The 69916-nt window shown below is 36.0% G+C and overlaps 9 protein-coding genes across 19 annotated transcripts; 6 read left to right on the top strand and 3 right to left on the bottom strand.

Annotated features, from left to right (window-relative positions):
* The first annotated feature begins 7271 nt into the window (after nt 1-7271).
* LOC105160295 (ubiquitin-ribosomal protein eL40 fusion protein) lies at nt 7272-8631 on the top strand. Its single transcript, XM_011077611.3, has 5 exons — nt 7272-7431; nt 7594-7680; nt 7763-7865; nt 8269-8335; nt 8430-8631. Exons 1-5 carry the CDS (start codon nt 7329-7331, stop codon nt 8454-8456), a joined length of 387 nt encoding a protein of 128 aa, XP_011075913.1. The 5' UTR covers nt 7272-7328; the 3' UTR covers nt 8457-8631.
* A 600-nt stretch (nt 8632-9231) lies between these two features.
* PLR1 (NAD(P)-linked oxidoreductase superfamily protein) lies at nt 9232-12774 on the bottom strand. Its single transcript, XM_011077610.3, has 9 exons — nt 12413-12774; nt 12042-12270; nt 11466-11559; nt 11077-11200; nt 10834-10935; nt 10483-10634; nt 10301-10394; nt 9754-9935; nt 9232-9593 (listed from the first exon to the last, which is right to left on the bottom strand). The coding sequence occupies exons 1-9, from the start codon at nt 12542-12544 to the stop codon at nt 9590-9592; spliced, it is 1113 nt and encodes a 370-aa protein (XP_011075912.1). The 5' UTR covers nt 12545-12774; the 3' UTR covers nt 9232-9589.
* A 350-nt stretch (nt 12775-13124) lies between these two features.
* Nucleotides 13125-14360, bottom strand: LOC105160292 (homeobox-leucine zipper protein HOX24). Of its 2 annotated transcripts, none has more exons than XM_020693383.2 (2): nt 13898-14360; nt 13125-13652 (listed from the first exon to the last, which is right to left on the bottom strand). In XM_020693383.2, the coding sequence occupies exons 1-2, from the start codon at nt 14216-14218 to the stop codon at nt 13311-13313; spliced, it is 663 nt and encodes a 220-aa protein (XP_020549042.1). In that variant the 5' UTR covers nt 14219-14360; the 3' UTR covers nt 13125-13310. The 2 variants fall into 2 exon arrangements, with proteins under 2 accessions (XP_020549042.1, XP_011075911.1); XM_011077609.3 differs by having other exon boundaries at nt 13125-13625; nt 13898-14349.
* Nucleotides 14361-21732: 7372 nt separating this feature from the next.
* Nucleotides 21733-24570, top strand: LOC148788468 (uncharacterized). Its single transcript, XM_088880098.1, has one exon. The coding sequence runs from the start codon at nt 21733-21735 to the stop codon at nt 24568-24570; it is 2838 nt and encodes a 945-aa protein (XP_088736224.1).
* Nucleotides 24571-32971: 8401 nt separating this feature from the next.
* Nucleotides 32972-33868, top strand: LOC105160291 (auxin-responsive protein SAUR32). Its single transcript, XM_011077608.3, has one exon. It carries the CDS (start codon nt 33325-33327, stop codon nt 33658-33660), a length of 336 nt encoding a protein of 111 aa, XP_011075910.1. The 5' UTR covers nt 32972-33324; the 3' UTR covers nt 33661-33868.
* A 4301-nt stretch (nt 33869-38169) lies between these two features.
* LOC105160290 (RNA polymerase II degradation factor) lies at nt 38170-45160 on the top strand. Of its 7 annotated transcripts, none has more exons than XM_088879802.1 (17): nt 38170-38628; nt 38876-38926; nt 39115-39270; nt 39530-39628; nt 39729-39787; nt 40089-40200; nt 40579-40758; nt 40856-41104; nt 41691-41876; nt 41963-42163; nt 42258-42380; nt 42531-42830; nt 42930-43028; nt 43119-43292; nt 43391-43632; nt 43714-43746; nt 44735-45160. In XM_088879802.1, coding segments are annotated over exons 1-17 (2400 nt in total). In that variant the 5' UTR covers nt 38170-38493; the 3' UTR covers nt 44736-45160. The 7 variants fall into 7 exon arrangements, with proteins under 7 accessions (XP_088735928.1, XP_020548985.2, XP_011075909.2 ...); XM_020693326.2 differs by having other exon boundaries at nt 39040-39270; XM_011077607.3 differs by having other exon boundaries at nt 39034-39270; nt 39732-39787.
* Nucleotides 45161-46880: 1720 nt separating this feature from the next.
* Nucleotides 46881-59541, top strand: LOC105160289 (DNA mismatch repair protein MutS, type 2). Of its 4 annotated transcripts, none has more exons than XR_016065181.1 (22): nt 46881-47261; nt 47772-47897; nt 48202-48369; nt 48448-48531; nt 48622-48672; nt 48852-48908; nt 49052-49134; nt 49701-49824; nt 49914-49973; nt 50419-50661; nt 51118-51195; nt 51277-51424; nt 52033-52160; nt 52517-52564; nt 52799-52929; nt 53013-53095; nt 53436-53539; nt 53966-54036; nt 54311-54615; nt 54860-55057; nt 55520-57805; nt 58079-59541. XR_016065181.1 is itself a non-coding variant. In XM_011077606.3 (20 exons), exons 1-20 carry the CDS (start codon nt 46965-46967, stop codon nt 55015-55017), a joined length of 2547 nt encoding a protein of 848 aa, XP_011075908.1. In that variant the 5' UTR covers nt 46881-46964; the 3' UTR covers nt 55018-55058. The 4 variants fall into 4 exon arrangements, 1 of the variants encoding a protein (XP_011075908.1); XR_016065180.1 differs by having other exon boundaries at nt 55517-57805; XR_016065182.1 differs by lacking the exon at nt 46881-47261 and having other exon boundaries at nt 47780-47897; nt 48290-48369; nt 55517-57805.
* On the bottom strand, nt 55475-59032 carry LOC105160288 (uncharacterized). Its single transcript, XM_011077605.3, has 2 exons — nt 56062-59032; nt 55475-55976 (listed from the first exon to the last, which is right to left on the bottom strand). The coding sequence occupies exons 1-2, from the start codon at nt 59030-59032 to the stop codon at nt 55606-55608; spliced, it is 3342 nt and encodes a 1113-aa protein (XP_011075907.1). The 3' UTR covers nt 55475-55605.
* A 4181-nt stretch (nt 59542-63722) lies between the features above and the next one.
* Nucleotides 63723-66473, top strand: GRF7 (growth-regulating factor 7). Its single transcript, XM_011077604.2, has 4 exons — nt 63723-64655; nt 64859-65035; nt 65149-65485; nt 65572-66473. The coding sequence occupies exons 1-4, from the start codon at nt 64247-64249 to the stop codon at nt 66251-66253; spliced, it is 1605 nt and encodes a 534-aa protein (XP_011075906.2). The 5' UTR covers nt 63723-64246; the 3' UTR covers nt 66254-66473.
* The last annotated feature ends 3443 nt before the right edge of the window (nt 66474-69916 follow it).

Genomic DNA, 69916 nt, shown 5'->3' with positions numbered 1-69916 from the left:
TGAATGCCGAATTCATCCTATCGGTTATACGAGCCCAAACAGAGGGTGAAAAAGTTGATGACTGCAGGCGGTGGCTTACAAACTCTTCGTGCATAAATTCGATGAAAATTCATTCCATATATTGGGTCCAATGAATTTTCTCTGCACGAGACGTATGCGAAGAACCTATGTCGTCCGACCGATGCATCTTTCCAACGAGGCGAAAAAAATTAATATTTCTTTTAATTTTAATCATATCAAATCAAATTGTTATTCCTAACAATTTTTAGGTTGTAGAATCATATTAATTCAAATTTATTATCTAATTCATGATATCAGAATTTATTTTATATGCTTATTTTTTTAAAATTCAATCATGATAATTCTATGTAAACAGTTTTAATATTTAATAAGAAAATAAAAAATAACACATAACAATTTTACGAGTTATTTAATTTTTTATTATCAAAAAAAAGAAAATTTATATGAATATAATTTTTTAAAATATATTAACACTAATATAACGAGTCGCGATTCGATTAATTTTTTTTTTTTTAAAAAAAAGTCCCAAATCGGGACTTCGAATACCGACTTGAAGTTGGTATTCAAAATCCCGACTTGGAGTCGGTATTCCAAATACCGACTCCAAGTGCAAATTTGTTTTTTTGTTTTTTTAATTAAATTTTGTTAATTAATTATATAATTTTATTAATTAATTATAATTAATATATTAAAGTTTAAAAAATTATAATATTAAAATTGTATTAATATAAAAAATTATAATTAAGTGTATAAATATAATATGTATATTTTTTTGTACAGTTGTAAAAAATACATAGAAGTATACAATTATTTTTAACAATCCAATACTAGTACATTTGATTGTGTAGAAGAATTTTTTTGTTAGGATTGTTGCCTTGCACGCATTTGCGCGCAATCCATCTCGTTGTGAATAATTTATAAAATTATATTATTAGCTATTTTATGATTTTGGCTAGTTATATTAATATTCAAGTAAACATCACATTTGATATAAAAATGGTATAATTGATTAATTAAATTATTAGATTTGTTATATTTAACCACATGCGTAATTCTATGTATTGTTGTTTAATTAAATTATATAGTAATAATAAATTGATAGAAAATTCATAGAAATATTCCAAAAATTCTTCTTCACAACCAGATGTGCCGGTATCGGTTTGTCAAAGATAATTGTATATTTCATTGTATTATTTACAACTGTATAAAAAAATATACATTATTATATTTGTACACTTAATTATAATTTTTTAAATAAATATAATTTTAATTAATTATATATAATTAAATAAAATTATAACTTTAATATGTTAATTAATACAACTGTAACTTTAATATGTTAATTAATATAATTGTAATTTTAATATGTTAATTATGTATAATTAAATGAAATTATATAATTAATTATTTACAATTTAATTAAATAAAAACAAAAAAGAAAAATTGCCCAAGTCGTATACACAATCAGATGTACTGGTATTGGATTGTCAAAAATAATTGTATACTTCATTTTATTTTTTATAACTGTACAAAAAAATATACATATTATATTTGTACACTTAATTATAATTTTTTATATTAATACAATTTTAATATTATAATTTTTTAAATTTTAATATATTAATTATACATAAATAAACAAATTTATATCATTAATTAACAAAATTTAATTAGAAAAACAAAAAAAAAATTTGCACTTGGAGTCGGTATTCGAAATTCCGATTTAGGACTTTTTTTAAAAAAAAAAATTTTAATTCGAATCGCGACTCGTTATATTATTATTAATATATTTAAAAAAATTATATTAATATAATTTTTCTTTTTTTTTATAATGAAAAATTAAATAACTCACAATTTTACTAGCCAAAATATATTAATATGAATCTTGAATTGATCTCACATAAATATGCTTTACTTAAATAATTGATCATATTTTGATAAAAAAATCAGCCTTCAGTTCATGTATTTAATAGCAATGGGATCTCCAATACTGGTGCATATATGCTTCAATAGGACAAAAAAATCAATACAAAACGACAATTGAAGTTAATAGAGCTTGTAGTGAAATAATAATCAGAATGACAGGACCACAGAATTTTATGGGAGAAAAAAGAACAAGAAACTGTTTTAAGTGCACAAGTCGATAAGCAAGTTGCGCATGCAAAATGATCAGTATTTTCTAAAACAACAAATTCATTTACTCTCTGAGTCTTATCGTCACTGAGATTCCACAAGCTAAATGCCAAGTAGAATTATTACTTCACTCTAAGTTCACTCACATGTTAAATGATCCACATAAAATTTTTGCTATATATATTGCAACCAAAAGCTTAACAATTTAGGAAGCATGTTTAATTGAGTGTGTGCATGAAAATTCTGTGTTTTCCCTGCAAACATTTAACTTCACTCCAAATCCAGAGCCGAAAGAAACTTGAGTTGTCATACATGTAATCTAGAATCAATATGATCCAAATTCTAAAATATAGATTTAAAGACCCATAACGCTGCCCTGGCTCCTTAACAGAGCAATTCTTTACCATCACAATGCTCTTTATCTGTGTCACAACTGGAAGTTAATAGGAAAATATCACAACAATTAGATGTACTTGCACTGTTTAGTTATAAATATATACAGTAGGCAAAGTGATTGAAATAAATAGTTCTTTTCGAAATCAAAGGGCCAACAGAGAAAAGAGCTTTGACCACCAAAAAACAATATGGTGCTGTAAATTTGTACTGCTATTGTATTGACTATAGTAATTCTTTGGCACCATTTGACGTTTTCAACTTCATTTTGGAGTGAAGGAAAGGTTAATGCGAAACAAGAAAAGCAAGGCGGATCCGGGTCCCTCAGAGTGTTCTAATTACTGTAATCCAAGCATCACAAGTGCCAAAACAAGATAGATGTACATGTAATGCGAACTTCCAAATCAGTTCTAGCAACCTCATTGTGTAAATACTCAAGGAAATCAAGTTAAAGATCTTCAATTACCAAGTTAAACAACTGGAAAATAGAAAAGATGAATTAACCGAACATAAACAAAATCCACAAACCATTTGAAGGCAAAATAACATCATATTTACAACAAAAGCATGCTATATCAATCTAAAACATTAACTCCTCTCCAACTTAGACAAAGTCTAACCAAATTGCAGACAAAGCCATATCGTAGAAGCAAATTACATCTCAATATTATGATATCCGATTGAATCCATACACAGACAACAAATATCCACAAAGCTAAAGTTCATATACATACCTTAATCACAAAAAGTAGTAAAAGACAATGTTAGATCGATGACAAAACTCCACCACCAACGAAAATCTCCAACGAAATGAGCGTGTAAACAACTACGACGCAATGCTTTACTCTAAGCAAAGTAACCAAATTGACTACTCATACAATGTTTGCGAATGAGAGGAAAGAATGAAAGTGCAAAATGCATCTAAAGTTACATAAATATATAGAGGAAGGAGTACACTCTCTACCATTATTGTTTCACGGGCAAAACAGTGAAATATTTTGAAAGTAACGATGTATTCAGACAGTCTCCACCATTATTGTTTGACGGGCGAAACAGTGAAATATTTTGAAAGTATCGATACTACAGTATACAAGCACTGATGTATCTGACAGTATAGTAAAAATTAATAAAAGAAAAGCTGATAATATGTTGGTAAAAGTTAGAAACGAACCAAAAGAACACATGCTCGGTTGCTGCAATAATAATGGCGATACAGTGATTCACTAATTCAATTGAAGCCATTTCAATAAATTACAAAAAAAAATAAATTTGAAACCCTATTCACTCGAAAATATATAGAAAATTACCCAACCTTTGTGACATCACCATCAACTGCGAAGAAATCTGTCGGTGAAATGATCGGCATTTCGGTGAAGAAGCTCAATCTCACCGTACAGTTGTCGAAACTCGATGGGTGAGGGTCCGTTGGCCTCGACGGACGATGGGCAAACGAATGGTGGTGGTTCACGGGCATAAGGCGCTCAAACGGCTGCAAATCGAAGCTTGAATGTACAAAATGGTTCAATATACTACACATTGAAAACATGGATGAAAATTGAATTGAAACATACCGGAATGTTCGCCTTGAGGAGGGGAGTTGATGGGTATACATCTCGGCCGGTGGGTTTTCGGAATGGCGACGATGGAGTCGAAATCAAAGGTGGAGAGAAGATGTTCTTTTTCTGCACGAGAAGTCGTTCTTTTGCAGTGTTCTATAATTAGTTGCAGAGTTAGAGTGGGCCTGCAAAATAAAGTAAAATAGTCTAAAATATGGCAGAAAACAGAAAGATAAAGAGAACCAAACATATAAAATTTTTGGCCCATCTTTGAGATGGGCCAAAAACAAAAACAAACATAACTAGAGATAATTTAAAAACAAAGATAGATAAGTGTGTGTTAGAGATAGTATGTATGTTTGGATTTGTTTTTGGAGATAATTTAAAATAAGTATTATATATTTAATGTTGTGTTTTGGGAGACAAAAATTACTATTCATTGTCAAATCATGTCTTTTGAGATAATTTAAAATAAGTATTATATGTTTAATGTTGTATTTTGGGAGATAAAAATTACTATTCATTGTCAAATTATGCCTTTTTTGTATATATTTATGTATATATGTGTGTATATATATGTATATTTTTATGCTAAAACAGTTAAAAATACTTAAATAAGGTGTTTTTGAATGATAGCAAACATTGGGTATGTTTTGACTTATCTCGAAAATAAGTTGGAAATGAAAACAAATATAGTAAATATGTTTTGGAAAAATTTAGAAAAATAAGTGGCACCGCGGTTACTCACTGCAGTGCCACAATTTTTTATTTAAAAAAAAATTTCTCTATGTAACCACGGTAGCCAGCGGCGGTAATATTGTTTTTTTTAAAAAAAAAAATTAATGTGTCACCGCGGTGACAATTTTTTTTAAAAAAAAAATTTATTTTATTTTACGATGAATTGCTGCCAACTTCTCGTTAAAATTTCGATACCATCATGGCGAGTTGTCAACTATCAAATACACCGTTCTACTCCCTTTGATGAGACGAACATTTTCCCACAAACAATTTCAAGTTTTATCAACCGTAAATAATGAATTTTTAGCACGAACCACCACCACCGGACTCGCCTCGACCTAACGGTTCTAACGAGACCAACCTAGTTCAATTTTATTAAATATTTGTTAAGATATGAAAATTTGAAGATTTTTCCGCTGAAAATTCGCGCTGAATCTGTTTGCTGTCATTTCTCCACCGTCAGGATGAATCACAGATTAAGACCATAGCCGTTCGAATCATGTCGTCCAGACGATTCCAACAAGACCAATCTTGCTCAATTTCATCAAGTATTTGTTTGTTCAATTAAAACTCATATGTTTTAAAATAGTTATAATTTTATTAAATTCTATTTAATTAATTAATAATACTATTTATAATTAATTAATAATTAATAATATTATTTATAATTAATTAAATAGAATTTAATAAAATTTTAAATATTTTAAAATATATGTATTTTAATTGAACAAACAAAAAAAAGAAAATGAATTTGACAAACAGTTTCAGCGAATTTTTGGTGGAAAAATCTTTAAATTTTCAAATCTCAACAAATACTTGATGAAATTGAGCAAGACTGGTCTAAATAGTATTATTAATTATTAATTATTAATTAATTATAAATAGTATTATTAATTAATTATTTTTATAAATAGTATTATTAATTAATTATAAACTTAATTATTAATTATTAATTAACTATAAATAGTATTATTAATTAATTAATTATTACAAATAGTATTATTAATTAATAAATAGAATTTAATAAAATTATAACTATTTTAAAACATATATATTTTAATTGAACAAATAAATACTTGATGAAATTGAGCAAGATTGGTTTTGTTGGAATCGTCTGGACGACAGGATTCGAACGACTATGGTCTTAATCTGTGATTCGTCCTGACGGTGGATAAATGGCAGCAAATAGCTTCAGCGCGAATTTTTGGCGGAAATTTTTTTAAATTTTCATATCTTAACAAATATTTAATAAAATTGAACTAGGTTGATCTCGTTAGAACCGTTAGGTCGAGGCGAGTCCACTGGTGATGGTTCGTGATCGTGGGTCGCTCCGGTGGCGGCGAATCGACGGTCGAAAGGTGCGGTGTTTGTGCTAAAAATTCATTATTTACGATTGATAAAACTTGAAATTGTTTGTGGGGAAATGTTCGTTCTCATCAAGGGGAGTCAAACGGTTTATTTGATGGTTGACAACTCGCCATGATGGTGCCAAAATTTTAACAAGAAATTGACAGCAATTCATCGTAAAATAAAATAATTTTTTTTAAAAAAAAATAAATTTGTCACCGCAGTTTTGAACCGCGGTGCCACTTACTTTTCTAAATTTTTTAAAAACACATTCACTATATTTGTTTTCATTTTCAACTTATTTTCGAGACAAGTCAAAACATACCCAATGTTTGTCATCATTCAAAAACACCTTATTTAGGTGTTTTTAACTGTTTTAGCATAAAAATATACATATATATACACACACATATATACATAAATATATATAAAAAAGGCATAATTTGACAATGAATAGTAATTTTTGTCTCCCAAAATACAACATTAAACATATAATACTTATTTTAAATTATTTTCAAAGACATGATTTGATAATAAATAGTAATTTTTGTCTCCCAAAACACACATTAAATATATAATACTTATTTTAAATTATTTCCAAAAATAAATCCAAACATACATACTATCTCTAACACACACTTGTTTATCTTTGTTTTTCTCTCTCTATTTCCACAAAACACAACAAAACAATCAGAAAATGAATCCAAACATTATAATTATTTTTTTAATTTTTCTTGCATTTTTTAAATAAATTCCCCCAACTAAGGAGGACTGGTAAGCAGCCCAATCATGCAAACAAAACAGGCCTTGAAAATTAAAAAATGACAAGAAAATCAACTTGCATCCCGGAAATTCTTTTTTTTTTAAAAAATAAATTTTTTAATTTAATAGATGGTATTTCGTGTAATGATTAATGTGAGAATATTTTTTCATTTAATATTGAATTTCCCAAGGGTTTCATTTGCATCATTTTTTATTTTCTTTTCGATTTATTATCACAAATCACAACTTTAGAATGCGACGTCGTAGAAGCGTTAAGCGGACCCATAACCCTAGAAGGTTCTTCATATATAAAGCCTGCCGTCTGCCTAAATTCCAAGACTTGGAGGAGAAGAGTTGTAGCCTACCAAAGCCGGAAGAATGCAGATCTTCGTCAAAACCCTAACCGGCAAAACCATCACGCTCGAGGTTGAATCCAGCGACACCATTGACAATGTCAAGGCCAAGATTCAGGACAAAGAAGGTAAGAGATAGATAGTATGTTAGAAAGAAGGATTCATTATTTGTATTTGTTTGTTTAATTTGGGCCGCAGCTTTGGTTTCTGACCATGTTAACCGAAAAGGAAGAAGAAAGCAATAGAAACGATGTTTTCTCAAGTTATATAATTTTGTTATTTGTGTTCAGGAATCCCTCCGGATCAGCAGCGTCTGATTTTCGCCGGAAAGCAGCTTGAAGATGGCCGGACCCTTGCTGATTATAACATTCAGAAAGGTGTCTTACATAAATCAGTGCTGTTGGTTCTGTTTTTCTTTTATTGCTTTTGTTGTTAGCTTATGTTCGATTGATCTTGTAGAGTCGACTCTCCATTTGGTTCTGAGGCTTAGGGGTGGTATCATTGAGCCCTCACTCATGGCATTGGCTAGGAAATACAATCAGGACAAGATGATTTGCCGCAAGTATGTCTATTCCCGAGTGTATTTGATGGATTTTGTTTGTTCTCCACTTCAGTTTTCCCTTGCCTTGATGTTTGCTGTTTCTTTTGTTTTACTTGTATTATGCGTGTATAAATAACTTTCTTGTGGTTGATGTTACTTATGGTTATTATCAATTATGTAGAGTGCATATTAAGTTTTATTTGGTAGTTGGAAATTATGCAGGAAAGAGTATGGAGAAATATCATTTAGTCTGTCACAGCAATTCTCGTGTTTGAGCTGTGGGAAATTTATCACATAGTTTCACTATCTAGTCTGAACTACCGAGTAGCTGAAGCTTGGCTGTCATTAATGATCTCAAAATTTTTATATTATGATCTACATTCTTGGAGGGATTATAATGTTATACTTGCAATTGGTCTTGTAGGTGTTATGCCCGCCTGCACCCTCGTGCTGTCAACTGCAGGAAGAAGAAGTGTGGACACAGCAACCAGGTTTATATCTGTGATTCATTCCTGGCAGATGTTTGCTTATTAGTTGTTCAAGTTGGTGGATAATATTAATATTTTTCTTACTTGTTTTGTGCAGTTGAGGCCAAAGAAGAAGATCAAGTAGACTGCTGGCTGGATAATTGCTTGGCTTTGCCCTTTTTGTCTTTGTTTTAGATTCTTGCCAATGAGACACATAATGTGGGTGTTTTGCTGATTGACATTAATATTGATGAAGCTTTACCCTTTCAGTTTTGCAACCAGATATTGCTGAAATGAATTTGGATTTAATTTACCCAAAAGGCTTGGCTGCCCTCTAGCAATTGTTATGCTTCCTCTGTTGTCCAGTATTAGTAACTTATGCCTATGGTGTTACTTGTGGTGTTGTATAATGTTTGTGGCCTCTTTACTCTTACCTCGGCGGTCCCAGGTAGTTAGATTGAATTGTGTTTCATCGAAGCTATTCAGGGCTGGTATTATTAGGAAATGACTTGATGGTGCATTTAACCCTAGGCTATTGGTGGTCCATAGAATACTTATTTCTTGATCCTTGGGATGTTTCATGCTCTTTGAACTCTTACCCTTTCTTGAGACATATATACACGCTGTTCCCACAAGATTGGCACGGCTGCATTTTATATGCAATCTCTGTAGTTGGGTCATGTTTTCACAGTATGCCTAGTGATATATTGCAGCCGTATAATTAGAGCTAATGATCTCTATATGTAAAGAACTATCTCATCTATATTTGATAGAAACGAGTATGTCAAATATCCTCATTTGTTTCTCAAACCTTCAATTATCCAGTACATTGACTTAATGGGCGTCTGGAATTTTTAGGGTGTAAGAAACATTACCTTGTTTCCACAATATCAAAATTTGGTTTGCGTGAGATTGTTGGGTGGTTTAATCCGGTATGTTCATTTGCACCCATAAGGTCTCTGATAACAGCAAGCGCTCAACTACACTGAATTTTACTTCGCTCATTAGTGAGGTTCGTTTTGGTTCTGGAGGACAATCACCTCTAATGAGACTACAGAAGTTTGGGAGCTACTGCTATAGCTTCAATTAACATATCTGCCCATTAGAATCTGTAATTCTGCCAGCCGCTGGTTCTTATGTTGTTGCCCATCAAGTCGGGGTTGAAATCGAGATTGCCACATTTGGACGAAAATAATCAAGTTGATTGGTGATCCTTTCGATTTTATGGCAATTCAATCAGGATGTGCCTTGCTCCAGTAGGGGTCTCTTCTCTTGGATTTATCTGTTGCATATGCAAACAGAGGATAAAATCATCGTCAATTTCTACAGGAGAATAAGTAAACTCGTTGCTCCGGTATTTTTATGTGATAACTTGCTCCCCTCAAAGAAACTATTGAGACGAAAATAAGCAAAAACGAACGAGAGATTTATGGTGTACTTGCCTTGTCTGGAAGATGTTTTGAACCATCTTGCGCGGAGATTCAAGAGCTGCATATTCTAACTGCAGCAGCTCATCTGAAGTAAGTTGCCAACCAAGGGCGCCTAAGTTTTCCTCAGCTTGTTTTATCGACTTCACTCCGGGGATTGGAATGGTACCTTTGCTGATGCACCAGTTTATAGCAACCTGCCAACACATATTTTCATTAGATGAATAAACAGTCCTTTCTTAAGAATCAAGATTGAAATGTGAAACTGGTGATACTGCTCTAGTTTCTGATATTTTCAAATATATGCAAATCTTAATCATCATATCTTCTCCCTTCCATCCGATGACCTTCAAAACCTCTTGGAATAAAACTGAAGGCTATGCTATAGGGAAAACCCCTCATATTAGTAATCAAATTTGGATTTCAAAGTCCAAAGAGCGTAATTTCCACAGGCTAGGAAGTCGGAGATTACTCCATATACATGATAGCCACCCAGTTTGTAGGAAATACGACGATTATCAAGTACGTCGAGATGTGCTACTAAAGTTCAGTTTTGCAGTACCTGTGAAATGGTTTTGCGTCTCCTCTGTGCAATCTCTTTAAGAGAATTCAGCAGCGGTTCAAGTCCTGGTAAAATTTGCCGAAACAGAAGCCCCCTATAAAGTGACAGCACCTAATGCACTGAGATAATACTGTTATATGGTTGGCAATTGGAAAATACATGAAAATCAAGTTCATATATACCGTGGTCCGCTTGGAAGATTGGAGGGGGTATATTTTCCAGTAAGCATGCCAAGTCCCAAAGGACTGTAAGCAATTACACGAATACCCAAAGAGTCGCATATATCCTTGATTTCTAGCTGATCTTTTCCAATGCTCAGCAATGAAAATTGCACCTATTCAGATATTCTCAACACCATGATGTTTACATTCCAAACTCCAAATTCTCACTTAGAATCAAGCAATAAGGTTCAGAAACTCATCCCACTACTGGCCATAACTTCTTTTTAACAAACCTTATAACTCACTCACGTTTACTTCCCCTAAATACGAGAAGGTTTCTAAATTCATGGGAAACTGAAACGTAAATAACACCTGAGCAGAGCAGAGGGGCACCCCTCGAGCCTTAAGGTAATCATGTATTTTTAGTAGCTGCTTTGGTCCGTAATTGCTCACACCAACCGCTCGTACTAATCCCTGTAATGAAGTATTTTCTATGATAAAGAAGCCAAATAAGTTCGGAAATCTAAAAAGTCAGAGGAAAGTTATAACAAATATTTACAAGAAGAAAGACACATGATCATCTTTTGGCCAAAATTAGAATAAGTTCACGGTGACCTTGTCATACATTGCCACTAAACCATCCCAAAGAGCTCGCTCCTGCAGAGGAGCATAATTTGCTGTTGACCAGTGCAGTTGTCCTATTCCAATTTGATCAAGCCGAATCCTGTCTAATGAAGACCTGAAACACAAATCCTTATTAAAATCTTATATAATGAAGAAATCAAGAGGAAAGTTACTAATTTATTCATCTTAGGAGGTCCAGCTATTACTCTATTTGATCGACTTATTGCGGAGCTGATAGAATTATGAGCTCTTACACGCGCTTTGGGGCAATTTAGACAACTTGGTTGAGAAAGATACTCTATTTGGTTTTCATTTACAAGAGTAAATAGTTTTGCTCCTAAGCGGCAACTCATGGAAAGTGAAATAAAGACGAAGCATACTTGCAGGCATCTACGAATTGATTAGGTGTTAGACGCCATGGATAAGCAGCAAATTTTGTAGCAATCACGATGTTGTCCCGCAGCTGCTTATTTCCTTGGCATAGAGGCAACAAAATACTGAATCAGCAAAACAAATAGAGGGTTAACTTCATTTTCAAAATGCTCAAGTAAAATTACATAACTTGATCCCAGAACACATTATTTTGACAGCAAGTGCAAGATTGATCCCTTTATATTACAAACTTACCTTCTAGAACACAGCTTTTGCAAGTTTTTCACACACTGGAACTAGTAAAACTAAAACAAACTTCTGAAGTAGTGATTTCTCCATAACTCAAATCATATCCAAAAATCTATAATGCATCATCAAGCATTTGCAAGACCTGATCAACATCTACTGATCCAATATATGCATTACAAAGGCAAGTTTAATAGCATCTACGGCTAATTTACCTGAATCCCACCACCAAAGAGTTCATATGCAAGTAAATAAGACATAAAGCAAAAACTCAGAATAAATAGATTAGACATTAGCTCAAATCTATCTCATCAAGCAAAAATAGAAAGAAAATCAACCTTCAAACTCGCTGATAAACTTCCCGAGAAGCTTCTCGCTTTGTCCATTCAACTTCCCAGTGCCATAAGAATCAGCCGTATCAAATAAATTAATCCCATTTTCAACAGCAAGATTGAAAGTCTGCTGAAGCTCATTATCCATTGATTCTTGATAACCCCATAACAGCTGATTACCCCAAGCCCACGTCCCAAACCCCATCGGAGATACACCCAATGGGCCTATCTTTACCTGCCAATCACATGTAGAAACTATTTTACTATACATTTGACTCAAGACCAATGGTATAAGACCCAGAAATTAAAAAGGAAAAATTAAAGTGAAAGAGTAGAAAATTACACAAACAAAGACGAGTTACAGGGGCGTTGATTACCTTTTGCCAAGGCCAGAAACGAGGGATTTTGAGATTTTTCAGAAGGGAAGGAGACGAAATTGCCGGGTTCTGGGAAGATGTGGAGCAGCTAATGCACACTGTGGATGCTGGATATGAAATTAAGAGAGCCATTGTTCACGCTGCTGCTTCTCTCTTGTTTGAAGCAGGAAGAAGTTTGCGCCTTTTGAGATGGATAAGAGATGGAAGGATCAAAAGCCGATCAAGTGAAAAAACATACTGAGAAGGGGTTAAAAAAAAAAAAAGCGGCTTGATCTAAGGTCACTTGTTCACCATGAAATATGAGTTCCAACTCTAAAAATCTCAAGTAGCTTATCTGCATTTGCAATTCACTTTGGAGAATGTGAATATTTTTAAAATTCAGGAAAATAGTTTATCTTTTGTTTGGTCTAATTATAACTGTAAATTCTTGGATTCTTGATAATTTTACTGAATAAAACTAACTTCTGCTAATAGATGACATTATGAGAATGATATTGTAATGGTCATGGTGATTAATTCTAAGCCTTCTTTTTTCCTGCCGGGGGGAGGGGTAACTTTTCTTAAGAAATTTACATTTATATATACTGAATATTATTATTGGAGTGGCTCAAACTTTTAAAACATAGTCCACGAACTCCCACAAGAGCTTGTCTTTTGGAAGCTTGATGTATGTTAGAAGTGATTAGTAAAAGCTGAAAAGAGAGAACCAATAGAGAATACAGAGAACTGTTACATACTTTGAAACTGCTCTTCCATTTACATGCATCATATATACTATTCTTGCTGCTCAAATGAACTATTTTACTATATCTAATCAGATCAATCTCAACAACAATGCATAACATCATGTATTTCTACTTCAATTATATGAAATTTAACTTTTAACATTCTCTAATTCCTAAATTTTGAGACTCTCCCACCAGTTCGACTTGCAGGACGACTGATCGAATAGGCTGCCTGAGGAAAGATCATTGCACCATGTCTCCGGTGATTCTAAGTGACTGATCTCTACTTGTTCAGTACCCCAGCTCAGAGGTTCTTGCTCTTCCGTTTCCTTAAAGTACTTGGTAACTGTTTCCTCATCGTCTGTATACATAGCATCGTTGTGATCCATTCCTTCATTTGAGCTGTTGGGATCTTCTTTCAGCTCAGCATCTCCATCACTTATCCCAACGTTGTCAAGATTCTTCACTAGATCAGTCAGCTCCTGTAGCTGTGGAAAAGCCCTACTCTTAGATATCTAAGCATAGTAAAACAAGAAGGATAATTACATTGACACGCCTAAAACTCATACATACTACAAGAAATCCCTCAATTTTAATGTTAAACCATACAATTGTATTTTACACTATGAAAATCTCCAGCTACCGGGCTCCGTTTCAAGTGTTCAAACTCGAAGAACTATATTCAAATACATCTAAATACTTAGACCATCGTTGTTCTAATTATCCGTAAACTGAAATAACAAGAAAGTATATAATATACCTGCATTTGCAAAGACTGTTTTTCCCTCTTCAAGTGATCAAATTGCATGCACAAACCATCATAGTTTGTTTTGAGCACTTTGTATTCCTGCTCTAGTTGCTTTGATTTCCATCTGGCTCTTCTATTCTGAAACCAAATGGCTACTTGACGAGGCTGCAGCCCAAGATCTCTTGCTACCTCATGTTTCTTTCTTGGCTCAAGCTTAGTCTCCATCTCGAAAATGGTCTCCAGTGATCTTATTTGTTCATTAGTAAACCTCCTAGCATTCTTGCTTGTTTTTCTGGTCGATCTGTGCGGGTTTTCTTCATGTGGGGATTCCATGTTTCTTCTAAAGCTTAGATTACAAGTGGAAATTAAAGGGAGATGAGTATAATAAATAGGAGTAGTACACCATAAGATGCTGAAGACGTGGGGCTTTTGATATGGAATTCTGCCGCAAAAAGTCCTGTGCTTGCTTTCCAAGTGTTTGCTTTTCTTGATGGTTATTTAAACCTCATTGCAATCATATACTTATCATTTATGAGAAAGGAAAAGGAAAAATTTTGATTGATTTAGGATTTTTTTTTAAAGAACAAAAAGCAATGTAGCTTTTGTTTAGTTTTCGACATAGATTAGTTTTTTTTTTTTTTTATTACAGATTATATTGTATCTTTATTGTAGTCGATATATATAAATCAGCGTACTTTTAAATAAAATAAATGACGTAATTTTTATGTGCATGGCAAGTATTTATATTATTTCCCATAGAAGATGCAGTATAATTTTTAATAGTAAAAATTAAGCTAAATTGTATTTATTGTCCTTTATGTTAGGAAGTGAATAATTCAAGGACTCTAATTACAAGAATGGCAAATTGTAACCTATTATTCAATAATTTTTAACATTTAGAAGACTCGAAGTTTAATAATCTATAGCAAATTTATAGATATGAACGAAATTAGAGTTTTTTAAATTAAAATTTTTATTGACAGAGCATCCAATCACCTCCCCCCACGACGTAAGCAACATTTAATTGCATTTTATGTCCTATATAGTAGGGAGTGGCATTTAAAGAACTGTCGTTCAAGCTGATGCTAATTTTCATGAGCCAGAATGTGAAAAACTTTACATTATTTTGGATATGAACTTTATTCCAAACATTTTTGTCATATTACCATATGAGTTTATCTTGACACTTATCTCCTGCATCGTATACGTTGTTGTCAGCTTATATTATTACAAATCTGTTAAATTGGCATTATGCCTTGGGGGGGGGGGGGGAGGAGAGTCTTGAAATTGTCAACATCTTGTAGATGTAGTCTTAAAATATCACCCTCTCCAACATATAGGGCATAAAATGTACTTTAGTCATTGCTTGTGTGGCTGGAGAAGGTTGGTTATACGCTTAGTTAGCAAAATTTTTCAATTTAAAAAATCCTAATTTCGTCCATGTCAGTAATTTTTGGTAAATTAAAAAATCACGATGATCGGAGTCCTCTCATGCTAAAAATTATTGAATTATGGGTTATAATTAACTACCCATGATTAGAGTTCTAATATACCACCACCAATATAATATAGGACAATAATTGCAATTTAACCTGAAAATCTAATACAATGGTGATATTAATTTTGATAGCATTGTATTATCATTATTATTTAAGTAGTGTAAACAAAATCAAAATAATGTCCCATAAGACAAGTGATGAATGGAATTTCCAGCTTTGCAGGGATTGTAATAATTAGTGATGTATGAAGAAATGATAAGAATATGTTGATTTTAGATATGTACAAACTCATCATCAATAGTCGACATGACATCCTACGTACGTACAATTCAGTCATACAAATATATATACATATGTGCTATGTATTTGCATTACATCTAAACTCATTTAACCCATCCTAATCCACACTCATCTAAATATATGCCATTGGGTCTTATTTTGAAGCAAATAGATGAACATGAGAACAATCGTGTAGAAGAGGGATCCAACCAACCTAACAAAACAGGGAGACAAGAAGGATGAAGACGCAACGTATACTTACTAAAATGCTGCCTAATAACGACAAATTTGTATATATGGATATTTGTGTGAATGATATGTCATTATGATTCATGTGAACTTAAACACCTACAGATCTTCCATTTATAATATGTTTAGAAACGTGGCCAGAATTAGTGAAGCTAATCTCGTATCTAAAAAAATATAATATTAATGCGGCTTGCAACTTAATCAGTGTCATATTTTATAAAATATTGTATGAGCTTCATATAAAGCTCACGGTTTTATATATTCTGAAAATGTATTTCTATATCTATAAGTCGTTCAACCTCGCCGTTTGCATTCATTTCTCAGCTTTTTCTTAATTTAAAAACAAATTGACTGGGAATTATATATTACAAATAATAGTAGGAGCGGAAACTTAAACAAGAAAAAGGTACTTAGTTTCAAACATCATATGATTGGGCAGCCACTTGTTTGATGCCCCCGGGAGTGGAAGTGTGTGTATTTCTCCAGGGAAACGAGGTCGTGAAGAAAATAGATGCTTGTTGATAACGACCTTCTCACTTGTCTTAAACGGCCATTATTATTTATATATCATTTCAATAGCTACATGTACACACCCTTATCTTCAATTTCTTATCATCACCAACCTTTCCTCTCCACATATGCCAAAATCATATTATAAGGGGTCGAAATAAATTCTTTTTAAGTGAGTTTAAATAATTATTATTTAAAAAAAGTGAAATACGTCTTAATTTTTCTAGTTATGAGCCTATAATACATATCATTAGAATTACATCAGCAAGTTCCCGATTAATTTAATAGGTTATAACACCCGAAATATTATGGTATCAAAAGTTGTACCTATTATATGGAGGACAACAATTGTATGGTTTGATATGAACAATTAATAGACACTGAAATGATCCAATTATCACGGTGAGCCTATACATATTAGGATTTAGAATGCAATAAAATCAGGACATAAAAATCTTAAATTAATAAAACATATTCCAGTCTTGTTTAAAAATTATAAATAATTTTAGGAAAATAGTAACACGGCATTTTATAAAATATACTGCACATCAGGGTAAATTAATAAAAAGATTGAGTGCGGAGAGTGCCAGACCCTTTTTTTTCAAAAAAAAAAAAAATTAGTTGAAAATTGATTTAATCATTACAAAATTCATTTAACTGTGAAATCTGGAGATATTTTTTTCTTATTTTGATGTGTATATATATATATATTATTGTAAATGTGTTAGAGAGACTTACATAACATTTTCCAAGTACAAAATTGTGGTGCTGGGGTGGTAATGAAGATGATGGTTATGAGGAAGAAGTGTGTCAAATTTCTGGACACTTGAGATCGATATATAGTCAAATCTAAAATGAATTTTAGGACAAAACTCCACCTATATGTTTGTATGTCACAATTAATTGAGAAGCTGTAAGTTGCGTGTAAGAATAAACCTTGAAATTTGAAAGAGTGAGAATTATTGGAGTTACATCAAATTGTAATGGCTGGAATTGCTTTTAACTTTATGTCAATGTTGGTTGAGATGCCATCTGCACTCAAATTAAATTTTTATGTCTTGTCCTACATAACCTTTCATCAATCAGATCAACACCCTTGTATTCATCGGACACGTGTTTTTTGCTTTCACTTTTAGACCAACTTAATTAACCTTTTAGATTAAATTTTAATTTCCAAATCGGTAAAATTTCGATCTAGATTGAATTTTGTACAGTTTTAGCTAATAAAAACAAGAAAAAATATTTTATTTAAATCAATTATAAAGTAAGTATGATACACTTGATCATTGTTTGAAATTATGCACCAATCATACTGTAAATATATTGTACTTGTCATAAAATTAGTGAATGTGAAAATTTCCTCAAAATTAATTAGGGGAATAATAATTATAGTAAGTTTGGTAATGAAAATAATAAAGAATGTGATGGATAGGGTGGGGCATGTGGAAGTGGGTGTGGTCCAAATATGATAAGCTCCAGTTTCTGAGGATCCAAATCCTATACTTTTAACGTAACTGAGTTTAGGTACTGAAATAAAAGTGAGGTTTGCATGGTAATGAAAATCAGGGGATCATAAACAATAAAGTCTGCATTGCTTATATATATAAAGAAGGAAATGGAAGTGGAAGTAGTTGAGTTGTTCTCCGTTAGCATTGATGATGGAGAGACAAGCAAATTAGGTATTTGAGGGGAATGTTGTGTGGGTCGACGAAATCAGCAATACCACCATATCTTCAATTCTGAGGTGTCGTTGGTTTGGTCGGACCAGGCTTCATTCCCCCCAAAACCCCATTCTGCTGCTGCTTACCTACTTTCCTTCTCTAAACCCACTTCATTTCTCATCTTCTCTTTTTCCTCAGCATGCTCCTATATTAATTATGTATTAATCATGATTATATATTCTTTTTCTCACCCTTCACTTCACTAATTATATATACCCCCAAACTTAACAATATTGCTTTTCATTTATTACTATACAATATGGTTTTTCCAACCATATAGGAAAAAAGATTATTATTATCGATATACAATAATAATCGTTATTGCTAAATAACTATTATTAATCACGGTCAAATAAAATTGATACAAAGAATAAGTTAACTCATTATGAAAAAATTATTTGCTACAACTAAAAAAACCATGAAAAATATTTTGTAATTTAGCCAACTTTACAAAAACTAGTGTTGTCTAGACATGATCAATAACTATTTGTTTAATTATTTATTATTAATGATGATAATTAACCCATAATTAAATGTTTATATTTCTGCAGTAACATGCAATATATTATTCCAAATATTAGGAGTAGTTGTGCAGTTTTAAAGCTGAAAATGGGCAGTTGAAATCTTTTACTACAAACTGATAAAGATTTAGAGCCAGACAGCAATGCCCAATTCCTTGTAAAAACTAGGTACTAGTGTTGTAATTTCAGTGAAGAAACCCCCACACACTGTACTTTTGGGTTTGATATTCCCAAAGCTGCAGTTGGTATCATCTGTAAATGGGAAAAGCTTATTGAGAAGACGCAGTGTCTGGAACTTGGAATTGTATCTTTTTCCATGATACACTGTTTGAGGTTAGTCCTTGCCCTATATATACATATGTCATGCTGCATTGCTGACAACTACCAATCACCAAGCAACTTATTTCTTGCTGCTGCTGCTCTCCACACCCACGCCCACTGTATAAAGACGGTCTTTCATCTTTTCGCTTTTTTCTTATTTCAAAATGCAACATTCCCTTTTGCTTATTTCACTTATTCCGCCTCATCAATTTCTCCAAAAATTCTAATTTAAGTGTTGAAATTTTTCCACCATTTTTTTAGAAAAGACTGAAAACAAAAAGGCCAAATTGTATATTACCCTCTATATTTTTAAAAGTCAGTTAAAGATTTTCTTATATTTTAAAAATAAATAAAAAACTCCATCAAGTAACGACGTTAATTTTTTTATCAAAATATCAATTATATGTTATTCTTTTCATAACTATTGAACTTTTGTAATTGCATAACAATCGTAGGATTTAATCAATACATCTCAACCGTTAAATCTAAATTATTAAAGGGTAAGATTTAATCAATTTTGATATATATTATATTTAGAATTATAAAGAATAAAATATTATATATATAAAATAAAAAATAATAAAATTGAACTCCATCCACCCCAAATCCCGCCACCAGTTCCCCCTCCACCTGACCCGCCGCGCACCCCGAACCCCGCCATTAGTTCTCCCCTCTCCCCACACAATGCAGAGGGGAGCGACGCAACTTGGGCGACCATTACGTACTTTGGGCAACATCAATGCGATCCTCGTTGCCCATTTTTTTATTTTTTATTAATAATTTTAAATATTGATGTACTAGAAAGAAAATTTTGAAAATTATAAAAAAATTGATGTAAAATGTAAAAATAGTTAAAAAAAAAAACAAAAAGAAAGAAAAAGTATTCAATTTTCATTGTAAATACATATATTAGTAATTTCAATTTAAATAATTTATTAAAATATTTAACTTAAATATTAATTTAAATTAGTTAATAATATTATTGTTATTGTTCATTCACATTTACATAGATATAATATTTAAATTTTAAAATGTAATATTCTTTGTATTGTGATTTTAATTTGATTTTTATTTAAATTATAAATTTATAAAAATATATATTTTTTGTATTCTGATATTTAAATAAATATATTTAATTAGAAGGGATGAAAATACAAAAAAAAATAATTAAAAACAAAGTTAAAACACAGACATTTAATCATCGTATTTTAAACACAATATAGGGGTACTTTGTCAATTTATAGCAAAAAATTATCAAAATCTTCAAAAAGAAAAATGTCCATTCGCGAGTGTACTTCATCTTTCGTTAACTTTTGTTGGAAGGAGAATTTTGCCTAGTGTTTAGAAAATAGAGAGATTTTTTTTATCTATTTTTAAAAGAAGAGAGTTTTTAGCTAATTTTTAAAAAAATAGAAATAATATACAATTTGCCCAAAGAAAAACACCCAAACCCGGTTGGGTCGGTTCGATACTCGAATAACCTGACTCAAATACCCACCACTACTGTTTCATATTACATTATTAGGAATAAATTGATATATATTAAAATAAAATAAAATCATGGGTAACTTTTGGCGTAGAAGTGCGCTACTTTTGGGCTTAAATCACACAGAAATTTAAATGGCAAGATAGCCCAACAGACATAGATTCGGCGTCTTCGCTTTTGCTTACTCCGTGGCTTTCTTGCTGTCCTGCTGGCGGGTGATGAGGTTTGTGATCAATAAGCGTATTGGTAATCGGATCAACCTGTTGGCCATCACGGTGATTGTGGCACTGACGGCCCAAATTCTGTGCTTCAGCCTGTCGTGGCGGTGGATGTCGGAGGACGTCGCGTATGGGGGTGTGGTGCTCGCCATGTTTCTCAGCGTCCTGTGGTGCATGGCGGTGGGGGAGGTACTTTTGGTGCTTGAGCCCATAAGGGATTCACTGGCCGCAGGCGGAGACTGTTGCCAGTGGCTCCGACGACCGGCGGAAGAGAGGAAACAGGTGCCTGATCAGCTCTAATGATGAACAGAGGAACATGATTGACTGCATCGTCCTTTATATTTTTTTTTTTTTTTGATTTATCCCTGATCAGGACTGATAAGGATGTCTCAAGAAAATAATGAACAAAACATGAATTTGCACATAGGTCGCACTTCAGATCGCAGGTCGGTGGGGAAAAAAGGCATTAAGAAGGTCGCAAGGTAAGAAGGTCGCAGGTCGCACGTGGCACATTGTGGCTTGATGACGTCTCCAATCGGGCCCCATAGACCCGAATCCGACCCGTATTATCCACCGGACAGGTGTCCAAAGGAGAAAGGGCTGAGTCATTACATGGGCGTACCTGAAGTTGACACCTGTCCCCCAGGAGGGTCCCATCTTCAGACGCTTATAAATACCCTAAGTCCATTGAGAGAAGGTACACTGTTCATCCGTACTTATATTTTGGGTCGCTGAATATTCCTTTCGATCTCAACATCTGACTTAGGCATCGGAGCGTCGTCGGGACGATCCCGATCAGCCTTGTGTTTTATTTCCAGATAACAGGTCCAACTCGGTGACGTGAGTGGTCGTGGTCGTTGATCAAGGTCAAACGTGATCGAGGCGGATCAGTTTGGCGCCGTCTGTGGGAACGATTTTGGAGATAAAACATAAAACCAAAAACATGGATAGATCGGAAGGTGGTAGGCGAGCCATCGAAGAGACCCCGGAGAGGGGGGAATGAAAGAATAGTCCAACTAACACAAGGAGAATTGCAACGAATGATGGAGGAAGCAAGTAGGAATGCCATTTTGGCATATGAAAAAAGAACACAACCTACTGAAAATGAAAATGCCCAACGAAGAATGATACGAGAAAAGGAGACTGAACGAATTTCTGAAGGAATGAGCAGAAGAGCCCCTGAGAGGGGACGCATGGTGGCCCCTTCTGAAGTAGGGTCAAGTTCGCTAGGTGGATGGCGGAAACGAGAACCTGCGATCTCAAAAGCAGATATCGATAGCGTTGGCAGACAGATTCATCTGCTGGGAAAACAGATTGATGAGCTGAAACGAAAAGGAGAGTTGGTGACTCAGAACAGACACTCGCCATTCTGTAATAGAATTCTGAGGGAAATTGTAAGTACAACTTTTAAAATGCCAGACCTACCAAAATATGACGGTCTAAAAGACCCGCAAGAACATGTGTCCGCATTTGATCTGGTGATGAATCTTTACGGACAATCGGACCCTATTAAAGCAAAATTATTTGTAACTACTTTAATGGGGAAGGCACAAGAATGGTTCATGAGCTTGCCACCGGGTAGTATCGAATCTCATGAACAGCTGGTACAGAAGTTCATCTTCCATTTTGCAAGTAAACGGAAGCAGAAGAGGTCGGCGACCTATCTATTTACCATAAGACAAAAGGAGAATGAGACCCTAAAAAATTTTATGGGCAGATTCAACAATGAAACTCTGGAGGTCCAAGACTTGAGGATTGATATGATGGTGAGTATCCTCATTCATGGTTTGAGAAAAGGGCCATTCGCTTCAGCTCTAGCAAGAGACCCGCCAACTAATGTTGAACAGTTGATGCGCTTAGCTCAGAAATACATTAATGAGGAAGAAATGAATGCGATGAAGGACGGGGAGTGGCTAGGTGCCGGAAAGACCCGCGACCGTGAACCTGGAAAAGATGCGAAGCAAAATACTGATCGCGTTCGCGACCTTACCTACCGACCAAAATACCATCGATACACGCCGCTGAACACCACAAGAACCAAAGCACTGCTGACTGTAGAGAAGTCAGATATATTGAAATGGCCACGCCACACCAGATTTACACCTGCTAAGAAATATTCAGGCAAATACTGTAAATTTCATCGCGAACGTGGGCATGACACAGAGGAGTGCTATCAATTGAAAGATGAAATTGAAAGGCTGATAAGACAAGGGTATTTTAGAGAGCTAGTAATGAAATGTCGAGCGGAAGAAACTGTTGCTCGCAGAAGCAGGTCCAGAAGCCCCGATCGAAGGCAAGACAAGGGAAAAGGGGTAGTAAAAGAACCTAATCTGGGAGGAAATGCGCCTGTGAAGGGTGTTATTTATACCATTGCAGGAGGACCCGAAGGAGGAGATTCAAGAAGGTCAAGGAAGCGGCAAAATAGACATGTCCAACATGATCAATTGATCGCAAGTATTGAGCCAGAGGAGGAGATCACATTCGGGGACAAAGATGTGGCTGGAGAAGTTAGGTCGCAAAACGATCCCATGGTGATCAAACTCGATATAGCTAATTTTACTGTCCGAAAAGTTTTGATTGATAACGGGAGTTCTGCAGATATCATCCTTTGGGATGTTCTTGTTAAAATGGGGTTAGAAAATACGAAATTAGAACCAGTAAGGACCCCGTTAGTTGGATTTGGTGGCACTGAGATTGTCCCGTTAGGGACCCTTGATTTACCCGTATCTATGGGAGAAGACCCTCGAAGGAAAACGTTGATGATCAAATTCTTAGTCGTAGACACACCCTTTGCATATAATGTGATCTTTGGAAGACCTGGGCTGAATGCATTCCGAGCTATAGTGTCTACATACCATCTGAAAGTAAAATTTCCAACCAGAGCGGGAATAGGTGAGGTAGTGTGCGATCCCGAGGAAGCACGTAAATGTTATAATCTATCCCTGAAAAAGGGTGAGAGCACGGATAAAAGAAGAAAATTAGATGTGATCGAAGGGGGAAGCCAAATATCTGACGGAAAGTTCGAAAGAATTCGACCAGCTGAAACGCATAAAGTTGTAGAGGTGATCCAAGGAGATCCCTCCAAAACCACCAGGATAGGGTCGCAATTGGGTGAACAACTGGAAACCATGATGATATCACTGTTACGGAGAAATGCTGACATCTTTGCATGGAGCTCGTCGGATTTTATAGGTGTGGCACCAGATGTAATTGTTCATAGATTAAATATAGACCCTACCATGCGACCTGTGCAGCAAAAGAAAAGAAATTTCAGCATGGAAAAAAATCAGGTGATCAGAGAAGAGGTGGATAGATTGCTAAACGCTGGGTACATTATGGAAGTTCAATATACAAATTGGCTGTCCAATGTTGTAGTAGTCCCCAAGCCAGGAGGAAAATGGAGAGTTTGTATAGACTTCACGGACTTGAATAAGGCGTGTCCGAAAGACCCATATCCACTTCCTCGAATTGATGCATTAGTGGATTCAACCGCCGGATACGAGTTATTTTCCATGATGGACGCCTATCAAGGCTACCATCAGATTTTCATGGCAGAAGAAGACCAGGATAAAACTTCGTTTGTAACAGAAAGAGGAATATATTGTTATAAGGTAATGCCCTTTAGGCTGAATAACGCAGGTGCCACATATCAACGTTTAGTGAACCGAATGTTCGAGGACCAGATTGGAAAAACTATGGAAGTTTACGTTGACGATATGCTGGTGAAAAGTTCAAGGTCGCAGGATCACGTAGCTTACCTTGAACAAACGTTTGCGACCCTTAGGAAGTACAGAATGAAGCTGAACCCGATGAAATGCACCTTTGGTGTAGCTGGGGGAAAATTTTTGGGTTATCTGGTCAGCGACGAGGAATCGAGATGAATCCAGAAAAGATAGAAGCCATACTGAAGCTGAAGTCACCAACCAACATCAAAGAGGTCCAAAAACTAACCGAGATAGGCGAGGAATCACACCGAGTTGCTATGTATGATCCTGCAACTAATCGTGAAGAGCGCTGCTTGGACTTGGAAATAATCGAAGAGAAAAGAGAGATCGCGTATGCCAAGATACTACACCATAAAAACTTAATGATGAGGAGTTACAACAAAAATCTGAGGCCCAGACAATTTCAAATTGGAGACCTCGTGCTGAAGAAGGTGGAAGTATCAAAGCACGTGGGAAAACTTGACCTCGGATGGGAAGGACCCTATAAAGTTACGGAGATCAAGCGAAGAGGCACTTATCGACTGCAAGATCTGGAAGGTCGAGACTTACCACGACCATGGAATGTCCAAAACTTGAAGAAATTTTATGCATAGTTATGAACCTGTGGAAGGTCATGTGATAGAGATCGTTTTGTACCTGAAAATAGTTGAGCTCGAGGTTGATGAGAGCTCATGTATATTGTATCTGAAAAAGATCATTGGCGTATAATATCACCATGTTCCTTTCTTGCTACCTATCTCTTTTCAATTTAGCATCTTGCTTATATTTAATTGTAGAATCTGAAAAAGATCATTCGATTTGAAAAAGCGTAGAATCTGAAAAAGATCACAAGATCTGAAAAAGATCATTCGATCTGAGAAAGATCGTAATCCGCAAAGATCCTAAGATCCGATCATTCGATCTAGAGAGGATCGCAAAAATAGTAAGCTTCGCAATTTTTAAGTTCATGTGGTCATGTGTATTTTAACATGTTCATAACTTTATGGATATTTCATTGTCATCTAAACGCAAATATACAAGGGCAACCATTCACGCAATCTTTGAGTAATCAAAAAAGTTGTTATACACTAGATTGTCAAAAGTTGAGTAAACACAACAAAAATTCCAAGTCATCAGTATATAGTCAAAACAATTGTTTCACTGACTTTGTGCCTATACAAAAAATCCCTAAGTATTTGCAGAGATGCAGGTCATGGGGTCATAAGGTCAAGCTCATTCATCCAAGGCTTCCACCTCGTCCATCAAGCTCGCGAACTCGGTACCTTCGATCTGAGGAGATGGCTCTTCAGGATAGGGCTGGAAGTTCTCATCCACAAAAGGGTTAAGCTTGTTCTGATCAAACCCTTCAGCAAATGCATTCAGATTGATAACTTGAGCCTTGCATTTGTTGAAACCCTGCGTCATGTAGATGCTCGCTTTGATCTCAACTGCTGTATCGAAAACTGGGGTCTTCAAGAAATCCCGAGCTCCATCCAACCTAGCACTGCGAACTCTATCAACAAACTCGGTAGAGTTCAAGAAATCTTCACGACCTTCAATGCGACCTTGGACAAGACCAGCCTCTTGCCCAGCAGAAAAGCCCGACATTTGACCTTCCTCACGGGCTCTGGCAACCTTGGCACCATGGGCTTCAGCGACCTCTTTCATCTGAGCGACCTCCGCCTCAAGACGAGCCTTTGCCTCCTCAAGGCGCTGACGTTCCTCCACCCATTCTTTCTCTTTCGCCCGGCAATCATTCCGAATCTCTCGGTACTTCTCCTGGGCCTCCAAGCGGCGTTTGCGTTGAACAGTGCATTTTAGAGATAATGATCGCATGAAAGCACTAGCCTGCAATGACGATGCATGATGTTAGAGGAAATCAGAGTGGATGCGGAGATAAAAACAGTTACCTGTGCCAAGGCATGGGCACCATGCTGCTCCAACCGAGGATATGGATAAGACAGAAGTGCGGCTTGGTCACGGGGCAGACTGGTGTGCCTGTAGATCTCGTAAGACTCCTGTCCTGCTTCACTGTTCAAAATGGTGCTATGGTCTGAGACCTTCCAGTGAGGTGCCAGCCGAGCCCCAGTCAATTCAGCAGACTTTTGAGAATCAGTGCGGTGAGCAGCAAAAGCGGATACCTCCCACTCTTCGACCTCCCTCAAGGACTTCAAGTTTTCATCTTCTGCAGCTCGAGCGGCTGCGAACTCCTCCTCAGATCGCCTGTGAATGTGTGGTCCCCCAGGCTTGGATTTAGGGGGCGACCTATGCTTGCGCTTCCGGGGGCGACTAGGACCTGCAGCTCCACCCTCGACCAACGAGCCAACCATCTCGAGGCTGGGAGAAGCACCTCGAGCTGGGGGAAGGTCATGAGCCTGGACTTCCTCAGTGCCGATATCAATTGGAGTCTCAGTCCTTCGCAAGTCGGCTGTAGGAGTAGCCGAGGTGTCCAGATCAGGTCGCTAAGGTGTTGTGCGACCTGGAGCTTGACTTTGGGGCGCAGGTTGTTCACCAGTACCTCGCTCGTGGCGAACTTGTGCATGCTTAGTCAAACGACCCAGCATGACTTTATTCTCTGCAGAGTAACGACCTCAAAAAGTTTAACAAATAAAAAGTCAAAAGGGAGGCAGGAAAGAAGATAGAGAATCACCTAGTGACCCGGTGATGGGTACAGAAGCACGGGACAGGCGCGCAAGACAGAAGACCTCTTTGGTCAGCAACTTTTTTGGAAAAAAGGGGTTAGAAGTGAGACTATTAATCAAATCCCCATCTAAACCCTCTCCTTCGGTAACTGGCTCGGGCTTTTCTACAGACCATTTGAGAGTAAAAGGCCACCGTTGACCGGGGGGAGGTCGAACAAAGATGAAGCGATCCTTCCACGGACCGGTATTAGATTTAAGGGGCTCTAGATACCTACATTGTCTACGGAAAGTGAGGTAGAAGAAACCCCTATTGGCCGACCTGGTGGAGGTAGTGAAAGAATAAATCGACCAAAAATTATCAAAACTGGGGTCGAGATCGAAAGCTCGCATTATTATAACAAAAAGTACAATGTGACTAATGGAGTTGGGAGATAGTTGCATGGGATTGAGCCTTAATCCCTTGAGTATGCGAGCTACAGGGGGAGCTAGAGGTAATCGCAAACCAGCCTCAAAGTGGCCGATCGACAGAGTACAAAATCCTACAGGAGGGGTGTGCATGCGATCAAATGATCTGGGGATCAAGACCTCAAAATCATGACGGATAAAGTATTTTTCCTTTATTTGGGAAATGGATTGCTTCACTTTACTAACAATGCCTATCCAAGGGCTGTTATCTAAAGATTGTTGGTATCTAACATACCTAGGGGTCTCGTCATCAGATGGGTTATCAGAAGGGTTCGATCTAGACTGCGACCTAGATCTAGACCTAGATCTAGCTGTAGAGGGACCCTCGAGTTCATGCAAAGGAGAAGTCGCAGAAATAGAAAAGCTCGAGTTAATGGAAGACATGGTACCTTGTCGAGGTCGAGGAGGCAGGTCGCTGGGAGTCTGGCAACGATCTCGAAGCCGAAGCAATGGAACAAGCGAATTTTGAAGGAGGGGAGTATATATAGACCACTGTGTGGAAAGACGCGCCCAGCTGAAACCGGAGGATGGATGACAGGTGGCACCTCGGAGATCGTGACGTCGGACGGATGGACAACATGTGGCAACTCATTAAATGCAACGCTTCGGCTTATTGCAACACGGCCCTTCAATTTATGGTCGAGTGATAAACACGCGTACAAAAATCCAACCCTTGACCATCAAATTGCATCAAACACGCGACCTTGCAAAGATTTTCTTTCGATCTAAATTGGGCAAGATATACTTCTTCCCAATGTAATAAATTACATTTGAAAGAAGTGGGGGAATTCTGATAAGGATGTCTCAAGAAAATAATGAACAAAACATGAATTTGCACATAGGTCGCACTTCAGATCGCAGGTCGGTGGGGAAAAAAGGCATTAAGAAGGTCGCAAGGTAAGAAGGTCGCAGGTCGCACGTGGCACATTGTGGCTTGATGACGTCTCCAATCGGGCCCCATAGACCCGAATCCGACCCGTATTATCCACCGGACAGGTGTCCAAAGGAGAAAGGGCTGATTCATTACATGGGCGTACCTGAAGTTGACACCTGTCCCCCAGGAGGGTCCCATCTTCAGACGCTTATAAATACCCTAAGTCCATTGAGAGAAGGTACACTGTTCATCCGTACTTATATTTTGGGTCGCTGAATATTCCTTTCGATCTCAACATCTGACTTAGGCATCGAAGCGTCGTCGGGACGATCCCGATCAGCCTTGTGTTTTATTTTCAGATAACAGGTCCAACTCGGTGACGTGAGTGGTCGTGGTCGTTGATCAAGGTCAAACGTGATCGAGGCGGATCAAGGACATTTTGGTAATCGAGGAATGAATCTCATTGCTCGAGGAACGGCGTAATCCTACGAGTTTGTTAGCCCTCGCCATTCGGATCTGATTGGTATAGCTTTTTTGTGTGTACCATCACACAGAACAAAGGTATATGATTTGTATACTGCATTTTCATGTACTATCACGCGAAAGTACAGATTGTAATTATGTTCATAGTTTTGTTCAAATTCACGGAAGCTGAGCTTCCAAATTTCATTTATCGATTAATAATCAATTTTCTTGACAAGTTTGTTTGTATTTTCGTTTACAGTTTTCGGCTTTTGAAATCATCATTAAAGTGAAAATATATTCATTTATACATAATTTTATTGAAAATATATTTATTTAACATCACAATTCAATATAAATCACAAATTTATTAATTAATCTAAACACATTATCGTTTCACATGAAAATGTATGCAAATTTAAAAATACATATTTTCTAATGAAAATGAAAACGCAGACAAATGGGATTGGGCTTGGGCTTGGATATGGAGTCCGGATATTCTTGGATAACTCACTACGGACTTAAAAAACGTTTTCCCACAAGCCTATATAAGCTTAAATAAATGTGGGTTGGTTAAGCTTAATTCGGCCTACCTGCAAATTGTTGATTTTTTTGGACCCAATAAGATACTCTTATTACATTAAATCAATCACATCACATGTAATACTTATCTCGCATATAATAAGACCCAAGTTTCAAAAACAAAAACTAATTGATGGTATAAATAGATGGCTGGGATGATATTTCGTATAATTACAATAGAATAAAAACAAATTTCTCCTTTTTTCTTTCTCAATGATGAATGGATATTTATACTAATACAACATTACACTAATTTAGTAAGTCAACGTTAACTTTTTCTTTTTCCAGCTTCTTTTCTTCTTCAACACCTTTTTTTTCTGGAATGTTCACATTTGCCTCCTTAAATCTGAACCCCCTTTTGGACTTTATTCATTTGAGTCATTTTGCCGGTAACTAATACATTTGAACCTGAACAGCTATTTAAACTTCATATATAATCCCCTTGAACTTGAACCACTTTCTAAATTTCATTCATTAGAAAAAATCATACTACTTACCATATTACACTTAATTTCTTAAAAACGAAAAAGTATTAATATTAATTATTTATTGATCCTTTCCTCTATCACTAATACACAATTATAAGGGAGTAAGTGATGAACATGGAGTGGACGTATTGATATTTCAAAACTTAACATTGTGGTTCTATAAATTGTCATTTATAATTGAGAATCGAATTGTTCTTTTTTCTATATTAATTAGATAAACATGATTTGGTCTTTCAAGATCTAAAACTGAGCATGGCTTATAAAAGATAGAAATTGAATAAGACGCTTGATGACTAAGTGGATGGGAGAATGATTTTGGGTTGCCTTGGAAGCGTACCAAAAGTCACCAACATGTGCATACACTGTGACTCCATCCATTTTGTTGCTGCGCGCCTTTGATATATAATTTTATTTTTAAGTTACCCATTAATTTAATCATATATTTTAATTCATAATGTTAATGATAACAAGTGGAAACATTGATTGGTCCTTATTCCAGAGTGTTGGAGGGGCGATGGATGTCTTAATCTATTACCACCATTGATTGAGGTTTCCTTTTCTTAAAGGTGTGTGTATGTTGTCTCAAATCTGGCTCATGTATTGGGCCCACCTCCACCTTCAAACCTATACACTCAATTAATGCCTCATTTCACATCACTCTTACCAAACATACATAATTAAGCCGCTTTTCCTTATATCTTTATTCCATGAAAATTTGTGTTTTTTTTGTTTGAATAAGGTTAAGTATGAATGCAGGTCAAATGTTTCAATCAGATGTTGCCCAAACAAGTGGTAGTTAGTCACTTAGTTGCTTGTGTTTAGTTTGAAATTCGAAAAATATATAAGATATGTTTGGTTGTTGTGCATTTATTAGCTAATTAAAGTGGATGTTTGAGATTTTGTTTGCAAGTAAGGGAAAGATATTGTGGTCATTCTTCTTTTTAAGTTTTGGATATAGTTTATCATATACAAGAATGATGTCCAAGCTACAAATGTCTTGTTTTCATGTCAAAATTTTCAAACTTTATTAATAAAAGTGAAATTACACTTTTAGCCCTTTATTTATAGGATTTTTAAAATAATTTTAAAATTGAAAAACTCGATATATTTAGTCCTACATTTTATGAAATTTTCAAAAAATTCAAAAAATGTTGAACATTTAGTTCTGTAAAATATAGGATTAAATGTATCGAGTTTTCTCAATTTTAGGACTATTTTAAAGATCTCGTAAAGTAGATGATTAAATGTGTCAAGTTTTTTAAATTTAGGATTATTTCTAAAATTTCGTTTAAAAGATAAAATATATTGACTAATAATTCAGTTTCAAATTAAAAGTCCATGATCAATTTAGAGTTTACATTTCTTCAACAATTCAATATGACAAATTTGCACAAGTACCCGTGTCAAATTTTTTAAGTCTTATGCATCTTGATAGATGAATTAATTGAGTCAAAACATATTCACGTGCGGAAGCTGATCTATGTCCAAATAAATAATATTCAAATCCAATAAAAGTCCTATAAAAAAATGGGCATCCACCACACATATGAACACAACACAGAAGCCACCTTATTTCAAAGTAGCAGGTGATTTATTTCTACATGTTCAAAAAATTGTTTATAAAATTTCATTTTATCCATATTCTGCTAGTTTTGTAATTGTATCCATAGTCAAACATCAAAGGTGCATAAAGTCAACAAAATGGGAATGGCAGGCAGGAGCATGATTGAATATCACATGACAGCCCTCTTCTTCCAATCTGGGCTATGGCCCATCAGGAGCGTCACTTGCGGCCCATATTTGATTTCCCTAAAAGCAAACTCCTTTAATCATTGGCGCTCTGTCTCTCAATCATTCATCCCAAATCCCGCTATCACCTGCCCTCACCTACACACTAACAAGCTACGCCACCTGCAATTCGCTCACGCCCTATGACGTCGTCGTTTCTGTTTAATTGGTAATAATGCACATGATCATATCACCACTGTATCTCCTCACCTTTCAGAATTCAATGCATATTTAGTCCGGTTGAGTGTTGACCAATCAATTTATTTCCCATTCTTAATTAAAACTGATTTCTTAATTTAATACTATCCAATTAATAAATGCAATTTATCAACAAAATCCAGTGACATCATTTTATTTTAAATCAACTGCCACGAACGCCTCACTTTATGTCCGAAATATGTAAATTTGAATTTTTAATAAGTACAATGTCAGTAATTATAAATAATTTGTAATTATTTTTATAAATAAATAGTTATTATACAAGTTATAAATTTTTATATTAAGTGATGTCCCAAAAATAGAAAAAGTCCTCCGTCACAAACCTACTCACATTTTTCTTCCAACTTAGTCGACGATTTATTTATTTTTTTAACGGATTAATTAATTTTATTATATATTTAATATTTTTTTGAGGTAGGAGTGATAAATTATTATTAATTAAAATAAATCGAGTACAATTATAATCATTTATGTCGACATATCTAATAAAGATTATTATAATAATCATATTCTACTCAACACCGCCTACTATTATAATAGACAGCATCCCACGCACATAGCAGGAAAGCACGACCTTTAAAATCATGGGATCTCAACTTCATCAATTGAACTTGATCTCATTTATAATATATTTAATATTATTTTTGTATATCCCGCCCCTAACGTTGTCCCTTGTCACTTGCCCTTTAACTCGGTCAAGTAGGCAAAATCTGCCCCTTGTGCTTTCATAACCATCACATGTCATCAGAACTAGTGTACCAAAATGAGATTTTAAGGATGTGTGAATAATTGTCTTATTTTATATAAAATTATCATAATTTATTTTATAATATTAAAATTTAATTGAATTGATGTATTGATTAGTCGCTCAATATATTAAAATATTAATATGAATATACAATTACTGTTTATATGTAAAAGGATGCAATTGAAATACCCAATTCACCCTCCCCACCCCACAACTGGACTGGTTAGTGGTTACCACTGTAGAAGAAAAAAGAGAAAAAGATAAAAAGGGGGTTGGCGTATAATCTAAGAAATCCTGACCATACAGAAACAAACCCTGCGGTTGAGAGCAGAGCAGCAGATTCTCTCTCTTTCTATCTCTATATAAGCACTACATGGGCTTGTGTTTCTCTTCTTCAAATCTCTCGCGGAATTAGAAAAACAGTGTTTCATATGCGTTACAGTGTTAGTGGTGGTGTTGTAATCACATATCATGACCAATATACCTAGATCTCTAACCGACTCCGCTTTAACCCTCTTCAATCTCGCCATCTCCGCATCTGATCCTTGGCCCTTTTCTCTTCTCTTCTTCTAGCACCCAATCCACCTCTCATTCCTGTCTTTTCTGTACAGAGCTATTCATATATACACATATTGTTAGTGATTTGTATTTGTATATACATATATGCCGCACGTTCATTTCCACCACGGCGGCGGAAGAAGTGAGGCTAGGAGTATTCCGAAGGGATGCTTGGCTATAACTGTGGGGCAAGGAGCGGAGCAGCAGCGGTTTGTGATTCCGGTGATCTACGTGAACCACCCGCTGTTCACGCAGCTGCTGAAGGAGGCGGAGGAGGAGTACGGATTCGATCAGAAGGGTCCGATCAATATCCCCTGCCACGTGGAGGAGTTCTGTCATGTCAGGGGTCTGATTGACAAGGAAACGACGTCGCATCATCATCATCATCATCATCACCACCACCACCACCATCATCATCACTTTCCGTGCTTCAAGGCTTAATTTGTTTCTTCACGTGTTGTGTAATTTGGAGGTTGAGTTCGTTTCCTGAGTTATTTTTGATGCACCCCACAAATTGAAATGAAACTGTTATTCTTTTGGGAATAGTTTACTCTTTCAATTGTTTTTATCTATTGTTGATTGATACATGTAACAATTGATAAATGTTTTTCATGGTACCAAAAAATGAGATCAATTAGTGTTTTATTAATTGGGTGCAATTCAGTTTTTCTCTTTTTTCTTTTTTTCTATCTCAATAATGAATGGTTATTTATGTTAATACAACATTATATTAATTTGGTAAGTCAACCCTTGTTTGTTTTCGTCTTTACCTTTTTTTTTCTATAATATCAACCTTTCCCCTATCCATTGATTTTCTTCCTTATTAGTACATTTCTTTCTTGGAATGTTAATTTTTCTTCTTTCTATTGATTTTTTTGTTTCTCCAACACCTTCCTTTTTGAATATAATGATTTTTTTTTCTGTTTTGATTTTTTTCCTTCATCAACACCCCTAATTCCTGAACATCCTTAGGATATTTAAGAAATCAATCGAATTATGAGCTCTTTTGCAAGCATATTTTGTTTTATAGTGCTGATGATAAAAATTTAGAAATTTAGTATGATAATAATTTTTGTGTGAGTTGGCGGTTGTGACTAGATTTAATGTGGTTATGAGGATTAGCCCCACCCACTGAGGATCAAGACAATGTTATTTAGTGTTATATGATTAAGAATTTTGTTGCTGGTTTAGTTTTAACTTTATTTTGAGTTTTGAACCCAAATGTTCATTGGTTTTTGTGTATGCTCTATTTATTTTGGTATTTTGACTAGTATGGTTTATATATATATATATATATATATATATGAGAAATGAGTTCATATTTGTTCCTTACTTCGACGTTCTATTATACGTCTTAAGAAATTTGATTTTTAGCTTTGGGGCATTTCATGGGCTTTAAGGAAGCTTTGATTTTTGACTTTGGAGAGTATTATAGGCTTCAAGGAAATTGGATTTTCAATGCATCTGAAGAGAGCTTTGATTTTTTATGCGCCTGAAGAGGGCTTTGACTTTTTATGCGCTTTAAGGGAGCTTGACTTTTCGCTCTGAGGCGTATCATGCATCTCAAATGAGCTTTAATTTTTGGCTTCGAACGTATTATGCGCATCAAAAAAGCTTTAATCTTTGACTTCGAGACGTATTATGCACATTAAGAAAGTTTGACTCTAAACTCCAGGGCATATTATGCGCTTCAGAGGAGGTATGCTTTTTTGCTTAGGCTTATTAGGTTAATCTTAAATTTTTAGCCCCCCTCTATTTGGGCTTCCCAACCTACTATAAGAATGTTGGGCCCAATTGTTAGCTTGAACTCAAATGGTGCTCAATCACTCTGCAAGTTTGGTTTTCATTAGCGTGAAAAACAACTTAACAGTCATTAAGCCAATAATTAAATTGAGGTGATGCTACAAATTTATTACAAACTATATTTGTATAATAAGAACAAAGGTATTTTAAAACTTTAAGTGTAATAGTTTGTACATAGATTTAAGCAAATAAATTTCCCTTTGCCCCACAATAAAAGGATATTGCTTAATTAACTAACATTTTTCTTAAACATTATTATGTGGTCCTTCTTTAATAAAAATCAATTAGACTATCATTTTCTAATCGATTCTTAATTTACGTACATAGGTTTATTGCACAGCGATGATGACTATTTTCTAATTGATTCTTAATTTACGTAAATAGGTTTATTGCAAAGCGATGAGGACTAATCGCAATTGTAATTTCTATTACTACTATACTGATAAATATAAAATATTCAAGAATGTTAAATAAATTAGAACCACTCCCTTAAGAATATTTGCTCCTTCAAAAACTTGTATTCATCGGGAGCTTGACTGAATTCCCTTAGGATTCTTGTGCTCCTCCACACACTCAAATTTGATGTGTCCTCCGCTTGTAAAATCCTCAAATTTCTTGCATAAAACATTAACTCGAAATTAGAATAGTCATATACTTTAATCGACACAAATGATGATGAAATATTCTTATGATACATGATAAAGTTCACTGATACTTTAACAAACACATTTGTTTTTAAAACTTTTACCGCTTTATTTCGCCATTAATTGGCTCGAGCTCTGGATCTGGTTTTCATCTTCAACGAATCAGGCTGTTCTAGTGGGCGGCACCAAATTGATGGTACAAAATTGTGTGATTTTGCAAATAAATTAATGATTTTAAAATACTTTAACATCTCAAATTTTATTAAATCAATTATTTTAAAATTGTGTGATTGATCATATTTTTTTTAAAATTGCACATCAATTATACAATAAATATATTATATTTATCATATAATTTATTTAGATCTGACTAAATTCAATTTGAATTAATTTTTTTTCTCAGAATAGACGTACAGTGATTTTGCAAATAAATTATATAATAAATAAAATTACATTTATAATTAGATTCGAATAATATACTTTTATACCGAATAAAAAAAGGAAATTAAATGATTAGGTGTTATACGCAGGACCAATAGCGTTGGGGATGTGGGTCCCAAATGAAACTGCCATCACTTTTGTCATTTTTTGAGATTTTTATGTATTAATTATTTTGAGGTGGTAGTTGTATAGTGTGTGGATTGCTTGGGTGTGAGCTGCCAGTTGCCATACGCACAGAATTTTGCTTTTTTGTTCACACTGCTTCTAAATAAATTTCTACTCCAAACCAACACGTTACATGTAGCTTAAATCAATTATATGATAGGTGTAATATATTTATTATATATATAATATTTAATTTCAAAAAAATAATTATATTTTATTTATTTTATAATTAATTTATTTTGATTAAATTTGATTTAAAAAATTATTATATTGACAATTTTTTTTTTACACTCATGCACGCTCGCGCGCACACCCCCCCCCCCCCAAAAAAATCGAACATCAGACCTTTCTATATTCATTATATTTTACCTCCTTGTGTTAATAGAAAAGTGCAAAAAATTCCCTATGAAAGAAAAAGTGCAGGTTACGCCTTATGACACTAAAAATCATCAATTTATCAAGGGGGTAAATTGCATTTTTGTATTAACACATAGGGATAAATTGCATTTAACCCGATATTTTATAAAAAAATAGTGTGGTAGAAAGGGTGTCCCACGGGGACTATATTAATGTTGAGATTGAAGATGAATGAGCAGGCAGTTGCAAGTTGCAACTTTATGTTTGTTTCCTGAAGCAGTGGATGTGTAGAGCTGCTTATTCTTGACGTGCTCTACACTATTACTATCCTTTTCTTTTATAATTAATATGAGAGGACACTAATAATAAAGTCAAACAATATTAATATCGAAATCTTGACCAATTATTATATATACAAAATGACAAAGAATTAAATCTAGTATCTTTATAACATAACAATAATAAAATTTGTCAATTTCGATAAATACAAACATTTATTACTTATTTATAATGAGAATAAAAATATATAAGTCTAGTGGTGATTAAAGATAAAATTGTGGTTAATTAGTACAAGTGTTGGAAGTTGGTATGGTATTGGGGGGAAGTGAAGAGAAGGCAGCCAGGCCTTTCAGTTTCACTTAGCTTTCTTGTCTTTTTAAAATTGATTGGTAAAGACCAACCATTTCATTACACATAATACCACGACCCATATACTATTGACTTTCAAGTTTCAACCCCTCACCACTCGCCGCACCTTCCTAACACTACTCTACCCTTTATTTATATTACTTCTTCTCTCATCTTGTTTTTATGTACCTATAATAAATATATTTTTATATTTTATAATTTAACATAAAAAAATAAACTATATAAATTAATATATTAAATTTGAATAGCATATTTGACTTCAGAACGAATTAGTATGGTGCTGGTGTCATCAATCGTTATTGGTGAATATAAAAACCTTTTTCTTTATATGTTAATATAGGTAAATTACTCTTGTTTTTTTTTTGCATATTTGTAGAAATCATCAATTGCAGTAAAATACAATGGGCTCCTATGAGTTTTGTTATAATTATAAATACTTTTTCGTTGATTGAGAAATAACAAATGTCCCATAGAATGAGCTGTCACGTGGGGTGGTGCTTGTTAAACGGTTGTTATTAATAGGAATATTTATAATTTTTTAATAATAAAAGAATAATTATAATTATTATAAATTTTAGAAAAATTCATTGTAATTTAACAAAAAAATTAATTAAGATCATTTTAAACAATTCACATTTCGCCAATGGAGGTAGTATTGACCAAAAGTCAATGTCCATGTTGGGCCTAACAAGTCAGTGGATTGGCCCAAAGTACGTGGCTTCTATGGTCTTCAGTGGCCTGTTATCTAAGTAGACTGGCCCAATAAACATCGGATTGGGCTGAATCTTTCTTCAGGTTGCGATCTATCATCAAAATCCGGGGAGTTCTTAGGCGCGAAATAGGGAATACCTCTCTCGCCCTCGCTCTATAAATGCTGGAAGGATCAGTTGCATCCAAAAAGTTTTCCCTCACAAAATCAACCCATCTCTTCTCTCTCAGCGGGTTTTACTATTTTCACTTCTAAGTCCCTCTAAAACCCCTAATTTACAAACCTCCCCCCCCCCCAAGTTGCCCAATCTTCCCTTCCAGACATAAAACGTACAAAAGTTTACTCTCGATTTCAACTCTCCGTTTCCATTCTCGCTTCAGTTTCTTTCATCTCCATTGCTGGTTTCTGTCGTTTTTTTTGACTTTTTCCATTTAACTTCTTCAAGTGAGGGTTTTAATGAGAAATTAGGGCTTCTTAAGAAAGGTGTTCTTTTCAACTTTTGCATTAATGGAGCCCGCGGCCGGTGCGTCCTCCGCCGCTCGAAATGGAGGCGTTTCTCTGCCGTTGTCTGCTGCTTCGCAAGCTTCCCGTAAGGAATGGCGCGTCGTTTCTGAGCAAACGGTTCGAAATTCCGGTAACGAGGTGAAAAATCTCCTCGCATTGGCTTTATTGCTGCTCCGGATGTTCTGGAATCTGATATTGAATTTTATGTTTAAAAAATACGTCTGTTGGGGCAGCCTTAATTGAAAAATCTACTTGCATTGGCTTTACTCCATTTAATCTTTCTGACTCTTACTTTATGGAGAACAAAATTTGATGCGACACTGCATCAAAGTATTAGGGTTTTTGTTCTTTCTATGTCGTTTTGTTTTGACATGCTTATGCACAGGAAATGGAGCGTTCAAAACTAGGTCAATCCGACGAGAGATTGATATACGAGGTAATAACTATGTTCTGTTGAGCTACAGATTTAATGTGAATGTCTACTTGTTTTAGGTTCCCCCGTATGACTGTTAAAACAGGAGTGATTTGCTGTATTATATTAAGGTGCAGCATGGAAGAGAACCATTGGATGTTGATTTCTGCTCAATAACAATTGATGGAGGCTTGGACAATGATATTTTGCAGCAGAGGCTTCATTCTGTGGCGAAACAAAGGGAGGAGTTGCAGCAGGTGGAGATTGAGCTTCGGGCGCAGTTCATTGCAAGATCTGAAATCATGGGATTGCAGAATACATTTGATGCTCAAATAAAAGAGCATGCAAATGCCACTGTCAAGCTTCAGGTTTTTCATTTTCTTTGGGTGGCTTCGTGATGTCTTGTCCAGATTTGATTCATTTGTAGACGGTACAAGAACATGTACTACTCATGGTGTTTTGTTGTGAAGCTTTTTTAGGCTTTGATGCATGTCTATAGGTACATGCATATGCTAGTCATCTCTCTCTAAAAAAATTTTAAGTTCTGGTGCATTTGTAGTTGGATGTGTGGTTGTGTACCACTTGTACTGTTACCTTGCTGAAATTTTAGAGGATGGTTGATTTTAGGAGCAACTGCATGAGAAGGAACAGAAGATACATGATCTGGAGAGAAAGATTGACGAAAAGGAAAGGGAATTGCATGCTATTAGATTGGATAATGAAGCGGTTAGTTTGAGAACTGTGTTTTTCTTTTATTGTATTTGGAACTATGTGGTGCTGATGACTGGTTATTGTTGTATTGAATTTATACTCTTCCTCTATTTAGCAGGCTTGGGCCAAAGAGGATCTTTTAAGAGAACAAAGCAAAGAGCTGCAGAGCTACAGGTACTCCTTCGCTTTTATGTTGAAATATTTTGTACTTTAATTGGTATTTCCAGTTTTGGATGGATGAATATCCTTGCTCCGTAATTTTGTTATTGCATGCATGACTTATTATGGTTTGCTTTCTTTCAAGGGTTTTTTCTGTTAAATCATTGTTTTAAGTCTGATGAGCTTTAAATTTTGTGTTATTCCATGCTGCTCGTGTATTATGTACATGGCTGAGATTGGTTTCATTTTTCTGCCTGTCCTCTCTGTTGCCTGAGCTTTGTGATTATAATATGTATGATTCACATAACTTTTGCAGGAGAGAGAGGGATAACTCTGAAGCTGAAAGAGCACAACACATTAAACAAATCCATGATCTTCAGGAACATGTTCAAGAAAAAGAGCGCCAGTTAATAGAGTTGCAGGAACAGGTTTGTATATGTTATTCGACTCTTTGTATTATGCATGTGTACTCTTTCCCGCGTGGCATTGATTTATCAAGCTTTCTGCAGCACCTCTGCTGTCACTATCTCATTTGATATACTCTATTTCAAAATTGTATTTTATTATATTCATTTAAACTGTGGTGGATGTAGTTAACTTACACTTTCTTTTGATGGTCTTGGTCCTGTATTTTGGTCTTGTTAAGCTATAAATTTGGTAAAATGCTTTATCTTCCTCTTGATTGAAGTTTTGTTGGACAAAGTTGGATGTTAGGTCATGCAGTTTGTCTGCCAATATGAGATAATTTTTTCAGGTGTGCACTTTCATAAGTTAATGTGCTTTAATGATTACCTTTCTTTATTCAGCATAGGATTGCTCAAGAAACTATCCTTTTTAAAGACGAACAGATAAGAGAGGCACAAGCTTGGATAACTCGCGCTCAGGAAATGGATGCTCTGCATTCAACCACTAATCACACTTTACAAGCTGAACTACGAGAACGAACAGATCAGTATCATCAGCTGTGGCTTGGTTGTCAAAGACAGGTGTTTTGAGCTGTAATAGTCAATTTGGTGTCCAGATTATAAATCTGATTGTTGACCTTTATTTAACTAGAGGCTAAATTGATTATTTTTCAATCAGTTTGGGGAGATGGAAAGACTTCATCTGCATATACAACAGCTCCAGCTTGAATTGGCTGATATAAGAGAAAAGAGTGGAAGTCATTCAGATGGGTCACATGCCTCCCATGCAAATTCAAATGATGCTTCTCGAATTGGGCATATTAATGGTAGCCAATCGGAGGTGAATGACAATAATCCACCCAGTGTGAACTCTGGTAATCTACAAAATGGCAATTCTGAAACTTCTGGAGGAAGCACATTAACACAGGTTAAATTATGCCCCACTTTTTCTTGTTTCCTGTTGGTCATTTCTTCGTATGCATGCTATAGGATTTCGTCTGTTGTCAATATTGAGGCGTAGGATCAATTATGAGCGACTATGAAAAATCTTATTTTCCACGTTGTCTCTTTGTGGCCTCCACCTGCTTTCTTTTTCCATTGATGTAATGCTTAGCTGTATTGGGTAAATTTCTCTGGAGTTAGGAGGTCTATTCATGTCCACATCCCTGACACATTTTTATCTTCATATCATTTCTGCTCTTTATTGATGAATAACTGAATTAGCACAAAAATTCAATCCTTGCTGTCATTTCTTTTTTTTTTATTCTGGACTTTGTAGTGGAAGAGGAAAAACTGATACAACTTAGTCTGTGCTGTCATTTCTTTCTTTCTTTTGTTTGAACTAGATTTTGTACAATCTAAATTTATGCTTCCTCACCCCTCTGAGAAAGGATCCAGAGAGGAGGAAAGACTGTGGTTATGACAGGTCCTGATGCAGAAAGTACTCCGCATCAACTTCGTATTTCACATTTCTATTTCCTTATCATCCTGAGATGTATTTTTCTTCTTACTAGACCGACCATGTTCATGGTGTTGCATATACTCCTTCAAACCTATTTGGAATGCCAACCTACCTTCCAACTGCGATGCATCCGTTTGTAATGCACCAACAAGGTGTACCACACCCATCACATGTCACACAATCTCATTTTCATTCTTTACCTGCAATGTCATCAGTTCAAAACTGGCAAAGCCAACAGGTAAATGATATATTTCATTTTGTTCCTGCTCCTCAATTTTACAACTTGCAATTGTTTGTTATCTGTCTTGCTTTATTGTGTTCAAGGCTGTGCCAGATGGCGAGCAATTGCCTGCACACAACCAGTATCCTGAGCAAACTGAAGAAAACTTGTTGAGAGCTGAATCTCATGGTGAATATGAAGCAACAGTAAATGGGCAAGTTGTTCGTTCAAATTATTTAGATGACAAGGTTAGTGCAGGGTTAGATGCTGACTCTGTGGTCCCATCGCAAAATGGAGAGGGACAGGTTGGCAGCTCAAAGAGATAATTCTTATAGAACTTGCCTTGTGCCACTTCTTTCCATTTCCTTAAGCTTTTTGATTTTGTCATACGTTTTTTAGGTGCATGTCTCTGTAGATGAAAGCCATGACAATACTCAATCTCAGCAGGACTTGCCGCAAATTTCTTCCCAGTTTCATGATGCTCTTAGGCTGGATACTCCTGAACAAGGCAATGATACTAAGGTTAAATTATTGTGTGCTACCACAAATCCAGGCTACTGTACATGAGCTTCTTGTTATGTTTCTTTCGAGCAATTTATGGTCTTCAGATGCAATGGTTATTCTCCTCTTGTTGTTAGATTGAAAGCTCATATTAAATTAATACTGCCACAGGAGAAGAAGCCCAATCCAGTTATTGATCGTGAACTGGACAACAAAATCACGATTATGGAACATTCAAGTTTTGCTATCAATGTGTCCTCATCCGAAGCACCAACGCATGCTGCAAATTTCACTGAATCCGCCACAAAGAGTGCCTCTAGTGCTGTTCTGACGGATACCTTTGTTTCCACTGGGCAGAAAAGTAATATAGTTGCAAAGCCTGGGGAAAGTTATCTGTTGGATGAAAGAGCATTGCTGGCTTCTATAGCTCGCACGATAGGTTCTGGTGGCAGGATTAGGATTAGTTCAACAGTGAGTTGAATGATCTGTTTTTGTTAGATATGAAGAAATTAGTAGACTACAAATAATTTAGTTATGATGTCTGACCATTTGTGCTATGTGTTTAAACAGCTTCCAAATAGACTTGGAAAAATGCTTGCACCTCTACACTGGCATGATTATAAAAAGAAGTATGGCAAGCTTGATGAATTTGTGGCCAGTCATCCTGATGTATGTCCTCTCTATCTTTTTCCTTGTCTCCCAAACTTTTGATATATATTTTTTATTTATACTAAGACTCCTCTATTGCCCCCGGTTTAGTTATTTCTGATTGAGGGGGACTACATTCAGCTTCGAGAAGGTGCACAAGAAATCATAGCTGCTACAGCAGCTGTTGCTAAAGTAGCTGCTGCTGCTGCAGCACCATCTTCATTCTCATCAATGTTGCCTTCTGTAGCAGTCACTCCCATGGCACAGTCCCACCGATTGAAAAAGGTTACCTCCCTTGAGTCCTCATCTGTGAATGCTGATAACTCCAGTTCTGTGAGCTTGCAATCTATTAACCTTCAAATATTCTTTACTATCCTTCTCAGTTCTCTGCAACTCAGAGCCAGAATGGTGGTTCCTTTCATGTTGTTGAAGGAGTCTCAAATGTTAAAATTTTGAGCAAATCAAAGGATCACATGGAACTGAATGGCTCTGAAACCAGGCCTGGGCGGTCTGTACTGCTGACAGTTGGAAATGGATTGAACTGCGACACAACCGGCTTTCCTCAGAGCAAGGGTGCATCTCAAGGGAGGCCTGACATGAGTTTAGTTGGCAGACAACAAAGCAGGTACTAATTAGTATTTAATAGAACGGTCTGATGTTTTTGACTGATTCTAAGTAGAAACTCATTGCTGTATTCTTATTTCAGGACAACTGGTGCTGCATCAAGCCCAAGAAGATAGTAAGTTTATTTTGAATTTGGAATATTTGATATTATCTTTCTTCCTACAAAACATCCCTAGCTGTTGGGGTTCTTGGCTGTTCGACCTAGAAGTTTGATATGATATACTTCAAATCCGCTTGTATATGAAGCATTTAAAAGATATGTTTGGCAAAAAGAATTCAAGCATAGAGTAGGGGGTGTTATTCTATTGCTGATAGTGGCTGCAATAATTCAATTCATAAACAATAATCTGATACACTCAACAGAAAAATGAAGCAAATGGAAGAAAAAGAAATAGATTTGCTTGTGAAGGTTCTCAATCCAGCTGGGTTGGGTTGTTGATCGTCAACATGTGCCAGGTGCTGTCAACTTGTCTCTTGTTTGGTCTGTCTGGTAATTTGTCAGATGAAAATGGAGCAAACTAATGCTGGCAAAATACGTGTCCTAATACTGCACAATAGAAAATCACCTAACCTTCAGATGAAGTTACCTCTGTGTAGCCCTTGCCTTGAATTCTATCTGCCCTGGATTTTATGAAAACAATTTTAGAAGCTTATACCACCAGGTAAAATGAATTGGAGTTTCACAATGGTTTTTTCATGTTTATCTAAGGGTTTTAAAATCTTTCTGCTGTAATAGAGGAAAAGATGATACACCTCTCAAGACTTGGAACAGTGATAAGAGTATAATTTTTGGTTACTGGCTGTGTTAACATCCATTTATTTAAGCTCAACTGATTTGTTGGACTAAGTTGGTTGATTGTGTGGAACATTAAGTTGATACAATGGTCTTGCGTTCACATTGTCCTTCCTCCTGCTTGAAAGTGTTATATTACTTTTTCAAGATTAGTTTCATGTTTTATGCATGTCCTTTCTTTTGGTTTACATGAGTAGTGTGCCATGGAGAGTAAGAAATATGAACATGTATTTGTACAGCCATCAAAATTTAGATTGTGTTTAGTATCTCTTGAGATTCATCAATTTGAAATTTGACTTCTGAATTGCAGGATATTTTTGGATCTCATGAGCAATGTCATGACTAAATTAATTTGAGCAAAAGGCTTGAGATGGAGACAAGGTGGAGGGAGGCTTTAAATCCTCCAGTATTTATCCTATAGAAATTTGATTCCATATTGGCAGATTAACAACATTATATTATGCTGTCAGATTGGAAGAACTGAATGTTTTTATATGTATCTTTGCATAGCGGTGAAGGGGCATCTAATTGTTTGCAGTGATGTTCTGCACCTTGCAGCCTTTGGGTTTTATACATAGGGAAAATGGTGCTCGGTGGTAATTTGGTGAGGACTGAAACAATTAACCTTGAAGTTTCTGTTAGTGGTAGCCCTTCCCTTCAAATCTATCTTACCTTGTATGTTTCTATCTTTGGCAATTTGGAAATGCCGCATGAACGAAAGTTTCTGTTAGTGGTAGCCTGAAGGGTAGTTTGCTTTTGATGTTATCCTTGACAACTATTAGCAAGATATGATAAAAAATATGGTGCCATCAGACAAGGGAAAAATTAAGTGAAATGGAAATTGTATGTTTTTCTGATCAATGATTACCTGAAGCAAGAGCTTAATCTGATTCTTCTAACCCGGATCATCTTTACATTTGCATGCTGAAGGACATGAGGTTAGCCTCTCTATTTCAGTGGTAAGGAGAGTTAAAGCGGCCTTGGTTATAACATATCTAACATAGTGAAAAGAAATATGAATGAGCTTCTGCTTTGTAAGTTGGAATGAAGTCTTTAATTGAGACTGGGATCATATAGACTGTCAAATATATGCCATTAATTTCATATAGACTGTTTTAACGCATTATTGATTTCCCATCTACCTACCCCCCTGCCCACAGTAGAGTAGCATAGCCCATTTTCAACTTACTGCGCACATTCTTCTGCCATCTTCCCCATGTTATGAAATTCCAGTATTGCCATGATCAACTTTTTATTCTCACCCAAATACAGCATCAAGAATCATTGACAAATGCATCAAATCTTTTGAATGTCAGTAATCAAATTTTGGACAACTGATATCCCTGCAGCATTTAACTTAAGCCTACAAAGCAAAAAGGTATAACTACATCTGCAGTGTTTCAAATTGAGAAAAGTAACATATGTTTAATAAAACAGGGCAAATCTCAATATCATTTTAAAGCTACATTCAACAAAATGTACCTTGAATTCCAAATAATCAGGCACTTAACAAACCAGGAGCATCTCCAACAAATGAAACTGGAAGGTGAAGAAAATATTAGAATATCACATCAGCTACGCGATTTTTCTTTTCTGCCTCGAGTTATGGAAGTAAAAACACAACGTAGATATGCTTTTCAGGCCTGACTAAAATTATATTTTTTCAAATACGCAATATGAAAATGAACATATTAAACGCCATGTTTACAAGATCCTCTGAATATAGTGGCTAATAAGGCCCAATGGGGCATTTACAGTGCACTTGGGCAGCCCACTATTAGGTCTCTTGCCCCGCCCACTAATATGTATTAGCCTCCTCTTTCTTGAAACTCAACCGTAAGAACTCTTCTCCCTCTTTTTTGTTAGTAAGTTTGGAGTGCTCTTTTTTCCACATTTAATCATAAAATTGCGGTCCCCCATATCGTCGAGAAAAGAAACAAGAAAACATATACCGAAGAAGCAACGTTGATGATGGCCCAACAACGTGTTAACTCAAATAGATTTAGGTGCTTGTAGCGGCATCCTTTGTTTGGAAGAGGGGGAAAATGTCTGCCACTCGAAATCTTTACCAACCTCGCAAACAAGTCAATAGGAATTCGATAAAATTATGATTTAATTATTTTTACAGATAAACAAAATATCAAATTATCCAATTATATTATTTCGTATAAACCATTAAAGTAAACAAATAGGCTATTTATACCATCCAAGTAAATATGATACTTTATATAACATTGTTCTAATACAAATCAATTCAATACGAGCCTGTAAACATGGCCTATATGGCTGAACATTTTGTAGTAGATGTATGTATGCTAACAGCCTAACACGCAAAGTCTAGGGGAGGTAAGTGAAATTCCCCATATCTTGTGGATCGTTAGAAAATATTAACAAAATTAAACGACCAAAAAGCAAAGGAAATCATTGATTATAAAAATAAAAAAGGTGGAATGCGAGTTTCCGGCGAGGCAGCCTAATCCAAATTCATTTCCCTCCTTTTATCTCTATTCCTCTTCAGCCTCACCATTTGGACATGCACGATGCCTTCATTCCCACATCTCCAGAAATTTTCTCTCTCGATCACAACTCTCGGCAGTTCTACCACCGCCACCAGCACAGCCACTTGCACCACCGCTCAATTTGTTCAATTTCAGTTCGGTACTTCTCGATTCCTCAGCAAAAGTATAGTGGCAGTAGCAGCAGCTTCCGGCGGCTATAGCATGAATGAACACCAGCCGTCGGTAGTTCTAGACAGTCTTAGAGTTTTGCAGTGGGATCAGCTCTGTGACTGCGTCGCTTCCTTCGCCGGTACTTCACTCGGCAAACAAGCCGTCAAGGTCTCTATAATTTCCATCATTATATGTACATATATGATTGTTTGTATTCCATTACTTTACCGTTGAACACCTTCTCTCCATGAAAGACTGAAAAATCCTGATAGTTTTGTTGCCTGTCTAATACCAATAACTTAACTTGCAACAATACTGTCATGAGAGTCCAATATTATGGATGGATGCTTAGTACACAAACATACCGCAATATATATGTATATATTTATATATACTCCCTAATTTTGTAGGTAATGCGTTGGTTTTGATATCTTGCTCAATAACATAATTGTTTGCTGTTTTCTGAATGCATTAGCGAGTGGTTTAGTTAGTTTTATATACAAATATTTAGATTAAACATCATCCAAAATGTTATATAAATTGAAGTTTTATCATGTCAAAATATCAATATTATGAGTTTGTTAGAAGATTGTACAACTTGTCATTGTATTTTAGCAACTAGAACATTAAAATTTTAACTAGAGCATCCTGTTCTATATTGCTATTTCGTATGTGCAGGAGCAACTATGGAATCTGGATAAAGCATATGAAGATAGCGTAAGGCTACTGGAGGAGACTAGTGCGGCTGTGGAGATGCAGAAATATGGTGCCATGATGGAGTTTTCTGGCATCGATGTTTCTTTGGTATGAAGAAGTTTATCCTGGTTTTTGCTGTGATCCCTCACCCTCAGTGTAAATAGCTCTTGGTGCATGAAATATACTTTCTTCGGACCTTGTAGAAATACAACTGCACTGGATGTTTATTAGTCGACAAGTCAACTTCATCTCTTTGTTCACGATTGTCAATCACAACTAGAAGACTTTTAACCTAGATACTTTTTTTGTTCAGAAGGAAAATGTGATGATTTCTTTTCCATTTTACTTTCCTCTATCATAAATATAGATCTGAATGGATGGTTAATAAAACAGTTCCTATCATTTGTTGAAGGTGGAATCTGGCATAAAATGTGCTCGCAGGGGATTCCCTGTGAGTGGGAGTGAAGCAATGGCACTCGTAACCCTTCTGCAATTTGCAGATGCATTGCAGTTAAATGTCAAAGCTGCGATAAAGGACGATTCAGATTGGTTTAGGAGGTTTATGCCTCTATCAGAAATGGTATGATAGTTATTGGAATGATTAATAGAACTTTCTGTTGATTGTCTTATTTCTTATCATCTATTAATTGAATTGCAGATTATGGAATTAGTTATAAGTCAGCCTTTGATTAAATTTATAGAACAATTGGTAGATGAAGATGGCTCAGTAAAAGATTCAGCGGTTGGTTCTTGCAATTATTATCAATTTACAAACTTCAATTTGGTTGTTCTATTTTATTTTCAGTTTGATTTATAAATATTTCCTGTTCAGAGTTCAAACTTGAGACATGCGCGTGATCAAGTTCGTTTTCTTGAGAGAAAGGTAAAACTATATTATTTTAGGTTGACTATTTTAATTTGATTTTGACGGATAAAATCAGGATATCAGGCATGGCTGCATGAATTCAGTGTGTGTGACTGGCTCTATAGATTTGCATATGAAGTTGGCAGGGTCTATCTTGGAATGCTGATTCCCACCCATTTGTTGTCTTCCTTATTCAGTTGTACCAGTTGATGGAAAGCATGATCAGAAATGAAACAAAAGAAACATCAACTCTGGTGCGTTATTCCCTTTACATATAATATATATATATCTTTTGTTTTGTTTTCCTGTACATTTACAAGTATAAAAGTAAAATCTCGTAATTTATTTATGGTCATAGTATGTTAATACGTTGATAATTTTCTTTTTGACTGTACAGGAAATATGTAATCTTGATGGCAGATGGTGCATAAAGTCGGGCGCTAGGATGCGCCCAGCTTTTGAGGGACTGTTGCTGGCAAGGTGCATAGAATTCTTTGAAGTTTTGACTTCATAGCGCAGAAGATGGGACTAGGGGACTGTTTGCTGTACATGCTTTATATTTCATTCTTGTCAATGGCCTCTAAGGTCATGTTGGTTATGATGCGAATTTATTGCAAAGATGAGGATTCAGTTAGAGTTTGCATTCCTTGATAGTTAAAACTTTACAAGGAATTCAAGGACTCTTAAGTTGCTCCAGAGCCACGCTATCCATGATGATCCCATCTATCAATCTCAAACTAATTATGATGCTTCAGTAAAACTTTATTACATATCTTCACGTTTATCTGAAGTGCCATATGTGGAAAGACATAGGTTTAATCTTTTTCAACTTCTGTTGTATCATTATTTTTGGATGAGGCGTCCTGGATAAGGCATTGCATCGTATATTGTGCAGCATTTTTATTCACATGTTTTTATCTGTTACTCTGGTGTACTGTGATGTATAATCTTGATATTCTTGTTACTCTCAAAGATTCAATATGAGTTATTTGAACTCCAATCCTTCTAATGAAAATTTTCCTGAGAGTAATAATACTTCACTGTAGTGATTCAGGTGTAGGAAGCGTTGTTGAACCAGTCTCTGCTGTTCCACTAAATGATGAGCTGCAACAAGCAAGAGCATCTGCAGCAAAGGCTGAAGCTGAGGTGCTCTTAAAGATTACCAAGAAGGTTTTGACAATTTTGTTGACATATTGCACTTTTCCTCTATCTGAACTTAAAAATAGACCATCTAATTTTATTTTCTATTTCTTGTACAGATGCAAGTGGATCTTGATGAAATTGAAAATGTGTTCAGCATCATGATTCAGATAGACATGGTACACTTTAAGGAACCCACTTCTAAGTTCTAGCTTATATTTTTCTGAATGCTACCCACCAACTATTTTGTGGTGGAAATTAGTTTTTGTCCCATCACCGGGTCTGATCCTAATGCTGGTTCTTTTGCAATGAGAATGATATGCTTAAATAACTCTCCAACATAAAAATTGATGACACTGGCAAAGTTGCCATGTGTTTTTTGTGTCCGGAAAAAGAATATCTCAGAATGTTAAAATCTTATTCTAGATGTATATTTGTTTCAAGATAGCACCTAAGATTATGTGACCTGATTTTTCAAGGTTTTCTTCAAATGCCAAGTCAACTGCTCTCTTTGAATTGATGATTGGAGATCAGCACATGTAATGGGGCTGGAGTTATTTATCAGCACATTATTGTTGTACATACATGAAGCTTGAGATTCATATTTTACATGGTGTGATACAGATCAATGCTAGAGCACGATATAGTCTTTCCTTTGAGGGTTCATGTCCGGATCTGTATTTACAACAAGATGAAGATGGCATTATTAACGATGAAGCTTCTGGAGAGGACAAAATCTCAACAGTACCACAACTGACTGGGAATAAGTGGACTTTATATTTGCCTAAAGCTTATCATCCATTATTGCTTCAACGGCATCGTATAAATCTGCAAATGGCCATGAAGGATCTCAGTAATGCGAATGCTGTGAGTCACACTTCATTTTTATATCCACATTTGGTGATACTGCTGATACATACTTAAAGAGAGTAGACCTGAAAACATTCCCTCTGTTGATCTTTGCGTGCTACATGGAACTTCGAATTTTCACATGGTTCTTTAGCAGAGAAGGAAAACTTGGAGCTGAAGGCTGAAATTCCCACTTGTTGACTCTTTTTCCTTTTCGTTTTCATTTAGTTTCTGCTTTGTTTATATGACTAAGTGCATCAAAGGTTCAGTTGGTATGTATCTGTTGAGCTTGCTGCCGAGTCCATTTTATGAATGTTAGCATGTAGGTCTTCAGTTCGTATTAACTATTTAGGACGTAAAGGTATTGTTAGGTATAGTTATTACTTCATTAAGCTATCGTCACACATATTTTCATATTCAAACTCAATCTTTTGAAATTTTGTTAATTTTTCTGAAGATTATAAATTTTGCCAGGAAATGAGGAGGAGAAAACAGCTACGAGGACTTGCAAAGGGGGAAGAAGAAAAAAATTTGAACTCATTGCAAATGCAGGTAAAATTTTATTAGCGTGAGTCAATGCAGAATTTTGTATATATATACAATATTGGAGAATGAGATCTATGTTGTTTTCAGGTTGCTACGCTGAAACAAGCTCTTCCAGTCCCTTTTGACATATTTATTGCACAGAATAATAGAGTTCTTGTTATAACTGGCCCTAATACTGGAGGCAAAACCATTTGCCTGAAGACAGTTGGGTTGGCTGCTATGATGGCAAAATCAGGTTTCACATATATGTTTTATTTTCCTCAACTTATTGAAATTTGCTTCTGTATCAGGTCTTCACCAGAAATTATTATATCCAGAAACTGCAATGATGATTTGTTTATTTAGATTCATCGAACAATGTTATCCTCTCATGCACTTTTTGCTACTGTAGAGAATTCAACGTTAAGCTGTGGATTTCCTGGTCATGCATTCATGCTGTAGCTGCAGTGGGTCAGTGAATGCATACTTAAAGAAGAATAAAAAAAAAAAAAAAAGAATAAGCAGCATACATGACTTCATAATTTGATAAGCCATATTCCATAATAATTTGATGGGAATGGGTTCCAAAGTCTGTCACATTACTGAACAAACAGCGTTCTTATTGTTTTGTGGGTCCTGAGCTGGTCAAGGTAGAGTGGTAGATAAATAGTAGGAGAATTGCTTCTGAGGGTCTTTATCTATTTAGTGAGAGGACACAGATCACTGGTTGAAAAATTTGATGTAGAGAAAAAGGGCCCAACGCAAAATAAAAAATTCGAGATAGCCCTGAATAAATGTTTCTCCTATGGAACCTGGTTTTGCATCAAGTACATTTTCCCACAATTTTAATAAGAAATATTACAGGTCTATATGTCTTGGCTTCAGAACCAGCAAGGATTCCCTGGTTTGATTTTGTACTTGCTGATATTGGCGATGAGCAATCTCTATCTCAATCGCTGTCCACCTTTTCTGGCCATCTGAAACAAATTAGTGTAAGTTGACAACTTCCTGCTTTAATGTGTCATATAACTGCAGCCGCAAAAGAGTCTTTTATCTTCACCTATAACTGGATGAGCAAGTGATAATCCGGACTCCATGGTTTTTAATGTTTTATCTGAAGCTGGAGCCTAGAAGTTACTAGGGTTTTTATTGAATTATTTCTGGGTATTCATGTAGCAGAGTTGTCTATAACTATTTAAAGATCAGAAATGTTTTGATAGTGAAGTAGTTTGATGAATACAAATATATACTGCTTCCTCTTAGCCAATTTGTTTGTATCATGTCCCTTGACTGTTTTGCTGATTTTGATCGGAGTCATATCTTTGTGTTCCTTCTCTAAACCTTGCAGGAAATCAGGTCCCTGTCAACTAGTCTGTCATTGGTACTCTTGGATGAGGTATGGAATTTTAGATTTATGTTCTGCAGTTTAATGTGTTGACTAGTACTTCAGTTAAAAGCATTCTTCATGTACATATATATATATATATATATATATCACAAATATTATCATATTGCAGTCTTGGATATAAAAAGTGGATTTAAGTTATTTTAACAAAAGAATTGGTACATCGGAAAGGGAATCTGGTGATATGATACCACCAAATTAGTAATCCTGATCAACATATTTTAGGTAGGTGCTGGAACAAATCCATTAGAAGGAGCTGCCCTGGGAATGTCATTGCTGGAGTCTTTTGCTGATGGTGGTGCCTGGTTGACAATAGCAACTACACATCATGGAGAACTCAAAACTCTCAAATACAGGTATATAATGTAAAGATGAAAATTTTTAGATGATATATCATGAATTGCATAATTAAGTGAAGGGTTTACTTTAACTATGACAGCAACAATGCCTTTGAAAATGCTTGTATGGAGTTTGATGAAGTGAACTTGAAGCCTACCTACAGGATCCTTTGGGGAGTACCAGGTTTTTGCTTGTTTTTGGCAACTTATTGGTTGTTGGGTAGATTAGATGTTATGCTGAGTTTTGATTCTGAAAATATACAACTATTGAATAGTTCTTGTGGTATGTTATTTCCTTTGTTATCTTGCTGAAGCTGGTTCCTGTTAGTAGAATGAAATTTTTTTCATGTAAATTCCTCTTTGAGAAGCATTTCTGAGCATCTTGCAGGCACTTATTTTTCTACTTGTGCACATCTTGTTTTGGTTTTGTTGGCTTCTGGTGTTGGGCCATGATCTGTGTTCTTGCTTTCTACATTTATATTTTAAAGAATCTCTTGCTAGCGGTACTTGTTTTCTAACTTTAGGACGTTCAAATGCAATCAATATCGCTGAGAGGCTTGGACTGCCTGTTGAAATTTTGGATAATGCGCGTGAACTATATGGAGCAGCTAGCGCGGAAATCAACGAGGTAATGTCTTTGATATGTGCATATCAAGATTGGTCGCCTGTAAAGATGCCTCTGGATCACTAAATATATTTAACTTCTTTCTTTAAGAGGTAAGATATTTTCCATTCACAATGCTGAAGAATTCAAAGAAGCCTTGATTAAAGGTTGTGATTTGGGAATTCTTTGTATGCGTATGCAAGTGAACTTTCATTTCTCCACTACTGATTACCCTCACTTGACAGTTGACACTTGGCAAAACTCTAGCTCTTACAAGAAAGAATTGAGTAAAACTCTTACAATCAAATAGTTTTGTAGTTGAATGTCCATAATTGTGAGTCAGTATGTTTAGCTTTGAGTAAATTATTCACAATTATCCCTGATTTTAATACTTCAGTTTGTCAATCACATTCAACTTTAGTCTGACAAATTCTTTTGCAATTAGTGCAGGTGATAGTTGATATGGAGAGATTTAAGCAGGATTATCATAATAAGATCCATGAGGCTCAGCACTACATGAGGTGAGTTTCTTTTTGCTTTCACAAAATATACTCAAGGTTTTTGATGGACAGTACTCTAGATACCATATGCAGTCATATGGTAAGTCACCATTTGTTGTGTTGCAGAGGTATCACTCAATATAGTATCAGAAGCAATGTGATTCTGATTTGCTTTCATTAATCTGTATGGTAACTGAACCTCCATTAAGAGGTTTAGGTGACTGGTAGTCATTGGAAATACACTTTGCCCAAACTTGATTAGTGTGAGTGCAGTAATAAATTCTTTTTGGTTCAGGCTCTCCAGGAAACTTCACCAGAGTCTACTCTTGACCAGAAAGAGATTGATGGAACATGGCATGGAGGAAAGATACAGGATGATGCAAGAAATATCCGGAGCAGCAGCCTCAGCACGTTCCATCACTCATAAGAAAGTGCGGGAATCTCGATCAGTTCGTATTCAACCATCCAAGCAAATAAAAGCAGATAAGGATAGGCCGAATTCGACATCCATTCATCTACATGCTCCTGCAGAAAAAAATGGAATTTCTCCAGTGACTGACACTGCATGCTCCATGGATAATGCCAAGCCATCAATTACAGGTAGTTGACTTCTTAACAGAAGCCTGATATTCTTTATTAACCTACCACTCTTTTTGAGAGTCCTGTTATTCCTATTTACCTTCATGCTCTTAAATTTTCTGATTAGGCGTTAAGATTTATTAATGAAGGGAGCAAACCCACTAGCTACATAAAAGAGGGGCCAAGGCATCCCTAAGATGCACTAGCGGCATCTAATATATCTCATACTTTTTCATTTCGGTGTTGTCATTTTTGCAAATTGCAGATAAGAAGCTTGAACTTCCAAAGGTTGGGGACCTGGTGAATGTGCCTTCTCTGAATAAGAAAGCAACAGTTTTGAAGTTGGATCTATCCAAAGAAGAACTAGTAGTTCAAGCTGGTAACTTGAAGTTGAAGTTAAAACTGGCTGATATTGTGACCTGATAAAGTTTGCAGAAGATTTCATGATCTCAAAGAATTACGGGTAGATTTCTTTTTTCATTTTGTTTTTCCTTCTTTTTAATCCCTCTTGCTGGTTAGGATATTTAGTTATGTTAGGAACATGAGATATTCTTGTGTAGTTTTGGGTCTTATCATAATCCTTAATATCTGTCTTTCTCTTGATTAATTGTTATTTATACCTGTTTAATCTCTATCTTAGAGACAGGGAGATACACTCACATATGCACTGTCTCATGCATTCACTGGCAAAACATATTCATCTTTGCTTAAGACTTATTTAGTTAAATCTAGTCTCTAGGAAGACCTTTGACTAATCTGCATCATTCAGACCTCGGCCCCTAGACTATCAAACACTGAATTAAGTTCAGATACAGTTCAATCTCAATACAAGATAATCTGTGGAGTAAATTGTTTGGCTCAACTTGATTTATTTACAATATACTTTACAACCTATCTGATTTTGTTAGTATTCTTTTCTCAGCAGGAAAAATATACAGGCATTATCTTATAGCAGTTGTCGTTGCAGCTGTATCTCTTGGAAAATATATGATTGGAGAAATAGCTAGATCATTAGGTGTTACAAACTTGAATGGTCTCTCTTCTTACACTAAATTTTCGTTGTAAATTGAACTTAAGAAGAGATCCCACTACTTCTCTCATTGAGGGCCTGTTATCTGGATACATTTCGGTGCATTGTAAAGCAAGATCCATCATCTGCAGTGCTTCATGTAGATCCTCTTTTTCCCAATACTGGATTTCTTCATCCAAACAACAGAAGTAATCATTGTAACCATGTACAACCTTCCTTACCCAGGATATAATATCTAGACCTTCACCAAAGCTTGGATCCACTGGTAATTTTCTGCAAAGAAGCTCCAGTAAAATAACCCCATAACTGTATACATCGCTTTTATCCGTCAACCTTGTTGAGTATGCATTCTCTGTTTTGGAATAATAGAAAGATTTTTAAGGGTTAGATTCTTAACTTCAATCATATTGAAAGTAAGCATAGCAGATGCAGCCTACCTGGAGCTATGTAGCCTAGTGTCCCAACAATTGCAGAAACTGTTGGGCTTTCATCACTATCAGGTTCCATCTTTGCTGCCCCAAAATCTGCGATCTTTGGTTCCAGATCAGAGTCCAACAGTATGTTATCTGACTTAATGTCTCTGTGAATGATCTGAGGCACACAGTCATGGTGAAGATATGACAGACCTTGAGCAATACCGAGAGCGATACGATAGCGTGTCTCCCAGTTCAAAGCTACCTGAGGTCTTCGCTGGTGCAGTAGATAATAAAGAGTACCCTCAGGCATGTACTCGGTAACTATGAAGCCATATCCATTTCTGATACTGTATCCTCCCATCCTTAGCACATTCCGGTGTCTGACCAGACTTAGAGTTCTCATCTCCGAGCTGAATTTTGTCTCGGATATACCCACCTTCTTCACTGCCCAATGCTTTCTGGATTTCACTGATTCTGTTCTGTAAACAGTTCCATGCTTGCCTCTTCCAATCACATACTTATCACTCCAACCTTCTGTTGCACGCAGAATATCCTGAAAACTTAGATCTTCTGGTAAATCTTCAGCGACTGATCGGTGGTACAGCAAGGATTGATGAGGTGATGAGGGTTGAGGGTGCCAGATGCGGGCTACTAATGAGTATACCAAGGCAAGAAGGCATGCCATCAACAAAGTTGAAATGGTTATTATACCAGCAAGGATTAAACCTCTTGTGCGTGATTTTTTGTGACTTTCACAGCTACTGGATTTCGTGGTTATTAAGCATAGTCTTGGATTTCCTAGAGTGGATCCAGGATGTAAGTCCAATATTTTTGCCCAGACAGCTGGGATCTGGCCCCTGAGGTGATTGAATGATATGTTGACAAATGAAAGTGATGCCATATTGTTTGTTTCTGATGGTATTTCACCAGAGAAATTGTTGCTTGAGATATCAAGAATCTCCAACTTGTCTAGAATGCCAAGGCATTTGGGGATTTCTCCAGAGAGCTGGTTCATGCTCAGGTTCAATAGAGAACTGAAATGCTCAACTTTACTCAGACTGCAAGGAATAGTTCCTTCAAGCATGTTGTTTCCAAGCTGCAGCTCATGCAGACTTTGGCTGTTCGAGAAGGAGTTGGGAACAACACCAGTCATTTTATTATCTTGAAGCCGGATGATTTTTAATGTTAATGAAGAAACAACCTCCACAGGAATACCTCCTGAAAGTTCATTCTTGCTGAGGTCTAGTTCGGTTATTCTTGGACAACGAGCCAGCTCAGGAGGAATTTCTCCTGTCAGTCTGTTTGAAGAAATCCTCAATACTTCAAGACTTTGAAGCTGCCCGAATTCCTGAGGTATTAACCCTGAAAACTTATTTTCTGAAAGATCAATCATTGAGAGATTGCTCCAGAAACCAAACACTGACGGAATCTTCCCCTCAAGTGCATTCCCTCGTATATCAAAATAAGAAATGCTGGATCTATTTTCCATGTCATCTGGTATGCTTCCATGCAGAAGATTGTTCTTCAGGATCACTCTGGTCAGGGACTTACATTTAATGATTTCTGTGGGGAAACTGCCTGTGAATAGATTGTTACCAAGGGTCAGAACCGAAAGGCTGTTGCCAGAACATATGCCAGTAGGAATTTGTCCAGTCAGATGATTTCCAGTCAAATCCACTTTAACCATACCAGGAACGCCGTTCTTCCCCAAATCTGATGGAACCTCCCCAGTAAGATTATTATGAGCCAAAGAAAGAAATGTCAGGTTTGTGAGATTACTAACTCCAGATGGTATTCTGCCTGTCAGTTTGTTGTTATAAAGTGCAAGCTCCTCGAGAGATGCCAATCTCTCTATACAGTGGGGTATAGGACCCTCAATCTGATTGTTGAACGCATGAAGAACCTTTAGACTCTGAAGGCTACAAATTTCAGTAGGAATAATTCCACTAATTTGGTTATGCTGAAGTCTGATTTCAATTAGAGAACTAAGGTTTCCAGTTTCTGGAGGTATGAAACCATTAAACATGTTATTGTACAGGTACAGGTATTCCAAGTTTATGAGACTACCAACTGACTTTGGAATATGACCGGTCAATTTGTTGCCAGACAAGTCAAGGTAAGTCAGCTGAGTGCATCGACTGAGGTCTTCAGGTAGACTCCCATTGAACCTGTTTTCTGTAAGAACCAGCTCTTGTAAATTTCTGAGACCCCAGAAGGAATTTGGGATTTCCCCTTCAAGATTGTTCCCATATGCATACAGAATTGTGAGGTTATGGCAGCTGCTCAGAGACATTGGTAAAGAACCACGAAACAAGTTTTTATGTATTTGAAGATCAGAAAGCAAGCAAGGGGAAGGTAAATTAGGCAGCGTTCCAGTAAGATTATTTCTGCTCAAGTAAAGAAACTTCAAATTCGACAGAGAAAACAATTCACTCGGAATATCCCCACTTAGGAGATTGTTGTACAATCCAAGATACTCAAGACTATCGCATTTGCCTACCTCAGGTGGAATAGCACCGGAAAGTAGATTATAGCCCAAGTCAAGCTGTTGAAGCCTCCTTGATTTGAATAGCTCAGGCGGAATGGGGCCAGAAAAGCCATTGTCGTTGAGAAGAATTCTTGCCAGTCGGCTGCAGTTCCCAAGCAGAGCAGGAACAGTTCCAGCGAAATTGTTGCCACTAAGATCAAGACTGACCAAATCAGGAAGTCGGCACAGATTGGAAATGGACCTCCCTAAAACCCCGGAGAGGCCAAAGCTGCTAAGGTTCAAGGATCTGACACGAAAATCTTTAGGCGAGTAGCAAGAAACACCAGGCCAGTGGCAGTGATCAGAATGTGAACTCGTTTGGTTCCACTGCAGGAGAAGCCGTGAAGCTTCCGGCAGACTGTCGCGAAATTGTAGAAGCTGAGATGCTGCTTGAGGCTGTGAAGCTGAAGAGATTGCCAATAGGTTCACAAATAACACAACACATTTGAGAAACCGAAGAAACATTTTGCATTGTGTTCTTTTCAGATGCTCGATAAGTGTTCTTTTTCTATACTCCTCAATTTGATTTGGTGAGAATCAAATCCATTAACCACTGAGGCTGTTTTTTTATGGTGCTGTCGTTTTCAAACATGGTGACCTCAGGGAGAATACGTAAGTAATTCCCAATGATCTCAACCGCTCGTTCTACGCGTCAGTGAAGTGCACCGTACGATGATGGTCAAGATCTTTTATGACCATGTGATCTCAACATAAAGAATACTGTTGAATGCTTTAAAAGACAGGAATGTGGGGGCCGTTTGTAAAGAAACAGTTTCACCATAGGGACATGTGCGGTATGTTTGTTATGTGCAAGTGATGAATAAACAAGTAAGCATGTTTGGTTTGAAGGGAAAGGAATGGTATTATAGTGTGGGTTTGGCAGGACAGCATTATGCTCTGATGTTTGAAGAGCTGCATATGGCCGGCCACCTTCCTTTTATTGAATAATAGTAAAGCAAATATTCCATGAGATCCATGCCCGCTCACAAATCTTAATATTATATACGCACACGAAATGTGAGCGGGTGGGTTTTATAATCTGTGTGTGCTTAAATACATGTTCGGGCCTAATAATGATAGTATATTAAATGTTTGATGTAATACGCATCCACACATTTTCTAGACAGACATAACACAACCAAAAACTGATTTTTAACACATTAAATATGTTTTAGCTTAGTTGTTAAAGTTGAGGTCTCACGATTTAGTTTAAAATCATGAATTCGAATGTTATTAAATGTATGTTTGTTTGTATAACTTTAATGTGAGTTTATTATAATTTATTATTTTTTAATTTTTAATTATATTATGTATTAATTGAATTGATATATTTTTTAATTATTCGAAAAATATTAATATAGTAATATAATTACTGCCTCTATATAGAAAAACACATTAAAAATGCAAAGCGTTGTATAATTCGCTTATTGATCCATTTAATTCCAATTTTAGATGAGTAGGAAGGGAATTAGGAAGTGAAGTGAGTGACAACCTGTAATCACAGTAATGATAGTGGGCCGACCCAGAAAGCCACAAATACTTGGTAAGCATTGAAAGGAAAACAGGAGCCCAACAGGAGTAGTGATGGACCAGGCTCCAGGAAACAATCACAAAACTGAGTTAGGATATTGTATTGTGGAGTTGATAAGTTGAGAATGGAATGTTTTAAGAGTGCAGTGAGTTTCTTCTCCTGGAAAGCTGTTTTTGATAAATAAATGTTGAGTTGAGTTCAACCACTAATTCAAATACTAAATATGAATTGAGAAATGATTGAATGGATTGGAAGAAGGTGGTGGTACAATTACAAACACTAATTGAATAGAGAAAAACAAGAGAAAAGAGTGGAGAAGTTTGTATGTATGTTGTAATGCAATAAAATTAGTGAAATGAAAGGTGTGTGGGAGTATATATACATAATAGTGATATGATTGGGTGCATGGTCGCTTTCGAATCACATAACGAATCTACAGTAGTAGGAGGAGGAGGTGGTCCATTTTGCAATTATTCTCTTGTTCCATCTCAAACCCAACCCCAACCACACACTCTTTTCTATCTCTATGTCTTTGTACCCACACCCCCTTAATTCACCACATTTTATTTCAGATGCATACACACACACACACACACATGTTATGTGCTTTTAAAGAATGTAGAGTTGATGTATAAACTAAATAGTTTATGAAATATAGTATTATTTTATAATAAAATATCCAAACTATATTTTTATCACGTTACATTCAGATTTTATGTACATATTAGAAATTTGAACAATAATATTTGGTGATGCCATCAATACAACACCACCAAAAAGACATTCAGATTACATTAACCTCCTGTAAATTCAAATATACACTAATGACAAAGAAATATCAATAAAAAAAAGATCCAAAAGTATTACCAAAATATAGAGATGGGTGGGGGTGGGGTAGAAATAGAATTGGGATTGTTTTGGCATGTGATGGGGACTTGGCATGTATTCTATTTTGTCCCACACCTGTCTGCCTTTCCCTCCTTCCCTCTTTAATATATTACCCAATGCCATATGCAATTACTTAATGAATGCCTCCCACTGGGTCCCACTCCCACTCCTCCTTTCCTTTCAATCCCAATCCCAATCCCAATCCTCTCCTCCCATTTTCTTCTCTCTAACCCTTCATTTTATGTTTACTATAATTGCACTCTCTGTACTCTTTCAAATTTTGTATAATTTGATTTTCTTTTAATTTTTATTAGTTATTTGATAAAAAGTACACATGAGAATTAATATCAAGAACATTTTCAATTTATGAAATCCAATATAAAAAGATTGTAATGAAACGAGACTAAATTAAAAAAAAAACACTAATATGGAAACAACAAATATAATTTCCCAAATATTAGGGATTTAATTTTTTAAATTACAAAAAATTTATGTATAATTATACTAAATCTCGAGAGAGGATGTTATAATTTTGTCATTAAATTTAGTAAAGAATGAGGAAGTAGGTGCGTTTGTATCACCCTTATCTTGAATGCGCATGAGATGAGAGTTTCAATGCAGAAACTATTATTTAAAAATGAGTGGTATAACAATACTTTTTCTTTATTTCTTTTTGTCATTTGAGGCCTAATTTCCATGTGTTGTCAACATCACATTAAATTAATTTTATTTGCAAACTTTTATATTTGAGCTATGAGACAATCTCATGCCGTTCATACCCACAATCCAAACTTTCAATTTCTTGCAATATATTTAGTATGTGGGACTTTGGTCACACCCAAAATTTATCACTCTCATTAATGCCTTTTTGTTCTCTTCCTTGGTATTAATGGGTGATTGAAAGGCTAAATTGTAATCCGAATTTTTCAAGTTTATCATAATTATAAATATTATTTATTATTTAAAAAATTATAAATATTATTTTAAAATTAATAGCGGTTCATCAAATATCCTCTCATAAATCATAACAACTCATTTAAAAGGTATTCATAATTTTTCAAGCAGCAATAAAGTATTTATGTTTATAATAAATTTTAAAAAAAACTATTGTAATTTACTCTTATTTAATTTATCAACTAATTATGCCCACTTCTTTTAAGATTGAAATTATGAGACACTTGATGCATATGTATAATTCAAAACTTTTATTATGTTTATCTAATTAAATAAAATATTAAATAATTTATCAATATTGAATAATTAGATTAATTTTAAATGTATGAACAGTTCTTATTGGGTAAATAAGTAAAGAAAGGATATTTCAGAAAATCATGTTTTGTCTACCAAAGTGGTATTCTAAACTATGTTTGGATAAAAGGATTTGGATTTTCAGATTAGATTTGGAGGAAGAATTTCAAGAGGCTTAATATAAAATGGTCTAAAATGAATCAATATATGATAAAATATAGTTTAAAATGAGAATTTAAGAATTCTAAATTTTGAACAGTATTAAATTATCTCAATAAATCTGATGAATTTGTTATTATAAATTTAAAATCTATCAATCTAAATACAACGTAAGTTCTTACATATTAAAATTTAATAAACAATATAAATACTAATATTTTGTGCAGATTGATGCCCAAAAAATGCATTGGGCCTAGCCAAAGGCCCAATTTAGATGAAGGCCCAATTACTTGAAAAATTATAAATATGAGTGTTAGTGCTTTTTTGCATATCTGTTTTTCGAAACTTGCAATCAACTTGTTCCAAAATTCTTAAGTCCGAAATTTTCTTAACGAGCGATTCTTACTCGCACCATACATATAAAATATAATTGTAATAATAAAATTTTAAAATATTATAAAGATATAAAACTATGAATGTACTTTTAATTAGATTATTTGGTGTTTTTGAAATATATATATATAACTCATTTTAAGATATTTTATACATCTTTTTTCTATATATATAGTCCCATCTTATAGAAAAAGATCTATAAAAACCTTTTTAAAATGAATTATATATATATGAAATTCATTAAAGAGTTAAAAAGCATAATCCACCAATTTTTTAACCAAAAATCCAAATATTTAATAAATATTTTTAAGGTTTAACCTTTTTGAATTATATTTAACTCTTGAAATAAAAAATTACTGACTTAGACTTTTTTTATTATATTTTCATATTAGATCAGTTTTATAGATTTTACTCGTAATTTTGATTTTTTTTAACTACTAAATAAAAGAAAGAGTTCATTTATTTTAAGTTAATCAATATATTATTATTATATTTATAAGACTTTTCAAAAGTTTTATTATTTACATAAAATAATTACAACATATCAGCATATGAAAATATAAAAAGATTATTTTTTATGTAAAAAAAATTAATTAGATTATTTTATAAATTTAAGAGATTAAAGTAAAAAATAAAATTTATTGATCTTTCTACCCTTAAAAAAAAATTAAAATCTGATGATATTTTTATCAAAAAATATCAAAAGAATTAAATTGAGATAAAATTAAAATTAAAAAATAAACTTGAACGACTATTTCTTGTTTTTTTTTTTTTTTTCTGATTTGTTAACTATTTCTTGTATCTTGAATTAGTAGATTATTGTATAGGCATTATTAAATTGAAATAATGGAAAAAACAGTACGGTGGTCAAGCTTTATCAGTGCAGAAAACGATAGATATCACAATAATTATGAGAGAGAAAGAGAGAGAGAGATAAAGAAAAGTTCTCCTTTTCCTTGCAGTGTCGTGTCTACTCCCCAACGGTGCGAATGTTGGAAGCATGGAGGCAAAGCAAAGGCCGAGAATGGCGGCAAAACAATTACTAAATTCCAACCTCAACCTTAGCCCCACACCTATTCCATTCCTAATTAAACACTCCTCAACATTTCTCCTTCTTTCTTGATTTTCCGCCACACCAACACCCACAGTAGATAAACATGCATAAACCAGCAGCAAATGTGAACAACAAATTCTCTCTCTCTCTCTCTGAGTACGTTGTCGAACTGGTTTTCTTGAAATCCCAGTAACTAGAACTTCTTTTGGAGGATTTTATTTACAGAAATTTTACTTGTAGAGAATTTGATTCGTATTGCTTCACTTGGTTCCGAGTGCTGGTTTCTTGGAATCTCTGTAACTTTTTTGGGGTGTTTTCCTCTGTTTTTTCGTTCCCTCTGCTGTTTTGGGATTTTAGTGCTTGTTTCGAAGAAAAAGGCGGTTTTTCTATTTTAGGAAAGAGTGCTATGGAAAAAGGAGCTAATGGGTTTAGCATTTCAGACAAGAAATCATCATCATCATCGAATACAATAGATGGTGTTAGTCTGATGAAGCTGCATAGTACCGAAGCATTCCCTTCCAAGATTTGCATGACGAGTGTTCATCAAGAAAACAATCTGCATCTGGGCCGTCCATTTGATGGTGGTTGTGGTGGTGGTCGTCGTAGTGTCGCCAGCCCTGCAGGTGGAGGCGTGGGGCCCACTAGCAGTAATAGCGGCGGAGCTAACGAGGTGGTGGGCAATATAAACCGTGACGATGTCTCATCTTCTTGTGGTGTTGGTGAAAATTTTGCAAGGAGTAGTAGTACTAATTCGCAGCCTTTTGACATTTTTGGTGCTGCTCATTCCCATTCCACCACCCCCTACAAATCCCCAGGTAAAATTTATATATTTCCTTTTCCTCTCTCTCTCTCTCTCTCTCTCTCTCTCTCTCTATCTTCGTGCTACTGTTGTAGTGGGAGAAGATGATAAGGTGGGATTAAATGTTGAGAAGAGAAAGGTCAGTGCGACTGCGGTTTTGACTGATTCTTTTCTTATCTTCTCTTTGTTTTTCTTTTGTGTTTTGTGAAACTTATAGAGGAGGGATGGCTGCCAATGTGGGGTTTCCTTTTACATCTGCTCAATGGAAAGAGCTGGAAAGACAAGCTATGATCTATAAATACATGATGTCCTCTGTGCCAGTGCCTCCCGATCTTCTCTTCCCACTTTCAAGAAGTTTTCCTACTGCTGCTGCTGCTGTAGACTCTTCTGCTTCCTGTAAACTTTTACCTTTCTTTTCTATCTCTTTGTCAATGTTCCTTTCCCTTGTGTTTATCTCTGTTTTTATATTTGGGCCATGCTCACTTAAATCTTCTTCTTGATTCTTGAAGCACTCTACCACGGTAGATATTCAAAGAACGGAGATCCGGAGCCTGGGAGATGTAAGAGAACAGATGGCAAGAAATGGAGGTGTTCAAGAGACGTGGCGCCACACCAGAAGTACTGCGAGCGCCACCTGCACAGAGGCCGTCCCCGTTCAAGAAAGCCTGTGGAAGTTAAAAACAATGGTGAAAGCCACAAGAAGACACGCCTTGAACAAAGCTCTCTTCCCAACTCAACGCCTTCCCAACAATTTGTTGCAGCAAATGATCAGCCTCTTATGCTTTTCAACGCCAATACTGACCTGAGTATTTCTACTGCACCTTCTTATAATAAGGGAACAAATAGGTTGGTTCTTCTTTCCGGTTTTGTTTCTAATCAGTCTCTGTTTTATTTTTGCCCTCTTCATTTTTCACTTCGCTTGTGATTTGAAGGGATTTGGGGTTGATGATGGAAGGTGAGATGGTTGCAATGAATGGGGCTGACCAGAAATGGCAGCACTTAATCGAAGCAAATATGGGAATTGCAAACGAGGGCTCTTTCATTTACAGCTCTAGTGCTCTTTTTCATCAAGATTATGTTGAGGAACAGCCACTGAATGTGTTATCCTATCCAAATTTTCCTGCTCCGGAAACTGAGGTCCCAGCTGGCTTTATTGATGCTTGGTCAATCGATAACCTCAACAGCAACAACAATGGCAGCTCCGAACCCTCCATATCAACCAATCTCGGGAACCTCTCCCCTTCACTCAATTTGTCCATAGCTATGGCTGCCGGAAGTCTCCTAGATGAAGAAATGGGAAAGGTTCAAATGGGGGGTAGTGTGAAATTCTATGATGAACAGAGTACAAAAGATTCTAGCTGGTTAAGCCCTGTATCTTGGGAGCCGTTTGCACGAGGTGGGCCGCTTGCCGAAGCTTTGCATCCGGGATCAGTTACCATCGGGTGCATAAATCCGGCGTCGCCCCATGATTCCATCAGCACCCCGGCTACTACTGTTTCATCACCTTCTGGAGTTCTACAGAGAACATTGTTCTCACACTCTGATAGCAGTGTTTGCAATAGCCCAACGTTCGCAGCTCCCCCATCAGAAGTTGCATTCCAGCGGCTCAATTAGAGTGATGAAGCTAAGGAAGTTCGTTGGACGATTTCCCTTTTGTTGATCTCAGTTGTTGAAATTGATTCCATTGATGCCGGATGGATGTTTTGCGTTACTGCACTTGGCAGTTTGTTATTATTAAGCATTCAATGTAGAATTTCAACTGTTTCTGCAAAGGATGAGTGAGTTGGTTTCAGGCTTGAAAAACACAAGTGATTAATTGAATGATTCCAGTCAAGTACCTGTACAGTATGTTTTTTTGGTGCATGAATTTTCAAGACTTAAAGAAATTCAAACATTTCTACTTGAACTGTGAAGTGGGGTTTGTCGTTTGGGGGAAAGATGGCTAAAAAGTTGGGTTGTGTTTGGATGAGGACGTTTTGTCCTCACCAACTCTGGCAATCTTGTTGATATTGGTAGTGGGACAGTGTCCTTTTTATTTTGTTGGGAAAATATCTTGTTTGGTGGAGTGGTGTCTTTCTCAAATTAGGAGCTTTTATTTACCAGTCCTTTGATTTTTCTGCCAAACGTGGTGTAAAATGTCTACTATCATTGAGCATACATGAAATCTTGTTGTGTGATATACATGTGATCGCGTATATATATGATAGAAAATACAAGGAAATTTATCATATAATGTCCAATTCAATTAAATAGACTGGGTCCTGTCACGAAGAATGCAATTGTTCATATACATGTGATGGTGTATATATAAAACGTAATACAAGATACAAAGAAATCTATCATATAATGTCCAATTCACTTAAATAGACTCTGCCCCATCATGAAAAATGAGAGTTTTTTGCTCTGGCCCGATAATGTCTGTCTTAGTCAGTGGCGTCAAATATTTTGAATTGGATGTCTCAGAAAAGAGAATGTTAATAATGCAAATAACTTTGAGCTGATTTTATAGGGTTATTATGTTGTCATTTGGTAAGAAAGGGCTATTTTTCCATGTAGAGGCTGATGCTATCCAGGTTTCATTTTCGTCCTATTAAATACCATTTGTGAATTTCACATTCAAGATATGTTGCGTCCTAATAAATGTACTACACTTAGTATATAATCAACTTGGATCCAACCAAACTCAAACTCAATTAGAATCTATCAAGCCATGAGCGGTTGCAAATTGCACAAAGTGGGCTGAGACTAGTGGCCTATCTTCCGGTTTGGGCTGGATTCTGTGCATTTGTGTTGTTTTTTACTAATTAAAAGTGGGATTAATTGAGATGTAGAATATATCTTAAAATCGAAACCATTAATTAACAAAGATGGATGCATGTGATCATGATCTGCAATAACTAGTGATTGAAACTTGACATGTGAAATTAATTACAAACACAAAATTACAAGTCTAATTGCTCATCATTTTCCTACACTTTATATAGTTAGGTTGGCAATTTTTTGAGTTGTAGTGGACAAATTTTCATTTCCCGCTTTTCAAGAATTAAATTAAAAACTTATAGGAAAGGGTCTATAAATCTGATGATGCTAGATTCATGCATGCATCTATATATGATAATAATACAACACATTAATGAACTGAACATCATTCAATTCCATCCTACTCAGTTTTTGGTTTACAGTTAATATTATAAACGTATGTGTGTACACAATATATACACTAATTAGAACTACTTAGTAATAACAATACCTACACATCAAAAAGAATATTTATATATTGATCCGGGTCGAATTGTTCGATCTCTAGTGACGATCTCACTGTAGACGGATTAACTCTTTCGAACCAGATTTTGGATCCTCTGAGAATAAAACACGAACCGTGAGCTCGTCGGGCACGTCCCCGACAATGACCCTCCAACACTCAAGTTAGGTTGATCGAGAGAAATATATGCGATCTAGGAATTCGGTCTCAATTAATGCGTAACAGTTACCTCATTTATGGTACGTCGGGGTCTATTTATAGAACACAGTTGTACGTCAAGTACTGGGCCACGTGGCCTTATCTCATCGATGCGTGTTCTGATCGAACGGTTGTCATCATCCGGGTCTTCAGTCAGTCTGTGCAATCCGGGTCGGGTCAACTGCGACCCGCCTGCTACAAAATACGCGGATCCTGATCGCAAAATGACTATAATGCCCTTAATGAGGGGCGTTTTGGTCCTTTTGCAGGTGTGGTATGTGCATACTCATCATTACTCCCTCACTTTCTCAAAGTGCACGCTCGTGCCTTTGAGGAAGTCGAACCGTCGGGGTAGACACGTGTCGGCGTCTCATCGGTTTGTTCTGCGGCTCGTATCCCGAGGGTGTTTTGCCTATAAATACTTCAAGCATTCAAAACGTTTCGCCTGCCCCACATACTGACTTTCTGCGACCGCTCTTCACAGCCCGAAGTTCGAATTCGATCTGCAGCTTCCTGAGCCATCCTGTTCTAAGGTACGATGTCTTCCAGCTCTAACTCGAACTCTAAGTCGCGTCCTGGTTCGGGATCCTCTGCCATTCCCTCTGAGTCTGCGTCTGAGTCCGCGTCTAGGTCCGAGTCTGGGTCTGCATCTAAGTCTGTGTCAGGGTCTGCTCACGGGTCTTTCTCTACTTCTCCGAAAAGAAACAAGCAGTTTCCTATTTCAAAGCTTGCTGATAAGCAAGCTGGCCCATCGGTTCTTGCTAGGTTCCAGGATAGGCTCGCCAAAAACCCTTGGGAAGCCGTGGTTAGTAAGGTAAAGACATCAGTTCTTAGGATTAGAGAGAAATACCACATTCCGTCCGATTACGACATCATCATCCCTGCCACCTTCGATCGCATGCACCGTCCCCCCGAGGGTTTTAGTGTTTTTTCTATCAAACATCTTGACGCCGAACTATGGTTTCCCTTAGCTCCTCCTGTGGCCGCGATTTTGAATAAGCTGGGGTTATGCCCTATGCAACTTTCCCCAAATTCTATTACCCATATCGTCCTTTTTGTTGTAATAATACAATTCGCAGGTTTTGAACCCAGTTTTGACAATTTTTGGAGTCTGTATACTTTCACCACTTCCAAACGGTCTGGGATTAGAGGTTTCTTCTACCTTTCGGCCAAGCCCGAATGTGGGTATCTGAGCGCCCTGAAATCGAATGTAGGGGTCTGGTTAGATCGCTATATTTTCATTCGATCTCCTAGAGGTGTCTGACCCTTTAAGAACGAGTGGACCAAGTATAAACCCATTCCAAAAACCAGTGGAGGGGGGCTGGAGGATGACCAAATAAGGAGTCTAACGTCTTATAAGTATGATCCCAAGAAGCTTATCTCTGAGAAAGTTTTGCAACTTTTTGGGCTTTCTCTCGCGTCCCTCCACATTGAAGAGTCCTTAGGTGATTTTCTCTTCTCTCGTTGCTCCGATCGTCCTGTTTGACCACGCTTACGCGTCTGTTCGTCTTGCAGATAGCATTGTCATGAGTTCGCACAATGCCTCACGGATGCAGGCGGTTGCGAACAAAGTGGATAAGGCGAAGGCCAAGGGGAAGCAGGTCGCCTTTGCTAAGGATCAAACTGCTAAGAGCCCTCTTCCCCCTAAGGATCTTCCTCCAGCGCCCATTCCGCCACAAGTTCGTGTGTCGCTAGGTCCCGCTGACCGCCAGCCCATCCTTGTCGACAGTGAAGGGACTCCCTCCCTACCTCTTCTTGGATATAACTCCAGCGACCTGGAGTTGAATCTAGATACCATCAGCGGTGACCAAAGGGGG

This window comes from Sesamum indicum, linkage group LG4 (assembly GCF_026168435.1).
Source record: "Sesamum indicum cultivar Baizhima isolate 11 linkage group LG4, ASM2616843v1, whole genome shotgun sequence".
Lineage (NCBI taxonomy): Eukaryota > Viridiplantae > Streptophyta > Magnoliopsida > Lamiales > Pedaliaceae > Sesamum > Sesamum indicum.
Note: the sequence above shows the minus strand (reverse complement) of the source record. Positions and strands in the feature narration are given on the sequence as shown.

Coding starts and splice junctions, on each gene's coding strand:
- LOC105160295 (XM_011077611.3), top strand. CDS start 7,329: ATGCAGATCTTCGTCAAAACCCTAACCGGCAAAACCATCACGCTCGAG. Junction 7,681..7,762: donor TGATTATAACATTCAGAAAG/GTGTCTTACATA, acceptor TTGATCTTGTAG/AGTCGACTCTCCATTTGGTT. Junction 8,336..8,429: donor AGTGTGGACACAGCAACCAG/GTTTATATCTGT, acceptor TGTTTTGTGCAG/TTGAGGCCAAAGAAGAAGAT.
- PLR1 (XM_011077610.3), bottom strand. CDS start 12,544: ATGGCTCTCTTAATTTCATATCCAGCATCCACAGTGTGCATTAGCTGC. Junction 12,271..12,412: donor GTTTCTGGCCTTGGCAAAAG/GTAATCAACGCC, acceptor TGTGATTGGCAG/GTAAAGATAGGCCCATTGGG. Junction 10,395..10,482: donor AATCTTCCAAGCGGACCACG/GTATATATGAAC, acceptor GTCACTTTATAG/GGGGCTTCTGTTTCGGCAAA.
- LOC105160292 (XM_020693383.2), bottom strand. CDS start 14,218: ATGGAATCCCCACATGAAGAAAACCCGCACAGATCGACCAGAAAAACA. Junction 13,653..13,897: donor AACAGTCTTTGCAAATGCAG/GTATATTATATA, acceptor TACTATGCTTAG/ATATCTAAGAGTAGGGCTTT.
- LOC148788468 (XM_088880098.1), top strand. CDS start 21,733: ATGGAGGAAGCAAGTAGGAATGCCATTTTGGCATATGAAAAAAGAACA.
- LOC105160291 (XM_011077608.3), top strand. CDS start 33,325: ATGCCGCACGTTCATTTCCACCACGGCGGCGGAAGAAGTGAGGCTAGG.
- LOC105160290 (XM_020693325.2), top strand. CDS start 38,494: ATGGAGCCCGCGGCCGGTGCGTCCTCCGCCGCTCGAAATGGAGGCGTT. Junction 40,759..40,855: donor GGCTTGGTTGTCAAAGACAG/GTGTTTTGAGCT, acceptor TTTTTCAATCAG/TTTGGGGAGATGGAAAGACT. Junction 41,877..41,962: donor AAAACTGGCAAAGCCAACAG/GTAAATGATATA, acceptor ATTGTGTTCAAG/GCTGTGCCAGATGGCGAGCA.
- LOC105160289 (XM_011077606.3), top strand. CDS start 46,965: ATGCCTTCATTCCCACATCTCCAGAAATTTTCTCTCTCGATCACAACT. Junction 48,370..48,447: donor TTATGCCTCTATCAGAAATG/GTATGATAGTTA, acceptor ATTGAATTGCAG/ATTATGGAATTAGTTATAAG. Junction 49,135..49,700: donor GAGGGACTGTTGCTGGCAAG/GTGCATAGAATT, acceptor ACTTCACTGTAG/TGATTCAGGTGTAGGAAGCG.
- LOC105160288 (XM_011077605.3), bottom strand. CDS start 59,032: ATGTTTCTTCGGTTTCTCAAATGTGTTGTGTTATTTGTGAACCTATTG. Junction 55,977..56,061: donor ACTAGGCTACATAGCTCCAG/GTAGGCTGCATC, acceptor ATTCCAAAACAG/AGAATGCATACTCAACAAGG.
- GRF7 (XM_011077604.2), top strand. CDS start 64,247: ATGGAAAAAGGAGCTAATGGGTTTAGCATTTCAGACAAGAAATCATCA. Junction 65,036..65,148: donor TGTAGACTCTTCTGCTTCCT/GTAAACTTTTAC, acceptor TGATTCTTGAAG/CACTCTACCACGGTAGATAT. Junction 65,486..65,571: donor TATAATAAGGGAACAAATAG/GTTGGTTCTTCT, acceptor TGTGATTTGAAG/GGATTTGGGGTTGATGATGG.